The sequence below is a fragment of the Carcharodon carcharias genome, chromosome 15, assembly GCF_017639515.1.
Source record: "Carcharodon carcharias isolate sCarCar2 chromosome 15, sCarCar2.pri, whole genome shotgun sequence".
NCBI classification, from domain to species: domain Eukaryota; kingdom Metazoa; phylum Chordata; class Chondrichthyes; order Lamniformes; family Lamnidae; genus Carcharodon; species Carcharodon carcharias.
This window is the reverse complement of record NC_054481.1, coordinates 80,552,495-80,624,583: the sequence shown is the minus strand read 5'-3', so window position 1 is coordinate 80,624,583 and position 72,089 is coordinate 80,552,495. Positions and strand designations below refer to the sequence as shown.

Below are 72,089 nucleotides of genomic sequence, written 5' to 3'. Positions count from 1 at the left end.
CGAACAGCAACAACAGTAGCAACAGGAACAAGAGCAACAGCAACAACAGCATCGGCAGCAACAGCAAGAGCAACAATAACAGTCAAAGCTGCAGCTACAACACGAACAGCAACAACAGCAGCAACAGGAACAAGAGCAACAGCAAATACAGCATCAGCAGCAACAGCAGCAGCAACAGCAGCAACAGGAACAGCAACAGGATTAGGAGCAACAACCGCAGCAATTGTAGCAGTAGCAACAACAGCAGGAACAGCAAGAGCAGCAGGATGAGCAACAGCAGCAGCAACAAGAGCAACAGGAACAGCAACAACAGCAACAGCACCAACAGCAACAGCAGCAGCAAAAGAAGCAACAGGAGTAGCAAATGCAGCAATAGCAGCAGCAACAGTATGAGCAGCAACAGCAACAGCAGTCGCAAAAGGAATAGCAGCAACAGGAACAGCAACAACAACAGCAACAGCAGCAGCAAAAGCACAACAGCAACAGCAACAGCAGAAGCAGGAACTGCAACAACAGCAGGCACAGCAACAGCAAAAGCAGAAACAGGCGCAGCAACAGCAGCAGCAACAGGAACAGCAGCAACAGCAACAGCAACAACAACACAACAGCAACAGCAACAGCAGAAGCAGGAACAGCAACAGCAGCAGGGACAGCAACAGCAAAAGCAGCAACTGGTGCAGCTACAGCAGCAGCAACAGGAACAGCAGTAACAGCAACAGCATCAGCAACAGCAACAGCAGCATAACAGCAGGAACAGCAGCAGCAGCAGCAGCAACAGGAACAGGAACGACAGCAGCAACAGCAGCAACAGGATAAGCAACAGCAGCATTAACAGTTGCAACAGCAGCAGCTACAGGAACAGCAGCAGCAATAGCAACTGAAAAAGCAATAGCAGCAACAACCGCAACAATAGTAACAGCAACAACAACACAACAGCAACAGCAACAGCAGAAGCAGGAACAACAACAGCAGCGGGCACAGCAACAGCAACACCAGCAACAGGTGCAGCTACAGCAGCAGCAACAGCAACAGAAGCAACAGGTGCAGCTACAGCAGCAGCAACAGCAAGAGCAACAATAACAGTCAAATCTGCAGCAACAACACCTACAGCAACAACAGCAGCAACAGGAACAGCGGCAACAGCAGCAACAGCATCAGCAGCAACAGCAAGAGCAACAATAACAGCCAAAGCTGCAACAGCAGCAACTGGAACAACAGCAGCAACAGGAACAGCAATAACAGCAGCCACAAAAGCAGCAGCAACAACAGTAACAATAGGAACAGCATCAGCAATAATAGGAAAAGCAACAATGACAGCATCAATAGGAACAACATCTACAGCAGCAACAACAGCAGCAACAGCAGCAACAGGAACAGCAACAGCATTAGGAGCAACAACTGCAGCAATTGTAGCAGTAGCAACAACAGCCGGAACAGCAACAGGAACAGCAACAGCAGCAGGAACAGCAACAGCAGAAGGAACCACAGCAACAGGAACAGCAGCAACAGCATTAGCAGCAATAGGAACAGCAGCAGCAACAGCAGCAATATGAGGAAAAAGAATCATAACAGCAGCAGCAGCAACAGCAACAGCAGCATAACAGTAGCGGCAGCAACTGCAACAACAGGAACAGAAATAGCAACAGCAAGAGCAACAGCAACAGGAACAGCAACAAAAGCAACAGCAGCAGCAACAGCAACAGCATCAGCAGCAACAGCAAGAGAAACAATAACAGTCAAAGCTGCAGCAACAACACGAACAGCAACAACAGTAGCAACAGGAACAAGAGCAACAGCAACAACAGCATCAGCAGCAACAGCAAGAACAACAATAACAGCCAAAGCTGCAACAGCAGCAACTGGAACAACAGCAGCAACAGGAACAGCAATAACAGCAGCCACAGCAGCAGCAGCAACAACAGTAACAATAGGAACAGCAACAGCAGCATCAACAGCTGAAACAGCAACAGCAGAAACATCAAAAGCAAGAAAAGCTGCAGCAGCAACAGCAGCAGCAACAGCAACAGCAGCTGCAGCGGGAACAGCAGCAACAGCATCAGCAATAACAGCAATTTGGAGACCAAAAACAGCAGCAGCGATTGTAGCAGCAGCAGCAGGAACAACAGCAGCACCAGCAGCAACTGCAACAGAAACAGCAGCAATAAGAACAGAATCAGCAGCAGTAACAGCAGCAACAGGAACAATAACAGCATTAGGAGCAACAACCGCTGCAATAATAGCAGTAGCAACAACAGCAGGAACTTCAGCAGGAGCAGCAAAAACTGCAACAGGAAAAGTAGCAACAGCAGCAGCAACAGCAACAGCATCAGCAGCAACAGCAACTGCAGCAACAACAGAAGCACAACAGCAAAAAGAACAGCAACAGCAGCAACAGGAAAAGGAGAAATAGGAGCAGCAACAACAGCAGCAACAGCAGCAATAGGAACAGGAACAGAAGAAGCAACAGCAGCAACAGGATCAGCACATGCAAAAACAACAGCAGCAAAGCAGCAGCTACAGGAACAGCAGCAATGGGAACAGCAGCAATAGGAACAGCATCTACAGCAGCAATAACAGCAGCAACAGCAGCAGCAGGAAAAGCAACAGCATTAGGAGCAACAACTGCAGCAATTGTAGCAGTAGCAACAACAGCCGGAACAGCAACAGGAACAGCAACAGCAGCAGGAACAGCAACAGCAGAAGGAACCACAGCAACAGGAACAGCAGCAACAGCATTAGCAGCAATAGGAACAGCAGCAACAACAGCAGCAACATGAGCAAAAAGAATCATAACAGCAGCAGCAGCAACAGCAACAGCAGCATAACAGCAGCGGCAGCAACTGCAACAACAGGAACAGAAATAGCAACAGCAACAGCAACAGCAACAGGAACAGCAACAAAAGCAACAGCAGCAGCAACAGCAACAGCATCAGCAGCAACAGCAAGAGAAACAATAACAGTCAAAGCTGCAGCAACAACACGAACAGCAACACCAGTAGCAACAGGCACAAGAGCAACAGCAACAACAGCATCAGCAGCAACAGCAAGAACAACAATAACAGCCAAAGCTGCAACAGCAGCAACTGGAACAACAGCAGCAACAGGAACAGCAATAACAGCAGCCACAAAAGCAGCAGCAACAACAGTAACAATAGGAACAGCAACAGCAGCATCAACAGCTGAAACAGCAACAGCAGAAACATCAAAAGCAAGAAAAGCTGCAGCAGCAACAGCAGCAGCAACAGCAACAGCAACAGCAGCTGCAGCGGGAACAGCAGCAACAGCATCAGCAATAACAGCAATTTGGACACCAAAAACAGCAGCAGCGATTGTAGCAGCAGCAGCTGCAACAACAGCAGCACCAGCAGCAACTGCAACAGAAACAGCAGCAATAAGAACAGAATCAGCAGCAGCAACAGCAGCAACAGGAACAATAACAGCATTAGGAGCAACAACCGCTGCAATAATAGCAGTAGCAACAACAGCAGGAACTTCAGCAGGAGCAGCAAAAACTGCAACAGGAACAGTAGCAACAGCAGCAGCAACAGCAACAGCATCAGCAGCAACAGCAACTGCAGCAACAACAGAAGCACAACAGCAAAAAGAACAGCAACAGCAGCAACAGGAAAAGGAGAAATAGGAACAGCAACAACAGCAGCAACAGCAGCAATAGGAACAGGAACAGAAGAAGCAACAGCAGCAACAGGATCAGCACATGCAAAAACAACAGCAGCAAAGCAGCAGCTACAGGAACAGCAGCAATGGGAACAGCAGCAATAGGAACAGCATCTACAGCAGCAATAACAGCAGCAACAGCAGCAGCAGGAAAAGCAACAGCATTAGGAGCAACAACCACGGCAATTGTAGCAGTAGCAATAACAGCAGGAACAGCAACAGGAACAGCAACAGCAGCAGGAACAGCAACAGCAGCAGGAACAACAGCAACAGGAACAGCAGCAACAGCATTAGCAGCAATAGGAACAGTAGCAACAACAGCAGCAACATGAGCAAAAAGAATCGTAACAGCAGCAGCAGCAACAGCAACAGCAGCATAACAGCAGCATTAGCAATTGCAACAACAGGAACAGCAATAACAACTGCAACAGGAACAGCAAGAAGAGCAGCAGCAGCAGCAACAGCAACATCATCAGCAGCAACAGCAAGAGCAACAATAACAGCCAAAGATGCAACACAAGCAAGAGGAACAAAAGCTGCAGCAGGAACAGCAACGACAGCAACGACAGCAGCAACAGGAACAGCAACAGCATTAGGAGCAACAACCGCAGCAATTGTAGCAGGAGCAACAATAGCAGGAACAGCAACAGGAACAGCAACAGCAGCAGGAATAGCAACAGCAGCAGGAACAACAGCAACAGGAACAGCAGCAACAGCATTAGCAGCAATAGGAACAGCATCTACAGCAGCAACAACAGCAGCAACAGCAGCAACAGCAGCAGCAGGAACAGCAACAACATTAGGAGCAACAACCATGGCAATTGTAGCAGTAGCAATAACAGCAGGAACAGCAACAGGAACAGCAACAGCAGCAGGAACAGCAACAGCAGCAGGAACAACAGCAACAGGAACAGCAGCAACAGCATTAGCAGCAACAGGAACAGTAGCAACAACAGCAGCAACATGAGCAAAAAGAATCGTAACAGCAGCAGCAGCAACAGCAACAGCAGCATAACAGCAGCAGCAATTGCAACAACAGGAAAAGCAATAACAACAGCAACAGGAACAGCAACAAGAGCAACAGCAGCAGCAACAGCAATAGCATCAGCAGCAACAGCAAGAGCAACAATAACAGCCAAAGATGCAACACCAGCAAGAGGAACAAAAGCTGCAGCAGGAACAGCAATGACAGCAGCAACAGCAGCAACAGGAACAGCAACAGCATTAGGAGCAACAACCGCAGCAATTGTAGCAGGAGCAACAATAGCAGGAACAGCAACAGGAACAGCAACAGCAGCAGGAACAGCAACAGCAGCAGCAACAGCAACAGCATCAGCAGCAACAGCAAAAGCAGCAACAACAGAAGCAACAACAGCAAAAAGAACAGCAACAGCAGCAAAAGGAAAAGGAGCAACAGGTACAGGAACAACAGCAGCAACAGCAGCAATAGGAACAGCAACAGCAGAAGCAACAGCAGCAACAGGATCAGCACATGGGAAAACAACAGCAGCAACAGCAGCAGCTACAGCAACAGCAGCAATGGGAACAGCAGCAATAGGAACAGCATCTACAGCAGCAACAACAGCAGCAACAGCAGCAACAGCAGCAGCAGGAACAGCAACAGGATTAGGAGCAACAACTACGGCAATTGTAGCAGTAGCAATAACAGCAGGAACAGCAACAGGAACATCAACAGCAGCAGGAACAGCAACAGCAGCAGGAACAACAGCAACAGGAACAGCAGCAACAGCATTAGCAGCAATAGGAACAGTAGCAACAACAGCAGCAACATGAGCAAAAAGAATCGTAACAGCAGCAGCAGCAACAGCAACAGCAGCATAACAGCAGCAGCAATTGCAACAACAGGAAAAGCAATAACAACAGCAACAGGAACAGCAACAAGAGCAACAGCAGCAGCAACAGCAACAGCATCAGCAGCAACATCAAGAGCTACAATAACAGCCAAAGATGCAACACCAGCAAGAGGAACAAAAGCTGCAGCAGGAACAGCAACGACAGCAACGACAGCAGCAACAGCAGCAACAGGAACAGCAACAGCATTAGGAGCAACAACCGCAGCAATTGTAGCAGGAGCAACAATAGCAGGAACAGCAACAGGACCAGCAACAGCAGCAGGAACAGCAATAAGAGCAACAGCAGCAGCAACAGCAACAGCATCAGCAGCAACAGCAAGAGCAACAATAACCGCCAAAGAGCAAACACCAGCAAGAGGAACAAAAGCTGCAGCAGGAACAGCAACAACAGCAGCAAAAGCAGCAGCAGCAACAACAGCAATAATAGGAAAATTACATCAGCATCAATCGCAAAACAGCAAAAGCACCAACAGCAGGAGCAACAGCAGCAAGTGGAACCAGAGAAGCAGCATTAACAGCAGAAATAGCAACAGCGACAGCAGCAGCAAGAACATCAGCAACAGCAGCTGCAGCTGAAACAGCAGCAACAGGAACAGTAACAACAGCAGCAATAACATCAGCAATAATAACAATAGGAACAGCAAAAACAGCAGCATCAATTGTAGCAGCAGCAGCTGCAACATTCGCAGCAACAGCAGAAACAAGAGCAACAGCAGCAGCGACAGCAACAGCAGCAACAGCAACAGCGACAGCATCAGCAGCAATAGGAAAAGCAACAGCAACAGCATCAATAGGAACAGCATCTACAGCAGCAACAGCAGCAGCAAGAGCAGAAACAGGAACAGCAACAGCATTAGGAGCAACAACCGCGGCAATTGTAGCAGTGGCAACAAGAGCCGTAACAGCAACAGCAACAGCAACAGAAGCAGGAACAGCAGTCGCAACTGGAATAGCAGCAACAGGAACAGCAACAACAACAGCAACAACCGCAGCAAAAACACAATAGCAACAGCAACAGCAGAAGCAGGTACTGCAACAACAGCAGGCACAGCAACAGCAAGAGCAGAAACAGGCGCAGCAACAGCAGCAGAAACAGGAACAGCAGCAACAGCAACAGCAACAACAACACAACAGCAACAGCAACAGCAGAAGCAGGAACAGCAACAGCAGCAGGGACAGCAACAGCAACAGCAGCAACTGGTGCAGCTACAGCAGCAGCAACAGGAACAGCAGTAACAGCAACAGCATCAGCAACAGCAACAGCAGCATAACAGCAGGAACAGCAGCAGCAGCAGCAGCAACAGGAACAGGAACGACAGCAGCAACAGCAGCAACAGGATAAGCAACAGCAGCATTAACAGTTGCAACAGCAGCAGCTACAGGAACAGCAGCAGCAATAGCAACTGAAAAAGCAATAGCAGCAACAACCGCAACAATAGTAACAGCAACAACAACACAACAGCAACAGCAACAGCAGAAGCAGGAACAACAACAGCAGCGGGCACAGCAACAGCAACACCAGCAACAGGTGCAGCTACAGTAGCAGCAACAGCAACAGAAGCAACAGGTGCAGCTACAGCAGCAGCAACAGCAAGAGCAACAATAACAGTCAAATCTGCAGCAACAACACGAACAGCAACAACAGCAGCAACAGGAACAGCGGCAACAGCAGCAACAGCATCAGCAGCAACAGGAAGAGCAACAATAACAGCCAAAGCTGCAACAGCAGCAACTGGAACAACAGCAGCAACAGGAACAGCAATAACAGCTGCCACATAAGCAGCAGCAACAACAGTAACAATAGGAACAGCATCAGCAATAATAGGAAAAGCAACAATAACAGCATCATAGGAACAACATCTACAGCAGCAACAACAGCAGCAACAGCAGCAACAGGAACAGCAAGAGCATTAGGAGCAACAACTGCAGCAATTGTAGCAGTAGCAACAACAGCCGGAACAGCAACAGGAACAGCAACAGCAGCAGGAACAGCAACAGCAGAAGGAACCACAGCAACAGGAACAGCAGCAACAGCATTAGCAGCAATAGGAACAGCAGCAGCAACAGCAGCAACAGGAACAATAACAGCGTTAGGAGCAACAACCGCTGCAATAATAGCAGTAGCAACAACAGCAGGAACTTCAGCAGGAGCAGCAAAAACTGCAACAGGAACAGTAGCAACAGCAGCAGCAACAGCAACAGCATCAGCAGCAACAGCAACTGCAGCAACAACAGAAGCACAACAGCAAAAAGAACAGCAACAGCAGCAACAGGAAAAGGAGAAATAGGAACAGCAACAACAGCAGCAACAGCAGCAATAGGAACAGGAACAGAAGGAGCAACAGCAGCAACAGGATCAGCACATGCAAAAACAACAGCAGCAACAGCAGCAGCTACAGGAACAGCAGCAATGGGAACAGCAGCAATCGGAACAGCATCTACAGCAGCAATAACAGCAGCAACAGCAGCAGCAGGAAAAGCAACAGCATTAGGAGCAACAACCACGGCAATTGTAACAGTAGCAATAACAGCAGGAACAGCAACAGGAACAGCAACAGCAGCAGGAATAGCAACAGCAGCAGGAACAACAGCAACAGGAACAGCAGCAACAGCATTAGCAGCAATAGGAACAGCATCTACAGCAGCAACAACAGCAGCAACAGCAGCAACAGCAGCAGCAGGAACAGCAACAACATTAGGAGCAACAACCATGGCAATTGTAGCAGTAGCAATAACAGCAGGAACAGCAACAGGAACAGCAACAGCAGCAGGAACAGCAACAGCAGCAGGAACAACAGCAACAGGAACAGCAGCAACAGCATTAGCAGCAACAGGAACAGTAGCAACAACAGCAGCAACATGAGCAAAAAGAATCGTAACAGCAGCAGCAGCAACAGCAACAGCAGCATAACAGCAGCAGCAATTGCAACAACAGGAAAAGCAATAACAACAGCAACAGGAACAGCAACAAGAGCAACAGCAGCAGCAACAGCAACAGCATCAGCAGCAACAGCAAGAGCAACAATAACAGCCAAAGATGCAACACCAGCAAGAGGAACAAAAGCTGCAGCAGGAACAGCAATGACAGCAGCAACAGCAGCAACAGGAACAGCAACAGCATTAGGAGCAACAACCGCAGCAATTGTAGCAGGAGCAACAATAGCAGGAACAGCAACAGGAACAGCAACAGCAGCAGGAACAGCAACAGCAGCAGCAACAGCAACAGCATCAGCAGCAACAGCAAAAGCAGCAACAACAGAAGCAACAACAGCAAAAAGAACAGCAACAGCAGCAAAAGGAAAAGGAGCAACAGGTACAGGAACAACAGCAGCAACAGCAGCAATAGGAACAGCAACAGCAGAAGCAACAGCAGCAACAGGATCAGCACATGGGAAAACAACAGCAGCAACAGCAGCAGCTACAGCAACAGCAGCAATGGGAACAGCAGCAATAGGAACAGCATCTACAGCAGCAACAACAGCAGCAACAGCAGCAACAGCAGCAGCAGGAACAGCAACAGGATTAGGAGCAACAACTACGGCAATTGTAGCAGTAGCAATAACAGCAGGAACAGCAACAGGAACATCAACAGCAGCAGGAACAGCAACAGCAGCAGGAACAACAGCAACAGGAACAGCAGCAACAGCATTAGCAGCAATAGGAACAGTAGCAACAACAGCAGCAACATGAGCAAAAAGAATCGTAACAGCAGCAGCAGCAACAGCAACAGCAGCATAACAGCAGCAGCAATTGCAACAACAGGAAAAGCAATAACAACAGCAACAGGAACAGCAACAAGAGCAACAGCAGCAGCAACAGCAACAGCATCAGCAGCAACATCAAAAGCTACAATAACAGCCAAAGATGCAACACCAGCAAGAGGAACAAAAGCTGCAGCAGGAACAGCAACGACAGCAACGACAGCAGCAACAGCAGCAACAGGAACAGCAACAGCATTAGGAGCAACAACCGCAGCAATTGTAGCAGGAGCAACAATAGCAGGAACAGCAACAGGACCAGCAACAGCAGCAGGAACAGCAATAAGAGCAACAGCAGCAGCAACAGCAACAGCATCAGCAGCAACAGCAAGAGCAACAATAACCGCCAAAGAGCAAACACCAGCAAGAGGAACAAAAGCTGCAGCAGGAACAGCAACAACAGCAGCAAAAGCAGCAGCAGCAACAACAGCAATAATAGGAAAATTACATCAGCATCAATCGCAAAACAGCAAAAGCACCAACAGCAGGAGCAACAGCAGCAAGTGGAACCAGAGCAGCAGCATTAACAGCAGAAATAGCAACAGCGACAGCAGCAGCAAGAACATCAGCAACAGCAGCTGCAGCTGAAACAGCAGCAACAGGAACAGTAACAACAGCAGCAATAACATCAGCAATAATAACAATAGGAACAGCAAAAACAGCAGCATCAATTGTAGCAGCAGCAGCTGCAACATTCGCAGCAACAGCAGAAACAAGAGCAACAGCAGCAGCGACAGCAACAGCAGCAACAGCAACAGCGACAGCATCAGCAGCAATAGGAAAAGCAACAGCAACAGCATCAATAGGAACAGCATCTACAGCAGCAACAGCAGCAGCAAGAGCAGAAACAGGAACAGCAACAGCATTAGGAGCAACAACCGCGGCAATTGTAGCAGTGGCAACAAGAGCCGTAACAGCAACAGGAACAGCAACAGAAGCAGGAACAGCAGTCGCAACTGGAATAGCAGCAACAGGAACAGCAACAACAACAGCAACAACCGCAGCAAAAACACAATAGCAACAGCAACAGCAGAAGCAGGTACTGCAACAACAGCAGGCACAGCAACAGCAAGAGCAGAAACAGGCGCAGCAACAGCAGCAGAAACAGGAACAGCAGCAACAGCAACAGCAACAACAACACAACAGCAACAGCAACAGCAGAAGCAGGAACAGCAACAGCAGCAGGGACAGCAACAGCAACAGCAGCAACTGGTGCAGCTACAGCAGCAGCAACAGGAACAGCAGTAACAGCAACAGCATCAGCAACAGCAACAGCAGCATAACAGCAGGAACAGCAGCAGCAGCAGCAGCAACAGGAACAGGAACGACAGCAGCAACAGCAGCAACAGGATAAGCAACAGCAGCATTAACAGTTGCAACAGCAGCAGCTACAGGAACAGCAGCAGCAATAGCAACTGAAAAAGCAATAGCAGCAACAACCGCAACAATAGTAACAGCAACAACAACACAACAGCAACAGCAACAGCAGAAGCAGGAACAACAACAGCAGCGGGCACAGCAACAGCAACACCAGCAACAGGTGCAGCTACAGTAGCAGCAACAGCAACAGAAGCAACAGGTGCAGCTACAGCAGCAGCAACAGCAAGAGCAACAATAACAGTCAAATCTGCAGCAACAACACGAACAGCAACAACAGCAGCAACAGGAACAGCGGCAACAGCAGCAACAGCATCAGCAGCAACAGGAAGAGCAACAATAACAGCCAAAGCTGCAACAGCAGCAACTGGAACAACAGCAGCAACAGGAACAGCAATAACAGCTGCCACATAAGCAGCAGCAACAACAGTAACAATAGGAACAGCATCAGCAATAATAGGAAAAGCAACAATAACAGCATCATAGGAACAACATCTACAGCAGCAACAACAGCAGCAACAGCAGCAACAGGAACAGCAAGAGCATTAGGAGCAACAACTGCAGCAATTGTAGCAGTAGCAACAACAGCCGGAACAGCAACAGGAACAGCAACAGCAGCAGGAACAGCAACAGCAGAAGGAACCACAGCAACAGGAACAGCAGCAACAGCATTAGCAGCAATAGGAACAGCAGCAGCAACAGCAGCAACAGGAACAATAACAGCGTTAGGAGCAACAACCGCTGCAATAATAGCAGTAGCAACAACAGCAGGAACTTCAGCAGGAGCAGCAAAAACTGCAACAGGAACAGTAGCAACAGCAGCAGCAACAGCAACAGCATCAGCAGCAACAGCAACTGCAGCAACAACAGAAGCACAACAGCAAAAAGAACAGCAACAGCAGCAACAGGAAAAGGAGAAATAGGAACAGCAACAACAGCAGCAACAGCAGCAATAGGAACAGGAACAGAAGGAGCAACAGCAGCAACAGGATCAGCACATGCAAAAACAACAGCAGCAACAGCAGCAGCTACAGGAACAGCAGCAATGGGAACAGCAGCAATCGGAACAGCATCTACAGCAGCAATAACAGCAGCAACAGCAGCAGCAGGAAAAGCAACAGCATTAGGAGCAACAACCACGGCAATTGTAACAGTAGCAATAACAGCAGGAACAGCAACAGGAACAGCAACAGCAGCAGGAATAGCAACAGCAGCAGGAACAACAGCAACAGGAACAGCAGCAACAGCATTAGCAGCAATAGGAACAGCATCTACAGCAGCAACAACAGCAGCAACAGCAGCAACAACAGCAGCAGGAACAGCAACAACATTAGGAGCAACAACCATGGCAATTGTAGCAGTAGCAATAACAGCAGGAACAGCAACAGGAACAGCAACAGCAGCAGGAACAGCAACAGCAGCAGGAACAACAGCAACAGGAACAGCAGCAACAGCATTAGCAGCAACAGGAACAGTAGCAACAACAGCAGCAACATGAGCAAAAAGAATCGTAACAGCAGCAGCAGCAACAGGAACAGCAACAGCATTAGGAGCAACAACCGCAGCAATTGTAGCAGGAGCAACAATAGCAGGAACAGCAACAGGACCAGCAACAGCAGCAGGAACAGCAATAAGAGCAACAGCAGCAGCAACAGCAACAGCATCAGCAGCAACAGCATGAGCAACAATAACCGCCAAAGAGCAAACACCAGCAAGAGGAACAAAAGCTGCAGCAGGAACAGCAACAACAGCAGCAAAAGCAGCAGCAGCAACAACAGCAATAATAGGAAAATTACATCAGCATCAATCGCAAAACAGCAAAAGCACCAACAGCAGGAGCAACAGCAGCAAGTGGAACCAGAGCAGCAGCATTAACAGCAGAAATAGCAACAGCGACAGCAGCAGCAAGAACATCAGCAACAGCAGCTGCAGCTGAAACAGCAGCAACAGGAACAGTAACAACAGCAGCAATAACATCAGCAATAATAACAATAGGAACAGCAAAAACAGCAGCATCAATTGTAGCAGCAGCAGCTGCAACATTCGCAGCAACAGCAGAAACAAGAGCAACAGCAGCAGCGACAGCAACAGCAGCAACAGCAACAGCGACAGCATCAGCAGCAATAGGAAAAGCAACAGCAACAGCATCAATAGGAACAGCATCTACAGCAGCAACAGCAGCAGCAAGAGCAGAAACAGGAACAGCAACAGCATTAGGAGCAACAACCGCGGCAATTGTAGCAGTGGCAACAAGAGCCGTAACAGCAACAGGAACAGCAACAGAAGCAGGAACAGCAGTCGCAACTGGAATAGCAGCAACAGGAACAGCAACAACAACAGCAACAACCGCAGCAAAAACACAATAGCAACAGCAACAGCAGAAGCAGGTACTGCAACAACAGCAGGCACAGCAACAGCAAGAGCAGAAACAGGCGCAGCAACAGCAGCAGAAACAGGAACAGCAGCAACAGCAACAGCAACAACAACACAACAGCAACAGCAACAGCAGAAGCAGGAACAGCAACAGCAGCAGGGACAGCAACAGCAACAGCAGCAACTGGTGCAGCTACAGCAGCAGCAACAGGAACAGCAGTAACAGCAACAGCATCAGCAACAGCAACAGCAGCATAACAGCAGGAACAGCAGCAGCAGCAGCAGCAACAGGAACAGGAACGACAGCAGCAACAGCAGCAACAGGATAAGCAACAGCAGCATTAACAGTTGCAACAGCAGCAGCTACAGGAACAGCAGCAGCAATAGCAACTGAAAAAGCAATAGCAGCAACAACCGCAACAATAGTAACAGCAACAACAACACAACAGCAACAGCAACAGCAGAAGCAGGAACAACAACAGCAGCGGGCACAGCAACAGCAACACCAGCAACAGGTGCAGCTACAGTAGCAGCAACAGCAACAGAAGCAACAGGTGCAGCTACAGCAGCAGCAACAGCAAGAGCAACAATAACAGTCAAATCTGCAGCAACAACACGAACAGCAACAACAGCAGCAACAGGAACAGCGGCAACAGCAGCAACAGCATCAGCAGCAACAGGAAGAGCAACAATAACAGCCAAAGCTGCAACAGCAGCAACTGGAACAACAGCAGCAACAGGAACAGCAATAACAGCTGCCACATAAGCAGCAGCAACAACAGTAACAATAGGAACAGCATCAGCAATAATAGGAAAAGCAACAATAACAGCATCATAGGAACAACATCTACAGCAGCAACAACAGCAGCAACAGCAGCAACAGGAACAGCAAGAGCATTAGGAGCAACAACTGCAGCAATTGTAGCAGTAGCAACAACAGCCGGAACAGCAACAGGAACAGCAACAGCAGCAGGAACAGCAACAGCAGAAGGAACCACAGCAACAGGAACAGCAGCAACAGCATTAGCAGCAATAGGAACAGCAGCAGCAACAGCAGCAACAGGAACAATAACAGCGTTAGGAGCAACAACCGCTGCAATAATAGCAGTAGCAACAACAGCAGGAACTTCAGCAGGAGCAGCAAAAACTGCAACAGGAACAGTAGCAACAGCAGCAGCAACAGCAACAGCATCAGCAGCAACAGCAACTGCAGCAACAACAGAAGCACAACAGCAAAAAGAACAGCAACAGCAGCAACAGGAAAAGGAGAAATAGGAACAGCAACAACAGCAGCAACAGCAGCAATAGGAACAGGAACAGAAGGAGCAACAGCAGCAACAGGATCAGCACATGCAAAAACAACAGCAGCAACAGCAGCAGCTACAGGAACAGCAGCAATGGGAACAGCAGCAATCGGAACAGCATCTACAGCAGCAATAACAGCAGCAACAGCAGCAGCAGGAAAAGCAACAGCATTAGGAGCAACAACCACGGCAATTGTAACAGTAGCAATAACAGCAGGAACAGCAACAGGAACAGCAACAGCAGCAGGAATAGCAACAGCAGCAGGAACAACAGCAACAGGAACAGCAGCAACAGCATTAGCAGCAATAGGAACAGCATCTACAGCAGCAACAACAGCAGCAACAGCAGCAACAGCAGCAGCAGGAACAGCAACAACATTAGGAGCAACAACCATGGCAATTGTAGCAGTAGCAATAACAGCAGGAACAGCAACAGGAACAGCAACAGCAGCAGGAACAGCAACAGCAGCAGGAACAACAGCAACAGGAACAGCAGCAACAGCATTAGCAGCAACAGGAACAGTAGCAACAACAGCAGCAACATGAGCAAAAAGAATCGTAACAGCAGCAGCAGCAACAGCAACAGCAGCATAACAGCAGCAGCAATTGCAACAACAGGAAAAGCAATAACAACAGCAACAGGAACAGCAACAAGAGCAACAGCAGCAGCAACAGCAACAGCATCAGCAGCAACAGCAAGAGCAACAATAACAGCCAAAGATGCAACACCAGCAAGAGGAACAAAAGCTGCAGCAGGAACAGCAATGACAGCAGCAACAGCAGCAACAGGAACAGCAACAGCATTAGGAGCAACAACCGCAGCAATTGTAGCAGGAGCAACAATAGCAGGAACAGCAACAGGAACAGCAACAGCAGCAGGAACAGCAACAGCAGCAGCAACAGCAACAGCATCAGCAGCAACAGCAAAAGCAGCAACAACAGAAGCAACAACAGCAAAAAGAACAGCAACAGCAGCAAAAGGAAAAGGAGCAACAGGTACAGGAACAACAGCAGCAACAGCAGCAATAGGAACAGCAACAGCAGAAGCAACAGCAGCAACAGGATCAGCACATGGGGAAACAACAGCAGCAACAGCAGCAGCTACAGCAACAGCAGCAATGGGAACAGCAGCAATAGGAACAGCATCTACAGCAGCAACAACAGCAGCAACAGCAGCAACAGCAGCAGCAGGAACAGCAACAGGATTAGGAGCAACAACTACGGCAATTGTAGCAGTAGCAATAACAGCAGGAACAGCAACAGGAACATCAACAGCAGCAGGAACAGCAACAGCAGCAGGAACAACAGCAACAGGAACAGCAGCAACAGCATTAGCAGCAATAGGAACAGTAGCAACAACAGCAGCAACATGAGCAAAAAGAATCGTAACAGCAGCAGCAGCAACAGCAACAGCAGCATAACAGCAGCAGCAATTGCAACAACAGGAAAAGCAATAACAACAGCAACAGGAACAGCAACAAGAGCAACAGCAGCAGCAACAGCAACAGCATCAGCAGCAACATCAAGAGCTACAATAACAGCCAAAGATGCAACACCAGCAAGAGGAACAAAAGCTGCAGCAGGAACAGCAACGACAGCAACGACAGCAGCAACAGCAGCAACAGGAACAGCAACAGCATTAGGAGCAACAACCGCAGCAATTGTAGCAGGAGCAACAATAGCAGGAACAGCAACAGGACCAGCAACAGCAGCAGGAACAGCAATAAGAGCAACAGCAGCAGCAACAGCAACAGCATCAGCAGCAACAGCAAGAGCAACAATAACCGCCAAAGAGCAAACACCAGCAAGAGGAACAAAAGCTGCAGCAGGAACAGCAACAACAGCAGCAAAAGCAGCAGCAGCAACAACAGCAATAATAGGAAAATTACATCAGCATCAATCGCAAAACAGCAAAAGCACCAACAGCAGGAGCAACAGCAGCAAGTGGAACCAGAGCAGCAGCATTAACAGCAGAAATAGCAACAGCGACAGCAGCAGCAAGAACATCAGCAACAGCAGCTGCAGCTGAAACAGCAGCAACAGGAACAGTAACAACAGCAGCAATAACATCAGCAATAATAACAATAGGAACAGCAAAAACAGCAGCATCAATTGTAGCAGCAGCAGCTGCAACAGCAGCAGCAACAGCAGAAACAAGAGCAACAGCAGCAGCGACAGCAACAGCAGCAACAGCAACAGCGACAGCATCAGCAGCAATAGGAAAAGCAACAGCAACAGCATCAATAGGAACAGCATCTACAGCAGCAACAGCAGCAGCAAGAGCAGAAACAGGAACAGCAACAGCATTAGGAGCAACAACCGCGGCAATTGTAGCAGTGGCAACAAGAGCCGTAACAGCAACAGGAACAGCAACAGAAGCAGGAACAGCAGTCGCAACTGGAATAGCAGCAACAGGAACAGCAACAACAACAGCAACAACCGCAGCAAAAACACAATAGCAACAGCAACAGCAGAAGCAGGTACTGCAACAACAGCAGGCACAGCAACAGCAAGAGCAGAAACAGGCGCAGCAACAGCAGCAGAAACAGGAACAGCAGCAACAGCAACAGCAACAACAACACAACAGCAACAGCAACAGCAGAAGCAGGAACAGCAACAGCAGCAGGGACAGCAACAGCAACAGCAGCAACTGGTGCAGCTACAGCAGCAGCAACAGGAACAGCAGTAACAGCAACAGCATCAGCAACAGCAACAGCAGCATAACAGCAGGAAAAGCAGCAGCAGCAGCAGCAACAGGAACAGGAACGACAGCAGCAACAGCAGCAACAGGATAAGCAACAGCAGCATTAACAGTTGCAACAGCAGCAGCTACAGGAACAGCAGCAGCAATAGCAACTGAAAAAGCAATAGCAGCAACAACCGCAACAATAGTAACAGCAACAACAACACAACAGCAACAGCAACAGCAGAAGCAGGAACAACAACAGCAGCGGGCACAGCAACAGCAACACCAGCAACAGGTGCAGCTACAGTAGCAGCAACAGCAACAGAAGCAACAGGTGCAGCTACAGCAGCAGCAACAGCAAGAGCAACAATAACAGTCAAATCTGCAGCAACAACACGAACAGCAACAACAGCAGCAACAGGAACAGCGGCAACAGCAGCAACAGCATCAGCAGCAACAGGAAGAGCAACAATAACAGCCAAAGCTGCAACAGCAGCAACTGGAACAACAGCAGCAACAGGAACAGCAATAACAGCTGCCACATAAGCAGCAGCAACAACAGTAACAATAGGAACAGCATCAGCAATAATAGGAAAAGCAACAATAACAGCATCATAGGAACAACATCTACAGCAGCAACAACAGCAGCAACAGCAGCAACAGGAACAGCAAGAGCATTAGGAGCAACAACTGCAGCAATTGTAGCAGTAGCAACAACAGCCGGAACAGCAACAGGAACAGCAACAGCAGCAGGAACAGCAACAGCAGAAGGAACCACAGCAACAGGAACAGCAGCAACAGCATTAGCAGCAATAGGAACAGCAGCAGCAACAGCAGCAACAGGAACAATAACAGCGTTAGGAGCAACAACCGCTGCAATAATAGCAGTAGCAACAACAGCAGGAACTTCAGCAGGAGCAGCAAAAACTGCAACAGGAACAGTAGCAACAGCAGCAGCAACAGCAACAGCATCAGCAGCAACAGCAACTGCAGCAACAACAGAAGCACAACAGCAAAAAGAACAGCAACAGCAGCAACAGGAAAAGGAGAAATAGGAACAGCAACAACAGCAGCAACAGCAGCAATAGGAACAGGAACAGAAGGAGCAACAGCAGCAACAGGATCAGCACATGCAAAAACAACAGCAGCAACAGCAGCAGCTACAGGAACAGCAGCAATGGGAACAGCAGCAATCGGAACAGCATCTACAGCAGCAATAACAGCAGCAACAGCAGCAGCAGGAAAAGCAACAGCATTAGGAGCAACAACCACGGCAATTGTAACAGTAGCAATAACAGCAGGAACAGCAACAGGAACAGCAACAGCAGCAGGAATAGCAACAGCAGCAGGAACAACAGCAACAGGAACAGCAGCAACAGCATTAGCAGCAATAGGAACAGCATCTACAGCAGCAACAACAGCAGCAACAGCAGCAACAGCAGCAGCAGGAACAGCAACAACATTAGGAGCAACAACCATGGCAATTGTAGCAGTAGCAATAACAGCAGGAACAGCAACAGGAACAGCAACAGCAGCAGGAACAGCAACAGCAGCAGGAACAACAGCAACAGGAACAGCAGCAACAGCATTAGCAGCAACAGGAACAGTAGCAACAACAGCAGCAACATGAGCAAAAAGAATCGTAACAGCAGCAGCAGCAACAGCAACAGCAGCATAACAGCAGCAGCAATTGCAACAACAGGAAAAGCAATAACAACAGCAACAGGAACAGCAACAAGAGCAACAGCAGCAGCAACAGCAACAGCATCAGCAGCAACAGCAAGAGCAACAATAACAGCCAAAGATGCAACACCAGCAAGAGGAACAAAAGCTGCAGCAGGAACAGCAATGACAGCAGCAACAGCAGCAACAGGAACAGCAACAGCATTAGGAGCAACAACCGCAGCAATTGTAGCAGGAGCAACAATAGCAGGAACAGCAACAGGAACAGCAACAGCAGCAGGAACAGCAACAGCAGCAGCAACAGCAACAGCATCAGCAGCAACAGCAAAAGCAGCAACAACAGAAGCAACAACAGCAAAAAGAACAGCAACAGCAGCAAAAGGAAAAGGAGCAACAGGTACAGGAACAACAGCAGCAACAGCAGCAATAGGAACAGCAACAGCAGAAGCAACAGCAGCAACAGGATCAGCACATGGGGAAACAACAGCAGCAACAGCAGCAGCTACAGCAACAGCAGCAATGGGAACAGCAGCAATAGGAACAGCATCTACAGCAGCAACAACAGCAGCAACAGCAGCAACAGCAGCAGCAGGAACAGCAACAGGATTAGGAGCAACAACTACGGCAATTGTAGCAGTAGCAATAACAGCAGGAACAGCAACAGGAACATCAACAGCAGCAGGAACAGCAACAGCAGCAGGAACAACAGCAACAGGAACAGCAGCAACAGCATTAGCAGCAATAGGAACAGTAGCAACAACAGCAGCAACATGAGCAAAAAGAATCGTAACAGCAGCAGCAGCAACAGCAACAGCAGCATAACAGCAGCAGCAATTGCAACAACAGGAAAAGCAATAACAACAGCAACAGGAACAGCAACAAGAGCAACAGCAGCAGCAACAGCAACAGCATCAGCAGCAACATCAAGAGCTACAATAACAGCCAAAGATGCAACACCAGCAAGAGGAACAAAAGCTGCAGCAGGAACAGCAACGACAGCAACGACAGCAGCAACAGCAGCAACAGGAACAGCAACAGCATTAGGAGCAACAACCGCAGCAATTGTAGCAGGAGCAACAATAGCAGGAACAGCAACAGGACCAGCAACAGCAGCAGGAACAGCAATAAGAGCAACAGCAGCAGCAACAGCAACAGCATCAGCAGCAACAGCAAGAGCAACAATAACCGCCAAAGAGCAAACACCAGCAAGAGGAACAAAAGCTGCAGCAGGAACAGCAACAACAGCAGCAAAAGCAGCAGCAGCAACAACAGCAATAATAGGAAAATTACATCAGCATCAATCGCAAAACAGCAAAAGCACCAACAGCAGGAGCAACAGCAGCAAGTGGAACCAGAGCAGCAGCATTAACAGCAGAAATAGCAACAGCGACAGCAGCAGCAAGAACATCAGCAACAGCAGCTGCAGCTGAAACAGCAGCAACAGGAACAGTAACAACAGCAGCAATAACATCAGCAATAATAACAATAGGAACAGCAAAAACAGCAGCATCAATTGTAGCAGCAGCAGCTGCAACATTCGCAGCAACAGCAGAAACAAGAGCAACAGCAGCAGCGACAGCAACAGCAGCAACAGCAACAGCGACAGCATCAGCAGCAATAGGAAAAGCAACAGCAACAGCATCAATAGGAACAGCATCTACAGCAGCAACAGCAGCAGCAAGAGCAGAAACAGGAACAGCAACAGCATTAGGAGCAACAACCGCGGCAATTGTAGCAGTGGCAACAAGAGCCGTAACAGCAACAGGAACAGCAACAGAAGCAGGAACAGCAGTCGCAACTGGAATAGCAGCAACAGGAACAGCAACAACAACAGCAACAACCGCAGCAAAAACACAATAGCAACAGCAACAGCAGAAGCAGGTACTGCAACAACAGCAGGCACAGCAACAGCAAGAGCAGAAACAGGCGCAGCAACAGCAGCAGAAACAGGAACAGCAGCAACAGCAACAGCAACAACAACACAACAGCAACAGCAACAGCAGAAGCAGGAACAGCAACAGCAGCAGGGACAGCAACAGCAACAGCAGCAACTGGTGCAGCTACAGCAGCAGCAACAGGAACAGCAGTAACAGCAACAGCATCAGCAACAGCAACAGCAGCATAACAGCAGGAAAAGCAGCAGCAGCAGCAGCAACAGGAACAGGAACGACAGCAGCAACAGCAGCAACAGGATAAGCAACAGCAGCATTAACAGTTGCAACAGCAGCAGCTACAGGAACAGCAGCAGCAATAGCAACTGAAAAAGCAATAGCAGCAACAACCGCAACAATAGTAACAGCAACAACAACACAACAGCAACAGCAACAGCAGAAGCAGGAACAACAACAGCAGCGGGCACAGCAACAGCAACACCAGCAACAGGTGCAGCTACAGTAGCAGCAACAGCAACAGAAGCAACAGGTGCAGCTACAGCAGCAGCAACAGCAAGAGCAACAATAACAGTCAAATCTGCAGCAACAACACGAACAGCAACAACAGCAGCAACAGGAACAGCGGCAACAGCAGCAACAGCATCAGCAGCAACAGGAAGAGCAACAATAACAGCCAAAGCTGCAACAGCAGCAACTGGAACAACAGCAGCAACAGGAACAGCAATAACAGCTGCCACATAAGCAGCAGCAACAACAGTAACAATAGGAACAGCATCAGCAATAATAGGAAAAGCAACAATAACAGCATCATAGGAACAACATCTACAGCAGCAACAACAGCAGCAACAGCAGCAACAGGAACAGCAAGAGCATTAGGAGCAACAACTGCAGCAATTGTAGCAGTAGCAACAACAGCCGGAACAGCAACAGGAACAGCAACAGCAGCAGGAACAGCAACAGCAGAAGGAACCACAGCAACAGGAACAGCAGCAACAGCATTAGCAGCAATAGGAACAGCAGCAGCAACAGCAGCAACAGGAACAATAACAGCGTTAGGAGCAACAACCGCTGCAATAATAGCAGTAGCAACAACAGCAGGAACTTCAGCAGGAGCAGCAAAAACTGCAACAGGAACAGTAGCAACATCAGCAGCAACAGCAACAGCATCAGCAGCAACAGCAACTGCAGCAACAACAGAAGCACAACAGCAAAAAGAACAGCAACAGCAGCAACAGGAAAAGGAGAAATAGGAACAGCAACAACAGCAGCAACAGCAGCAATAGGAACAGGAACAGAAGGAGCAACAGCAGCAACAGGATCAGCACATGCAAAAACAACAGCAGCAACAGCAGCAGCTACAGGAACAGCACCAATGGCAACAGCAGCAATCGGAACAGCATCTACAGCAGCAATAACAGCAGCAACAGCAGCAGCAGGAAAAGCAACAGCATTAGGAGCAACAACCACGGCAATTGTAACAGTAGCAATAACAGCAGGAACAGCAACAGGAACAGCAACAGCAGCAGGAATAGCAACAGCAGCAGGAACAACAGCAACAGGAACAGCAGCAACAGCATTAGCAGCAATAGGAACAGCATCTACAGCAGCAACAACAGCAGCAACAGCAGCAACAGCAGCAGCAGGAACAGCAACAACATTAGGAGCAACAACCATGGCAATTGTAGCAGTAGCAATAACAGCAGGAACAGCAACAGGAACAGCAACAGCAGCAGGAACAGCAACAGCAGCAGGAACAACAGCAACAGGAACAGCAGCAACAGCATTAGCAGCAACAGGAACAGTAGCAACAACAGCAGCAACATGAGCAAAAAGAATCGTAACAGCAGCAGCAGCAACAGCAACAGCAGCATAACAGCAGCAGCAATTGCAACAACAGGAAAAGCAATAACAACAGCAACAGGAACAGCAACAAGAGCAACAGCAGCAGCAACAGCAACAGCATCAGCAGCAACAGCAAGAGCAACAATAACAGCCAAAGATGCAACACCAGCAAGAGGAACAAAAGCTGCAGCAGGAACAGCAATGACAGCAGCAACAGCAGCAACAGGAACAGCAACAGCATTAGGAGCAACAACCGCAGCAATTGTAGCAGGAGCAACAATAGCAGGAACAGCAACAGGAACAGCAACAGCAGCAGGAATAGCAACAGCAGCAGGAACAACAGCAACAGGAACAGCAGCAACAGCATTAGCAGCAATAGGAACAGCATCTACAGCAGCAACAACAGCAGCAACAGCAGCAACAGCAGCAGCAGGAACAGCAACAACATTAGGAGCAACAACCATGGCAATTGTAGCAGTAGCAATAACAGCAGGAACAGCAACAGGAACAGCAACAGCAGCAGGAACAGCAGCAGCAACAGGAACAGCAACAGCATTAGGAGCAACAACCGCAGCAATTGTAGCAGGAGCAACAATAGCAGGAACAGCAACAGGAACAGCAACAGCAGCAGGAACAGCAACAGCAGCAGCAACAGCAACAGCATCAGCAGCAACAGCAAAAGCAGCAACAACAGAAGCAACAACAGCAAAAAGAACAGCAACAGCAGCAAAAGGAAAAGGAGCAACAGGTACAGGAACAACAGCAGCAACAGCAGCAATAGGAACAGCAACAGCAGAAGCAACAGCAGCAACAGGATCAGCACATGGTAAAACAACAGCAGCAACAGCAGCAGCTACAGCAACAGCAGCAATGGGAACAGCAGCAATAGGAACAGCATCTACAGCAGCAACAACAGCAGCAACAGCAGCAACAGCAGCAGCAGGAACAGCAACAGGATTAGGAGCAACAACTACGGCAATTGTAGCAGTAGCAATAACAGCAGGAACAGCAACAGGAACATCAACAGCAGCAGGAACAGCAACAGCAGCAGGAACAACAGCAACAGGAACAGCAGCAACAGCATTAGCAGCAATAGGAACAGTAGCAACAACAGCAGCAACATGAGCAAAAAGAATCGTAACAGCAGCAGCAGCAACAGCAACAGCAGCATAACAGCAGCAGCAATTGCAACAACAGGAAAAGCAATAACAACAGCAACAGGAACAGCAACAAGAGCAACAGCAGCAGCAACAGCAACAGCATCAGCAGCAACATCAAGAGCTACAATAACAGCCAAAGATGCAACACCAGCAAGAGGAACAAAAGCTGCAGCAGGAACAGCAACGACAGCAACGACAGCAGCAACAGCAGCAACAGGAACAGCAACAGCATTAGGAGCAACAACCGCAGCAATTGTAGCAGGAGCAACAATAGCAGGAACAGCAACAGGACCAGCAACAGCAGCAGGAACAGCAATAAGAGCAACAGCAGCAGCAACAGCAACAGCATCAGCAGCAACAGCAAGAGCAACAATAACCGCCAAAGAGCAAACACCAGCAAGAGGAACAAAAGCTGCAGCAGGAACAGCAACAACAGCAGCAAAAGCAGCAGCAGCAACAACAGCAATAATAGGAAAATTACATCAGCATCAATCGCAAAACAGCAAAAGCACCAACAGCAGGAGCAACAGCAGCAAGTGGAACCAGAGCAGCAGCATTAACAGCAGAAATAGCAACAGCGACAGCAGCAGCAAGAACATCAGCAACAGCAGCTGCAGCTGAAACAGCAGCAACAGGAACAGTAACAACAGCAGCAATAACATCAGCAATAATAACAATAGGAACAGCAAAAACAGCAGCATCAATTGTAGCAGCAGCAGCTGCAACAGCAGCAGCAACAGCAGAAACAAGAGCAACAGCAGCAGCGACAGCAACAGCAGCAACAGCAACAGCGACAGCATCAGCAGCAATAGGAAAAGCAACAGCAACAGCATCAATAGGAACAGCATCTACAGCAGCAACAGCAGCAGCAAGAGCAGAAACAGGAACAGCAACAGCATTAGGAGCAACAACCGCGGCAATTGTAGCAGTGGCAACAAGAGCCGTAACAGCAACAGGAACAGCAACAGAAGCAGGAACAGCAGTCGCAACTGGAATAGCAGCAACAGGAACAGCAACAACAACAGCAACAACCGCAGCAAAAACACAATAGCAACAGCAACAGCAGAAGCAGGTACTGCAACAACAGCAGGCACAGCAACAGCAAGAGCAGAAACAGGCGCAGCAACAGCAGCAGAAACAGGAACAGCAGCAACAGCAACAGCAACAACAACACAACAGCAACAGCAACAGCAGAAGCAGGAACAGCAACAGCAGCAGGGACAGCAACAGCAACAGCAGCAACTGGTGCAGCTACAGCAGCAGCAACAGGAACAGCAGTAACAGCAACAGCATCAGCAACAGCAACAGCAGCATAACAGCAGGAAAAGCAGCAGCAGCAACAGGAACAGGAACGACAGCAGCAACAGCAGCAACAGGATAAGCAACAGCAGCATTAACAGTTGCAACAGCAGCAGCTACAGGAACAGCAGCAGCAATAGCAACTGAAAAAGCAATAGCAGCAACAACCGCAACAATAGTAACAGCAACAACAACACAACAGCAACAGCAACAGCAGAAGCAGGAACAACAACAGCAGCGGGCACAGCAACAGCAACACCAGCAACAGGTGCAGCTACAGTAGCAGCAACAGCAACAGAAGCAACAGGTGCAGCTACAGCAGCAGCAACAGCAAGAGCAACAATAACAGTCAAATCTGCAGCAACAACACGAACAGCAACAACAGCAGCAACAGGAACAGCGGCAACAGCAGCAACAGCATCAGCAGCAACAGGAAGAGCAACAATAACAGCCAAAGCTGCAACAGCAGCAACTGGAACAACAGCAGCAACAGGAACAGCAATAACAGCTGCCACATAAGCAGCAGCAACAACAGTAACAATAGGAACAGCATCAGCAATAATAGGAAAAGCAACAATAACAGCATCATAGGAACAACATCTACAGCAGCAACAACAGCAGCAACAGCAGCAACAGGAACAGCAAGAGCATTAGGAGCAACAACTGCAGCAATTGTAGCAGTAGCAACAACAGCCGGAACAGCAACAGGAACAGCAACAGCAGCAGGAACAGCAACAGCAGAAGGAACCACAGCAACAGGAACAGCAGCAACAGCATTAGCAGCAATAGGAACAGCAGCAGCAACAGCAGCAACAGGAACAATAACAGCGTTAGGAGCAACAACCGCTGCAATAATAGCAGTAGCAACAACAGCAGGAACTTCAGCAGGAGCAGCAAAAACTGCAACAGGAACAGTAGCAACAGCAGCAGCAACAGCAACAGCATCAGCAGCAACAGCAACTGCAGCAACAACAGAAGCACAACAGCAAAAAGAACAGCAACAGCAGCAACAGGAAAAGGAGAAATAGGAACAGCAACAACAGCAGCAACAGCAGCAATAGGAACAGGAACAGAAGGAGCAACAGCAGCAACAGGATCAGCACATGCAAAAACAACAGCAGCAACAGCAGCAGCTACAGGAACAGCAGCAATGGGAACAGCAGCAATCGGAACAGCATCTACAGCAGCAATAACAGCAGCAACAGCAGCAGCAGGAAAAGCAACAGCATTAGGAGCAACAACCACGGCAATTGTAACAGTAGCAATAACAGCAGGAACAGCAACAGGAACAGCAACAGCAGCAGGAACAGCAACAGCAGCAGGAACAACAGCAAATAGGAACAGCAGCAACAGCATTAGCAGCAATAGGAATAGTAGCAGCAACAGCAGCAACATGAGCAAAAAGAATCGTAACAGCAGCAGCAGCAACAGCAACAGCAGCATAACAGCAGCAGCAGCAATTGCAACAACAGGAACAGCAATAACAACAGCAACAGGAACAGCAAGAAGAGCAGCAGCAGCAGCAACAGCAACATCATCAGCAGCAACAGCAAGAGCAAAAATAACAGCCAAAGATGCAACACAAGCAAGAGGAACAAAAGCTGCAGCAGGAACAGCAACGACAGCAACGACAGCAGCAACAGCAGCAACAGGAACAGCAACAGCATTAGGAGCAACAACCGCAGCAATTGTAGCAGGATCAACAATAGCAGGAACAGCAACAGGAACAGCAACAGCAGCAGGAATAGCAACAGCAGCAGGAACAACAGCAACAGGAACAGCAGCAACAGCATTAGCAGCAATAGGAACAGCATCTACAGCAGCAACAACAGCAGCAACAGCAGCAACAGCAGCAGCAGGAACAGCAACAACATTAGGAGCAACAACCATGGCAATTGTAGCAGTAGCAATAACAGCAGGAACAGCAACAGGAACAGCAACAGCAGCAGGAACAGCAACAGCAGCAGGAACAAGAGCAACAGGAACAGCAGCAACAGCATTAGCAGCATTAGGAATAGTAGCAACAACAGCAGCAACATGAGCAAAAAGAATCGTAACAGCAGCAGCAGCAACAGCAACAGCAGCATAACAGCAGCAGCAATTGCAACAACAGGAAAAGCAATAACAACAGCAACAGGAACAGCAACAAGAGCAACAGCAGCAGCAACAGCAACAGCATCAGCAGCAACAGCAAGAGCTACAATAACAGCCAAAGATGCAACACCAGCAAGAGGAACAAAAGCTGCAGCAGGAACAGCAACGACAGCAGCAACAGCAGCAACAGGAACAGCAACAGCATTAGGAGCAACAACCGCTGCAATTGTAGCAGGAGCAACAATTGCAGGAACAGCAACAGGAACAGCAACAGCAGCAGGAACAGCAATAAGAGCAACAGCAGCAGCAACAGCAACAGCATCAGCAGCAACAGCAAGAGCAACAATAACCGCCAAAGAACAAACACCAGCAAGAGGAACAAACGCTGCAGCAGGAACAGCAACAACAGCAGCAAAAGCAGCAGCAGCAACAACAGCAATAATAGGAAAATTACATCAGCATCAATCGCAAAACAGCAAAAGCACCAACAGCAGGAGCAACAGCAGCAAGTGGAACCAGAGCAGCAGCATTAACAGCAGAAATAGCAACAGCGACAGCAGCAGCAAGAACATCAGCAACAGCAGCTGCACCTGGAACAGCAGCAACAGGAACAGTAACAACAGCAGCAATAACATCAGCAATAATAACAATAGGAACAGCAAAAACAGCAACATCAATTGTAGCAGCAGCAGCTGCAACAGCAGCAGCAACAGCAGCAACAAGAGCAACAGCAGCAGCGACAGCAACAGCAGCAACAGCAACAGCGACAGCATCAGCAGCAATAGGAAAAGCAACAGCAACAGCATCAATAGGAACAGCATCTACAGCAGCAACAGCAGCAGCAACAGCAGAAACAGGAACAGCAACAGCATTAGGAGCAACAACCGCGGCAATTGTAGCAGTAGCAACAAGAGCCGTAACAGCAACAGGAACAGCAACAGCAGCAGGAACAGCAGTCGCAACAGGAATAGCAGCAACAGGAACAGCAACAACAACAGCAACAACCGCAGCAAAAACACAATAGCAACAGCAACAGCAGAAGCAGGAACTGCAACAACAGCAGGCACAGCAACAGCAAAAGCAGAAACAAGCGCAGCAACAGCAGCAGCAACAGGCACAGCAGCAACAGCAACAGCAACAACAACACAACAGCAACAGCAACAGCAGAAGCAGGAACAGCAACAGCAGCAGGGACAGCAACAGCAACAGCAGCATAACAGCAGCAGCAGCAACTGTAACAACAGGAACAGAAATAGCAACAGCAACAGCAACAGGAACAGCAACAAAAGCAACAGCAGCAGCAACAGCAACAGCATCAGCAGCAACAGCAACTGCAACAATAACATTCAAAGCTGCAGCAACAACACGAAGAGCAACAACAGCAGCAACAGGAACAAGAGCAACAGCAAATACAGCATCAGCAGCAACAGCAGCAGCAACAGCAGCAACAGGAACAGCAACAGGATTAGGAGCAACAACCACAGCAATTGAAGCAGTAGCAGCAACAGCAGGAACAGCAAGAGCAGCAGGAAGAGCAACAGCAGCAGCAACAAGAGCAACAGGAACAGCAACAATAGCAACTGCAACAACAGCAACAGCAGCAGCAAAAGAAGCAACAGGAGTAGCAAATGCAGCAATAGCAGCAGCAACAGTATGAAAAGCAACAGCAACAGCAGTCGCAACAGGAATAGCAGCAACAGGAACAGCAACAACAACAGCAACAGCAGCAGCAAAAGCACAACAGCAACAGCAACAGCAGAAGCAGGAACTGCAACAACAGCAGGCACAGCAACAGCAAAAGCAGAAACAGAAACAGGCGCAGCAACAGCAGCAGCAACAGGAACAGCAGCAACAGCAACAGCAACAACAACACAACAGCAACAGCAAAAGCAGAAGCAGGAACAGCAACAGCAGCAGGGACAGCAACAGCAACAGCAGCAACTGGTGCAGCTACAGCAGCAGCAACAGGAACAGCAGTAACAGCAACAGCATCAGCAACAGCAACAGCAGCATAACAGCAGGAACAGCAGCAGCAGCAGCAACAGGAACAGGAACAACAGCAGCAACAGCAGCAACAGGATAAGCAACAGCAGCATTGACAGTTGCAACAGCAGCAGCTACAGGAACAGCAGCAGCAATAGCAACTGAAAAAGCAATAGCAGCAACAACCGCAACAATAGTAACAGCAACAACAACACAACAGCAACAGCAACAGCAGAAGCAGGAACAACAACAGCAGCGGGCACAGCAACAGCAACACCAGCAACAGGTGCAGCTACAGCAGCAGCAACAGCAACAGAAGCAACAGGTGCAGCTACAGCAGCAGCAACAGCAAGAGCAACAATAACAGTCAAATCTGCAGCAACAACACCAACAGCAACAACAGCAGCAACAGGAACAGCAGCAACAGCAGCAACAGCATCAGCAGCAACAGGAAGAGCAACAATAACAGCCAAAGCTGCAACAGCAGCAACTGGAACAACAGCAGCAACAGGAACAGCAATAACAGCAGCCACAAAAGCAGCAGCAACAACAGTAACAATAGGAACAGCAACAGCAGCATCAACAGCTGAAACAGCAACAGCAGAAACAGCAAAAGCAAGAAAAGCTGCAGCAGCAACAGCAGCAGCAACAGCAACAGCAACAGCAGCTGCAGCCGGAACAGCAGCAACAGCATCAACAATAACAGCAACTTGAATACCAAAAATAGCAGCAGCGATTGTAGCAGCAGCAGCAGCAACAGCAGCAGCACCAGCAGCAACAGCAAGAGCAACAATAACAGCCAAAGATGCAACACCAGCAAGAGGAACAAAAGTTGCAGCAGGAACAGCAACAACAGCAACGACAGCAGCAACAGCAGCAACAGGAACAGCAACATCATTAGGAGCAACAACCGCAGCAATTGTAGCAGGAGCAACAATAGCAGGAACAGCAACAGGAACAGCAACAGCAGCAGGAATAGCAACAGCAGCAGGAATAACAGCAACAGGAACAGCAGCAACAGCATTAGCAGCAATCGGAACAGTAGCAACAACAGCAGCAACATGAGCTAAAAGAATTGTAACAGCAACAGCAGCAACAGCAACAGCAGCATAACAGCAGCAGCAGCAATTGTGACAACAGGAACAGCAATAACAACAGCAACAGGAACAGCAACAAGAGCAACAGCAGCAGCAACAGCATCAGCAGCAACAGCAAGAGCAACAATAACAGCCAAAGCTGCAAAACCAGGAAGTGGAACAAAAGATGCAGCAGGAATAGCAACAACAGCAGCAACAGCAGCAGCAGCAACAACAGCAACAATAGGAACATTACTGCAGCATCAATTGCAGAAACAGCAAAAGCACCAACAGCAGGAGCAAAAGAAGCAAGGTGAACCACAGCAGCAGCATTAACAGCAGAAATAGCAGCAGCGACATCAGCAGCAAGAACAACAGCAACAGCAGCTGCACCTGGAACAGCAGCAACAGGAACAGTAACAACAGCAGCAATAACATCAGCAATAATAACAATAGGAACAGCAAAAATGGCAGCATCAATTGTAGCAGCAGCAGCTGCAACAGCAGCAGCAACAGCAGCAACAAGAGCAACCGCAGTGTCGACAGCAACAGCAGCAACAGCAACAGTGACAGCATAAGCAACAATGGGAAAAGCAACAATAACAGCAGCAGTAGGAAAATCTACAGCAGCAACAACAGCAGCAACAGCAGCAACAGGTACAGCAACAGCATTAGGAGCAACAACCGCAGCAATTGTAGCAGTAGCAACAACAGCCGGAACAGCAACAAGAACAGCAACAGCAACAGCAACAGGAACAGCAACAAGAGCAACAGCAGCAGCAACAGCAACAGCATCAGCAGCAACAGCAACAGCAAAAATAACAGCCAAAGCTGCAACACCAGCAAGAGGAATAAAAGCTGCAGCTGGAACAGCAACAACAGCAGCAACAGCAGCAGCAGCAACAACAGCAACAATAGGAACATTACAGCAGCATCAATCGCAGAAAAATCAACAGCAGCAACAGCAGGAGAAACCGCAGCAAGTGGAACCACAGCAGCAGCATTAACAGCAGAAATAGCAACAGCGACATCAGCAACAAGAACAACAGCAACAGCAGCTGCAGCTGGAACTGCAGGAACAGGCACAGTAACAACAGCAGCAATAACATCAGCAATAATAACAATAGGAACAGCAAAAATAGCAGCATCAATTGTAGCAGCAGCAGCTGCAACAGCAGAAGAAACAGCAGCAACAAGAGCAATGCAGTGGCGACAGCAACAGCAGCAACAGCAACAGTGACAGCTTCAGCAATAATAGGAAAAGCAACAATAACAGCATCAATAGGAACAACATCTACAGCAGCAACAACAGCAGCAACAGCAGCAACAGGAACAGCAACAGCATTAGGAGCAACAACCGCAAAATTGTAGCAGTAGCAACAACAGCCGGAACAGCAACAGGAACAGCAACAGCAGCAGGAACAGCAACAGCAGCAGGAACCACAGCAACAGGAACAGCAGCAGCAGCATTAGCAGCAATAGGAACAGCAGCAACAGCATTAGCAGCAATAGGAACAGCAGCAACAACAGCAGCAACATGAGCTAAAAGAATCGTAACAGCAGCAGCAGCAACAGCAACAGCAGCATAACAGCAGCAGCAGCAACTGCAACAACAGGAACAGCAATAGCAACAGCAACAGGAACAGCAACAAGAGCAACAGCAGCAGCAACAGCAACAGCATCAGCAGCAACAGCAAGAGCAACAATAACAGCCAAAGAACCAACACCAGCAAGAGGAAAAAAAGCTGCAGCAGGAACAGCAACAACAGCAGCAAAAGCAGCAGTAACAGCAGCAACAGGAAGAGCAACAGCATTAGGAGCAACAGCCGCAGCAATTGTCGCAGTAGCAACAACAGCAGGAACAGCAAGATCAGCAGGAAGAGCAGCAGCAGCAGCAACAACAGCAAAAGGAACAGCAACAACAGCAACAGCAACAACAGCAACAGCAGCAGCAAAAGCAGCAACAGGAGTAGCAACAGCAGCAATAGCAGCAGCAACAGTATGAGCAGCAACAGCAACAGCAACAGCAGTTGCAACAGGAATAGCAGCAACAGGAACAGCAACAACAACAGCAACAGCAGCAGCAAAAACACAACAGCAATAGCAACAGAAGAAGCAGGAACTGCAACAACAGCAGGCACAACAACAGCAAAAGCAGAAACAGGCGCAGCAACAGCAGCAGCAACAGGAACAGCAGCAACAGCAACAGCAACAACAACACAACAGCAACAGCAGAAGCAGGAACAGCAACAGCAGCAGGGACAGCAACAGCAACAGCAGCAACAGGTGCAGCTACAGCAGCAGCAACAGGAACAGCAGTGACAGCAACAGCATCAGCAACAGCAACAGCAGCTTAACAGCAGGAACAGCAGCAGCAGCAGCAAGAGGAACAGGAACAACAGCAGCAACAGCAGCAAAAGGATAAGCAACAGCAGCATCAACAGTTGCAACAGCAGCAGCTACAGGAACAGCAGCAGCAATAGCAACTGAAAAAGCAATAGCAGCAACAACCGCAGCAATAGTAACAGCAAAAACAACACAACAGCAACAGCAACAGCAGAAGCAGGAACAACAACAGCAGCGGGCACAGCAACAGCAACACCAGCAACAGGTGCAGCTACAACAGCAGCAACAGCAACAGAAGCAACAGGTGCAGCTACAGCAGCAGCAACAGCAAGAGCAACAATAACAGTCAAATCTGCAGCAACAACACCAACAGCAACAACAGCAGCAACAGGAACAGCAGCAACAGCAGCAACAGCATCAGCAGCAACAGCAAGAGCAACAATAACAGCCAAAGCTGCAACAGCAGCAACTGGAACAACAGCAGCAACAGGAACAGCAATAACAGCAGCCACAAAAGCAGCAGCAACAACAGTAACAATAGGAACAGCAACAGCAGCATCAACAGCTGAAACAGCAACAGCAGAAACAGCAAAAGCAAGAAAAGCTGCAGCAGCAACAGCAGCAGCAACAGCAACAGCAACAGCAGCTGCAGCCGGAACAGCAGCAACAGCATCAGCAATAACAGCAACTTGAACACCAAAAACAGCAGCAGCGATTGTAGCATCAAAAGCTGCAACAGCAGCAGCACCAGCAGCAACTGCAACAGAAACAGCAGCAATAGGAACAGAATCAGCAGCAGCAACAGCAGCAACAGGAACAGCAACAGCATTAGGAGCAACAACCGCTGCAATAATAGCAGTAGCAACAACAGCAGGAACTTCAGCAGCAGCAGCAATAACTGCAACAGGAACAGTAGCAACAGCAGCAGCAACAGCAACAGCATCAGCAGCAACAGCAAAATCAGCAACAACAGAAGCAACAACAGCAAAAAGAACAGCAACAGCAGCAACAGGAAAAGGAGCAATAGGAACAGGAACAACAGCAGCAACAGCAGCAATAGGAACAGCAACAGCAGAAGCAACAGCAGCAACAGGATCAGCACATGCAAAAACAACAGCAGCAACAGCAGCAGCTACAGGAACAGCAGCTATGGGAACAGCAGCAATAGGAACAGCATCTACAGCAGCAACAACAGCAGCAACAGCAGCAACAGCAGCAGCAGGAACAGCAACAGCATTAGGAGCAACAACTACGGCAATTGTAGCAGTAGCAATAACAGCAGGAACAGCAACAGGAACAGCAACAGCAGCAGGAACAGCAACAGCAGCAGGATCAACAGCAACAGGAACAGCAGCAACAGCACTAGCAGCAATAGGAACAGTAGCAACAACAGCAGCAACATGAGCAAAAAGAATCGTAACAGCAGCAGCAGCGACAGCAACAGCAGCATAACAGCAGCAGCAATTGCAACAACAGGAAAAGCAATAACAACAGCAACAGGAACAGCAACAAGAGCAACAGCAGCAGCAACAGCAACAGCATCATCAGCAACAGCAAGAGCAACAATAACAGCCAAAGATGCAACACCAGCAAGAGGAACAAAAGCTGCAGCAGGAACAGCAACGACAGCAGCAACAGCAGCAACAGGAACAGCAACAGCATTAGGAGCAACAACCGCAGCAATTGTAGCAGGAGCAACAATAGCAGGAACAGCAACAGGAACAGCAACAGCAGCAGGAATAGCAACAGCAGCAGGAACAACAGCAACAGGAACAGCAGCAACAGCATTAGCAGCAATCGGAACAGTAGCAACAACAGCAGCAAAATGAGCTAAAAGAATCGTAACAGCAACAGCAGCAGCAGCAACAGCAGCATAACAGCAGCAGCAGCAATTGTGACAACAGGAACAGCAATAACAACAGCAACAGGAACAGCAACAAGAGCAACAGCAGCAGCAACAGCATCAGCAGCAACAGCAAGAGCAACAATAACAGCCAAAGCTGCAACACCAGGAAGAGGAACAAACGCTGCAGCAGGAATAGCGACAATAGCAGCAGCAGCAACAACAGCAACAATATGAACATTACCGCAGCATCAATTGCAGAAACAGCAACAGCAACAACAGCAGGAGCAACAGCAGCAAGTTGACCCACAGCAGCAGCATTAACAGCAGAAATTGCAACAGCGACATCCGCAGCAGCAATAACAGCAGCAATAACATCAGCAATAATAACAATAGGAACAGCAAAAACAGCAGCATCAATTGTAGCAGCAGCAGCTGCAACAGCAGCAGCAACAGCAGCAACAAGAGCAACCACAGTGGTGACAGCAACAGCAGCAATAGCAACAGCGACAGCATAAGCAACAATTGGAAAAGCAACAATAACAGCATCAATAGGAACAACATCTACAGCAGCAACAACAGCAGCAACAGCAGCAACAGGAACAGCAACAGCATTAGGAGCAACAACCGCAGCAATTGTAGCAGTAGCATCAACAGCCGGAACAGCAACAGGAACAGCAACAGCAACAGGAACAGCAACAGCAGCAGGAACCACAGCAACAGGAACAGCAGCAACAGCATTAGCAGCAATAGGAACAGCAGCAACAACAGCAGCAACATGAGCAAAAGGAATCGTAACAGCAGCAGCAGCAACAGCAACAGCAGCATAACAGCAGCCGCAGCAACTGCAACAGGAACAGCAATAGCAACAGCAACAGGAACAGCAACAAGAGCAACAGCAGCAGCAACAGCAACAGCATCAGCAGCAACAGCAAGAGCAACAATAACAGCCAAAGAACCAACACCAGCAAGAGGAACAAAAGCTGCAGCAGCAACAGCAACAACAGCAGCAGCAAAAGCAGAAGCAGCAACAACAGCAACAATAGGAAAATTACAGCAGCATCAATCGCAAAACAGCAAAAGCACCAACAGCAGGAGCAACAGCAGCAAGTGGAACCAGAGCAGCAGCATTAACAGCAGAAATAGCAGCAGCAACAGCAGCAACAAGAGCAACAGCAGAAGCGACAGCAACAGCAACAGCGACAGCATCAGCAGCAATAGGAAAAGCAACAATAACAGCAGCAATAGGAACAGCATCTACAGAAGCAACAGCAGCAGCAACAGCAGGAACAGGAACAGCAACAGCATTAGGAGCAACAACCGCAGCAATTGTAGCAGTAGCAACAACAGCAGGAACAGCAAGAGCAGCAGGAAGAGCAACAGCAGCAGCAACAGCTGAAACAGCAACAGCAGAAACAGCAAAAGCAAGAAAAGCTGCAGCAGCAACAGCAGCAGCAACAGCAACAGAAGCAACAGGTGCAGCTACAGCAGCAGCAAAAGCAAGAGCAACAATAACAGTCAAATCTGCAGCATCAACACGAACAGCAACAACAGCAGCAACAGGAACAGCAGCAACAGCAGCAACAGCATCAGCAGCAACAGCAAGAGCAACAATAACAGCCAAAGCTGCAACAGCAGCAACTGGAACAACAGCAGCAACAGGAACAGCAATAACAGCAGCCACAAAAGCAGCAGCAGCAACAGTAACAATAGGAACAGCAACAGCAGCATCAACAGCTGAAACAGCAACAGCAGAAACAGCAAAAGCAAGAAAAGCTGCAGCAGCAACAGCAGCAGCAACAGCAACAGCAACAGCAGCTGCAGCCAGAACAGCAGCAACAGCATCAGCAATAACAGCAACTTGAATACCAAAAATAGCAGCAGCGATTGTAGCAGCAGCAGCAGCAACAGCAGCAGCACCAGCAGCAACAGCAAGAGCAACAATAACAGCCAAAGATGCAACACCAGCAAGAGGAACAAAAGTTGCAGCAGGAACAGCAACGACAGCAACGACAGCAGCAACAGCAGCAACAGGAACAGCAACAGCATTAGGAGCAACAACCGCAGCAATTGTAGCAGGAGCAACAATAGCAGGAACAGCAACAGGAACAGCAACAGCAGCAGGAATAGCAACAGCAGCAGGAATAACAGCAACAGGAACAGCAGCAACAGCATTAGCAGCAATCGGAACAGTAGCAACAACAGCAGCAACATGAGCTAAAAGAATTGTAACAGCAACAGCAGCAACAGCAACAGCAGCATAACAGCAGCAGCAGCAATTGTGACAACAGGAACAGCAATAACAACAGCAACAGGAACAGCAACAAGAGCAACAGCAGCAGCAACAGCAAGAGCAACAATAACTGCCAAAGCTGCAAAACCAGGAAGTGGAACAAAAGATGCAGCAGGAATAGCAACAACAGCAGCAACAGCAGCAGCAGCAACAACAGCAACCATAGGAACATTACTGCAGCATCAATTGCAGAAACAGCAAAAGCACCAACAGCAGGAGCAAAAGAAGCAAGGTGAACCACAGCAGCAGCATTAACAGCAGAAATAGCAGCAGCGACATCAGCAGCAAGAACAACAGCAACAGCAGCTGCACCTGGAACAGCAGCAACAGGAACAGTAACAACAGCAGCAATAACATCAGCAATAATAACAATAGGAACAGCAAAAACGGCAGCATCAATTGTAGCAGCAGCAGCTGCAACAGCAGCAGCAACAGCAGCAACAAGAGCAACCGCAGTGTCGACAGCAACAGCAGCAACAGCAACAGTGACAGCATAAGCAACAATGGGAAAAGCAACAATAACAGCTGCAGTAGGAAAATCTACAGCAGCAACAACAGCAGCAACAGTAGCAACAGGTACAGCAACAGCATTAGGAGCAACAACCGCAGCAATTGTAGCAGTAGCAACAACAGCCGGAACAGCAACAAGAACAGCAACAGCAACAGCAACAGGAACAGCAACAAGAGCAACAGCAGCAGCAACAGCAACAGCATCAGCAGCAGCAGCAACAGCAAAAATAACAGCCAAAGCTGCAACACCAGCAAGAGGAATAAAAGCTGCAGCTGGAACAGCAACAACAGCAGCAACAGCAGCAGCAGCAACAACAGCAACAATAGGAACATTACAGCAGCATCAATCGCAGAAAAATCAACAGCAGCAACAGCAGGAGAAACCACAGCAAGTGGAACCACAGCAGCAGCATTAACAGCAGAAATAGCAACAGCGACATCAGCAACAAGAACAACAGCAACAGCAGCTGCAGCTGGAACTGCAGGAACAGGCACAGTAACAACAGCAGCAATAACATCAGCAATAATAACAATAGGAACAGCAAAAATAGCAGCATCAATTGTAGCAGCAGCAGCTGCAACAGCAGAAGAAACAGCAGCAACAAGAGCAATGCAGTGGCGACAGCAACAGCAGCAACAGCAACAGTGACAGCTTCAGCAATAATAGGAAAAGCAACAATAACAGCATCAATAGGAACAACATCTACAGCAGCAACAACAGCAGCAACAGCAGCAACAGGAACAGCAACAGCATTAGGAGCAACAACCGCAAAATTGTAGCAGTAGCAACAACAGCCGGAACAGCAACAGGAACAGCAACAGCAGCAGGAACAGCAACAGCAGCAGGAACCACAGCAACAGGAACAGCAGCAACAGCATTAGCAGCAATAGGAACAGCAGCACAGCATTAGCAGCAATAGGAACAGCAGCAACAACAGCAGCAACATGAGCTAAAAGAATCGTAACAGCAGCAGCAGCAACAGCAACAGCAGCATAACAGCAGCAGCAGCAACTGCAACAACAGGAACAGCAATAGCAACAGCAACAGGAACAGCAACAAGAGCAACAGCAGCAGCAACAGCAACAGCATCAGCAGCAACAGCAAGAGCAATAACAGCCAAAGAACCAACACCAGCAAGAGGAAAAAAAGCTGCAGCAGGAACAGCAACAACAGCTGCAAAAGCAGCAGTAGCAGCAGCAACAGGAAGAGCAACAGCATTAGGAGCAACAGCCGCAGCAATTGTCGCAGTAGCAACAACGGCAGGAACAGCAAGAGCAGCAGGAAGAGCAACAGCAGCAGCAACAACAGCAAAAGGAACAGCAACAACAGCAACAGCAACAACAGCAACAGCAGCAGCAAAAGCAGCAACAGGAGTAGCAACAGCAGCAATAGCAGCAGCAACAGTATGAGCAGCAACAGCAACAGCAACAGCAGTTGCAACAGGAATAGCAGCAACAGGAACAGCAACAACAACAGCAACAGCAGCAGCAAAAACACAACAGCAATAGCAACAGAAGAAGCAGGAACTGCAACAACAGCAGGCACAACAACAGCAAAAGCAGAAACAGGCGCAGCAACAGCAGCAGCAACAGGAACAGCAGCAACAGCAACAGCAACAACAACACAACAGCAACAGCAGAAGCAGGAACAGCAACAGCAGCAGGGACAGCAACAGCAACAGCAGCAACAGGTGCAGCTACAGCAGCAGCAACAGGAACAGCAGTGACAGCAACAGCATCAGCAACAGCAACAGCAGCTTAACAGCAGGAACAGCAGCAGCAGCAGCAAGAGGAACAGGAACAACAGCAGCAACAGCAGCAAAAGGATAAGCAACAGCAGCATCAACAGTTGCAACAGCAGCAGCTACAGGAACAGCAGCAGCAATAGCAACTGAAAAAGCAATAGCAGCAACAACCGCAGCAATAGTAACAGCAAAAACAACACAACAGCAACAGCAACAGCAGAAGCAGGAACAACAACAGCAGCGGGCACAGCAACAGCAACACCAGCAACAGGTGCAGCTACAACAGCAGCAACAGCAACAGAAGCAACAGGTGCAGCTACAGCAGCAGCAACAGCAAGAGCAACAATAACAGTCAAATCTGCAGCAACAACACCAACAGCAACAACAGCAGCAACAGGAACAGCAGCAACAGCAGCAACAGCATCAGCAGCAACAGCAAGAGCAACAATAACAGCCAAAGCTGCAACAGCAGCAACTGGAACAACAGCAGCAACAGGAACAGCAATAACAGCAGCCACAAAAGCAGCAGCAACAACAGTAACAATAGGAACAGCAACAGCAGCATCAACAGCTGAAACAGCAACAGCAGAAACAGCAAAAGCAAGAAAAGCTGCAGCAGCAACAGCAGCAGCAACAGCAACAGCAACAGCAGCTGCAGCCGGAACAGCAGCAACAGCATCAGCAATAACAGCAACTTGAACACCAAAAACAGCAGCAGCGATTGTAGCATCAAAAGCTGCAACAGCAGCAGCACCAGCAGCAACTGCAACAGAAACAGCAGCAATAGGAACAGAATCAGCAGCAGCAACAGCAGCAACAGGAACAGCAACAGCATTAGGAGCAACAACCGCTGCAATAATAGCAGTAGCAATAACAGCAGGAACTTCAGCAGCAGCAGCAATAACTGCAACAGGAACAGTAGCAACAGCAGCAGCAACAGCAACAGCATCAGCAGCAACAGCAAAATCAGCAACAACAGAAGCAACAACAGCAAAAAGAACAGCAACAGCAGCAACAGGAAAAGGAGCAATAGGAACAGGAACAACAGCAGCAACAGCAGCAATAGGAACAGCAACAGCAGAAGCAACAGCAGCAACAGGATCAGCACATGCAAAAACAACAGCAGCAACAGCAGCAGCTACAGGAACAGCAGCTATGGGAACAGCAGCAATAGGAACAGCATCTACAGCAGCAACAACAGCAGCAACAGCAGCAACAGCAGCAGCAGGAACAGCAACAGCATTAGGAGCAACAACTACGGCAATTGTAGCAGTAGCAATAACAGCAGGAACAGCAACAGGAACAGCAACAGCAGCAGGAACAGCAACAGCAGCAGGATCAACAGCAACAGGAACAGCAGCAACAGCACTAGCAGCAATAGGAACAGTAGCAACAACAGCAGCAACATGAGCAAAAAGAATCGTAACAGCAGCAGCAGCGACAGCAACAGCAGCATAACAGCAGCAGCAATTGCAACAACAGGAAAAGCAATAACAACAGCAACAGGAACAGCAACAAGAGCAACAGCAGCAGCAACAGCAACAGCATCAGCAGCAACAGCAAGAGCAACAATAACAGCCAAAGATGCAACACCAGCAAGAGGAACAAAAGCTGCAGCAGGAACAGCAACGACAGCAGCAACAGCAGCAACAGGAACAGCAACAGCATTAGGAGCAACAACCGCAGCAATTGTAGCAGGAGCAACAATAGCAGGAACAGCAACAGGAACAGCAACAGCAGCAGGAATAGCAACAGCAGCAGGAACAACAGCAACAGGAACAGCAGCAACAGCATTAGCAGCAATCGGAACAGTAGCAACAACAGCAGCAAAATGAGCTAAAAGAATCGTAACAGCAACAGCAGCAGCAGCAACAGCAGCATAACAGCAGCAGCAGCAATTGTGACAACAGGAACAGCAATAACAACAGCAACAGGAACAGCAACAAGAGCAACAGCAGCAGCAACAGCATCAGCAGCAACAGCAAGAGCAACAATAACAGCCAAAGCTGCAACACCAGGAAGAGGAACAAACGCTGCAGCAGGAATAGCAACAATAGCAGCAGCAGCAACAACAGCAACAATATGAACATTACCGCAGCATCAATTGCAGAAACAGCAACAGCAACAACAGCAGGAGCAACAGCAGCAAGTTGACCCACAGCAGCAGCATTAACAGCAGAAATTGCAACAGCGACATCCGCAGCAAGAACAACAGCAACAGCAGCTGCAGCTGGAACAGCAGCAACAGGAACAGTAACAACAGCAGCAATAACATCAGCAATAATAACAATAGGAACAGCAAAAACAGCAGCATCAATTGTAGCAGCAGCAGCTGCAACAGCAGCAGCAACAGCAGCAACAAGAGCAACCACAGTGGTGACAGCAACAGCAGCAACAGCAACAGCGACAGCATAAGCAACAATTGGAAAAGCAACAATAACAGCATCAATAGGAACAACATCTACAGCAGCAACAACAGCAGCAACAGCAGCAACAGGAACAGCAACAGCATTAGGAGCAACAACCGCAGCAATTGTAGCAGTAGCATCAACAGCCGGAACAGCAACAGGAACAGCAACAGCAACAGGAACAGCAACAGCAGCAGGAACCACAGCAACAGGAACAGCAGCAACAGCATTAGCAGCAATAGGAACAGCAGCAACAACAGCAGCAACATGAGCAAAAGGAATCGTAACAGCAGCAGCAGCAACAGCAACAGCAGCATAACAGCAGCCGCAGCAACTGCAACAGGAACAGCAATAGCAACAGCAACAGGAACAGCAACAAGAGCAACAGCAGCAGCAACAGCAACAGCATCAGCAGCAACAGCAAGAGCAACAATAACAGCCAAAGAACCAACACCAGCAAGAGGAACAAAAGCTGCAGCAGCAACAGCAACAACAGCAGCAGCAAAAGCAGAAGCAGCAACAACAGCAACAATAGGAAAATTACAGCAGCATCAATCGCAAAACAGCAAAAGCACCAACAGCAGGAGCAACAGCAGCAAGTGGAACCAGAGCAGCAGCATTAACAGCAGAAATAGCAGCAGCAACAGCAGCAACAAGAGCAACAGCAGAAGCGACAGCAACAGCAACAGCGACAGCATCAGCAGCAATAGGAAAAGCAACAATAACAGCAGCAATAGGAACAGCATCTACAGAAGCAACAGCAGCAGCAACAGCAGGAACAGGAACAGCAACAGCATTAGGAGCAACAACCGCAGCAATTGTAGCAGTAGCAACAACAGCAGGAACAGCAAGAGCAGCAGGAAGAGCAACAGCAGCAGCAACAGCTGAAACAGCAACAGCAGAAACAGCAAAAGCAAGAAAAGCTGCAGCAGCAACAGCAGCAGCAACAGCAACAGAAGCAACAGGTGCAGCTACAGCAGCAGCAAAAGCAAGAGCAACAATAACAGTCAAATCTGCAGCATCAACACGAACAGCAACAACAGCAGCAACAGGAACAGCAGCAACAGCAGCAACAGCATCAGCAGCAACAGCAAGAGCAACAATAACAGCCAAAGCTGCAACAGCAGCAACTGGAACAACAGCAGCAACAGGAACAGCAATAACAGCAGCCACAAAAGCAGCAGCAGCAACAGTAACAATAGGAACAGCAACAGCAGCATCAACAGCTGAAACAGCAACAGCAGAAACAGCAAAAGCAAGAAAAGCTGCAGCAGCAACAGCAGCAGCAACAGCAACAGCAACAGCAGCTGCAGCCGGAACAGCAGCAACAGCATCAGCAATAACAGCAACTTGAATACCAAAAATAGCAGCAGCGATTGTAGCAGCAGCAGCAGCAACAGCAGCAGCACCAGCAGCAACAGCAAGAGCAACAATAACAGCCAAAGATGCAACACCAGCAAGAGGAACAAAAGTTGCAGCAGGAACAGCAACGACAGCAACGACAGCAGCAACAGCAGCAACAGGAACAGCAACAGCATTAGGAGCAACAACCGCAGCAATTGTAGCAGGAGCAACAATAGCAGGAACAGCAACAGGAACAGCAACAGCAGCAGGAATAGCAACAGCAGCAGGAATAACAGCAACAGGAACAGCAGCAACAGCATTAGCAGCAATCGGAACAGTAGCAACAACAGCAGCAACATGAGCTAAAAGAATTGTAACAGCAACAGCAGCAACAGCAACAGCAGCATAACAGCAGCAGCAGCAATTGTGACAACAGGAACAGCAATAACAACAGCAACAGGAACAGCAACAAGAGCAACAGCAGCAGCACCAGCAGCAACAGCAAGAGCAACAATAACTGCCAAAGCTGCAAAACCAGGAAGTGGAACAAAAGATGCAGCAGGAATAGCAACAACAGCAGCAACAGCAGCAGCAGCAACAACAGCAACCATAGGAACATTACTGCAGCATCAATTGCAGAAACAGCAAAAGCACCAACAGCAGGAGCAAAAGAAGCAAGGTGAACCACAGCAGCAGCATTAACAGCAGAAATAGCAGCAGCGACATCAGCAGCAAGAACAACAGCAACAGCAGCTGCACCTGGAACAGCAGCAACAGGAACAGTAACAACAGCAGCAATAACATCAGCAATAATAACAATAGGAACAGCAAAAACGGCAGCATCAATTGTAGCAGCAGCAGCTGCAACAGCAGCAGCAACAGCAGCAACAAGAGCAACCGCAGTGTCGACAGCAACAGCAGCAACAGCAACAGTGACAGCATAAGCAACAATGGGAAAAGCAACAATAACAGCTGCAGTAGGAAAATCTACAGCAGCAACAACAGCAGCAACAGTAGCAACAGGTACAGCAACAGCATTAGGAGCAACAACCGCAGCAATTGTAGCAGTAGCAACAACAGCCGGAACAGCAACAAGAACAGCAACAGCAACAGCAACAGGAACAGCAACAAGAGCAACAGCAGCAGCAACAGCAACAGCATCAGCAGCAGCAGCAACAGCAAAAATAACAGCCAAAGCTGCAACACCAGCAAGAGGAATAAAAGCTGCAGCTGGAACAGCAACAACAGCAGCAACAGCAGCAGCAGCAACAACAGCAACAATAGGAACATTACAGCAGCATCAATCGCAGAAAAATCAACAGCAGCAACAGCAGGAGAAACCACAGCAAGTGGAACCACAGCAGCAGCATTAACAGCAGAAATAGCAACAGCGACATCAGCAACAAGAACAACAGCAACAGCAGCTGCAGCTGGAACTGCAGGAACAGGCACAGTAACAACAGCAGCAATAACATCAGCAATAATAACAATAGGAACAGCAAAAATAGCAGCATCAATTGTAGCAGCGACAGCTGCAACAGCAGCAGAAACAGCAGCGACAAGAGCAATGCAGTGGCGACAGCAACAGCAGCAACAGCAACAGTGACAGCTTCAGCAATAATAGGAAAAGCAACAATAACAGCATCAATAGGAACAACATCTACAGCAGCAACAACAGCAGCAACAGCAGCAACAGGAACAGCAACAGCATTAGGAGCAACAACCGCAAAATTGTAGCAGTAGCAACAACAGCCGGAACAGCAACAGGAACAGCAACAGCAGCAGGAACAGCAACAGCAGCAGGAACCACAGCAACAGGAACAGCAGCAACAGCATTAGCAGCAATAGGAACAGCAGCAACAGCATTAGCAGCAATAGGAACAGCAGCAACAACAGCAGCAACATGAGCTAAAAGAATCGTAACAGCAGCAGCAGCAACAGCAACAGCAGCATAACAGCAGCAGCAGCAACTGCAACAACAGGAACAGCAATAGCAACAGCAACAGGAACAGCAACAAGAGCAACAGCAGCAGCAACAGCAACAGCATCAGCAGCAACAGCAAGAGCAACAATAACAGCCAAAGAACCAACACCAGCAAGAGGAAAAAAAGCTGCAGCAGGAACAGCAACAACAGCAGCAAAAGCAGCAGTAACAGCAGCAACAGGAAGAGCAACAGCATTAGGAGCAACAGCCGCAGCAATTGTTGCAGTAGCAACAACAGCAGGAACAGCAAGAGCAGCAGGAAGAGCAACAGCAGCAGCAACAACAGCAAAAGGAACAGCAACAACAGCAACAGCAACAACAGCAACAGCAGCAGCAAAAGCAGCAACAGGAGTAGCAACAGCAGCAATAGCAGCAGCAACAGTATGAGCAGCAACAGCAACAGCAGCAGCAGTTGCAACAGGAATAGCAGCAACAGGAACAGCAACAACAACAGCAACAGCAGCAGCAAAAACACAACAGCAATAGCAACAGAAGAAGCAGGAACTGCAACAACAGCAGGCACAACAACAGCAAAAGCAGAAACAGGCGCAGCAACAGCAGCAGCAACAGGAACAGCAGCAACAGCAACAGCAACAACAACACAACAGCAACAGCAGAAGCAGGAACAGCAACAGCAGCAGGGACAGCAACAGCAACAGCAGCAACAGGTGCAGCTACAGCAGCAGCAACAGGAACAGCAGTGACAGCAACAGCATCAGCAACAGCAACAGCAGCTTAACAGCAGGAACAGCAGCAGCAGCAGCAAGAGGAACAGGAACAACAGCAGCAACAGCAGCAAAAGGATAAGCAACAGCAGCATCAACAGTTGCAACAGCAGCAGCTACAGGAACAGCAGCAGCAATAGCAACTGAAAAAGCAATAGCAGCAACAACCGCAGCAATAGTAACAGCAAAAACAACACAACAGCAACAGCAACAGCAGAAGCAGGAACAACAACAGCAGCGGGCACAGCAACAGCAACACCAGCAACAGGTGCAGCTACAACAGCAGCAACAGCAACAGAAGCAACAGGTGCAGCTACAGCAGCAGCAACAGCAAGAGCAACAATAACAGTCAAATCTGCAGCAACAACACCAACAGCAACAACAGCAGCAACAGGAACAGCAGCAACAGCAGCAACAGCATCAGCAGCAACAGCAAGAGCAACAATAACAGCCAAAGCTGCAACAGCAGCAACTGGAACAACAGCAGCAACAGGAACAGCAATAACAGCAGCCACAAAAGCAGCAGCAACAACAGTAACAATAGGAACAGCAACAGCAGCATCAACAGCTGAAACAGCAACAGCAGAAACAGCAAAAGCAAGAAAAGCTGCAGCAGCAACAGCAGCAGCAACAGCAACAGCAACAGCAGCTGCAGCCGGAACAGCAGCAACAGCATCAGCAATAACAGCAACTTGAACACCAGAAACAGCAGCAGCGATTGTAGCATCAAAAGCTGCAACAGCAGCAGCACCAGCAGCAACTGCAACAGAAACAGCAGCAATAGGAACAGAATCAGCAGCAGCAACAGCAGCAACAGGAACAGCAACAGCATTAGGAGCAACAACCGCTGCAATAATAGCAGTAGCAACAACAGCAGGAACTTCAGCAGCAGCAGCAATAACTGCAACAGGAACAGTAGCAACAGCAGCAGCAACAGCAACAGCATCAGCAGCAACAGCAAAAGCAGCAACAACAGAAGCAACAACAGCAAAAAGAACGGCAACAGCAGCAACAGGAAAAGGAGCAATAGGAACAGGAACAACAGCAGCAACAGCAGCAATAGGAACAGCAACAGCAGAAGCAACAGCAGCAACAGGATCAACACATGCAAAAACAACAGCAGCAACAGCAGCAGCTACAGGAACAGCAGCTATGGGAACAGCAGCAATAGGAACAGCATCTACAGCAGCAACAACAGCAGCAACAGCAGCAACAGCAGCAGCAGGAACAGCAACAGCATTAGGAGCAACAACTACGGCAATTGTAGCAGTAGCAATAACAGCAGGAACAGCAACAGGAACAGCAACAGCAGCAGGAACAGCAACAGCAGCAGGAACAACAGCAACAGGAACAGCAGCAACAGCATTAGCAGCAATAGGAACAGTAGCAACAACAGCAGCAACATGAGCAAAAAGAATCGTAACAGCAGCAGCAGCGACAGCAACAGCAGCATAACAGCAGCAGCAATTGCAACAACAGGAAAAGCAATAACAACAGCAACAGGAACAGCGACAAGAGCAACAGCAGCAGCAACAGCAACATCATCAGCAGCAACAGCAAGAGCAACAATAACAGCCAAAGATGCAACACCAGCAAGAGGAACAAAAGCTGCAGCAGGAACAGCAACGACAGCAGCAACAGCAGCAACAGGAACAGCAACAGCATTAGGAGCAACAACCGCAGCAATTGTAGCAGGAGCAACAATAGCAGGAACAGCAACAGGAACAGCAACAGCAGCAGGAATAGCAACAGCAGCAGGAATAACAGCAACAGGAACAGCAGCAACAGCATTAGCAGCAATCGGAACAGTAGCAACAACAGCAGCAAAATGAGCTAAAAGAATCGTAACAGCAACAGCAGCAGCAGCAACAGCAGCATAACAGCAGCAGCAGCAATTGTGACAACAGGAACAGCAATAACAACAGCAACAGGAACAGCAACAAGAGCAACAGCAGCAGCAACAGCATCAGCAGCAACAGCAAGAGCAACAATAACAGCCAAAGCTGCAACACCAGGAAGAGGAACAAACGCTGCAGCAGGAATAGCATAAAAAACAGCAGCAGCAACAACAGCAACAATATGAACATTACCGCAGCATCAATTGCAGAAACAGCAACAGCAAAAACAGCAGGAGCAACAGCAGCAAGTTGACCCACAGCAGCAGCATTAACAGCAGAAATTGCAACAGCGACATCCGCAGCAAGAACAACAGCAACAGCAGCTGCAGCTGGAACAGCAGCAACAGGAACAGTAACAACAGCAGCAATAACATCAGCAATAATAACAATAGGAACAGCAAAAACAGCAGCATCAATTGTAGCAGCAGCAGCTGCAACAGCAGCAGCAACAGCAGCAACAAGAGCAACCACAGTGGTGACAGCAACAGCAGCAACAGCAACAGCGACAGCATAAGCAACAATTGGAAAAGCAACAATAACAGCATCAATAGGAACAACATCTACAGCAGCAACAACAGCAGCAACAGCAGCAACAGGAACAGCAACAGCATTAGGAGCAACAACCGCAGCAATTGTAGCAGTAGCATCAACAGCCGGAACAGCAACAGGAACAGCAACAGCAACAGGAACAGCAACAGCAGCAGGAACCACAGCAACAGGAACAGCAGCAACAGCATTAGCAGCAATAGGAACAGCAGCAACAACAGCAGCAACATGAGCAAAAGGAATCGTAACAGCAGCAGCAGCAACAGCAACAGCAGCATAACAGCAGCAGCAGCAACTGCAACAGGAACAGCAATAGCAACAGCAACAGGAACAGCAACAAGAGCAACAGCAGCAGCAACAGCAACAGCATCAGCAGCAACAGCAAGAGCAACAATAACAGCCAAAGAACCAACACCAGCAAGAGGAAAAAAAGCTGCAGCAGCAACAGCAACAACAGCAGCAGCAAAAGCAGAAGCAGCAACAACAGCAACAATAGGAAAATTACAGCAGCATCAATCGCAAAACAGCAAAAGCACCAACAGCAGGAGCAACAGCAGCAAGTGGAACCAGAGCAGCAGCATTAACAGCAGAAATAGCAGCAGCAACAGCAGCAACAAGAGCAACAGCAGAAGCGACAGCAACAGCAACAGCGACAGCATCAGCAGCAATAGGAAAAGCAACAATAACAGCAGCAATAGGAACAGCATCTACAGAAGCAACAGCAGCAGCAACAGCAGGAACAGGAACAGCAACAGCATTAGGAGCAACAACCGCAGCAATTGTAGCAGTAGCAACAACAGCAGGAACAGCAAGAGCAGCAGGAAGAGCAACAGCAGCAGCAACAGCTGAAACAGCAACAGCAGAAACAGCAAAAGCAAGAAAAGCTGCAGCAGCAACAGCAGCAGCAACAGCAACAGAAGCAACAGGTGCAGCTACAGCAGCAGCAAAAGCAAGAGCAACAATAACAGTCAAATCTGCAGCATCAACACGAACAGCAACAACAGCAGCAACAGGAACAGCAGCAACAGCAGCAACAGCATCAGCAGCAACAGCAAGAGCAACAATAACAGCCAAAGCTGCAACAGCAGCAACTGGAACAACAGCAGCAACAGGAACAGCAATAACAGCAGCCACAAAAGCAGCAGCAGCAACAGTAACAATAGGAACAGCAACAGCAGCATCAACAGCTGAAACAGCAACAGCAGAAACAGCAAAAGCAAGAAAAGCTGCAGCAGCAACAGCAGCAGCAACAGCAACAGCAACAGCAGCTGCAGCCGGAACAGCAGCAACAGCATCAGCAATAACAGCAACTTGAATACCAAAAATAGCAGCAGCGATTGTAGCAGCAGCAGCAGCAACAGCAGCAGCACCAGCAGCAACAGCAAGAGCAACAATAACAGCCAAAGATGCAACACCAGCAAGAGGAACAAAAGTTGCAGCAGGAACAGCAACGACAGCAACGACAGCAGCAACAGCAGCAACAGGAACAGCAACAGCATTAGGAGCAACAACCGCAGCAATTGTAGCAGGAGCAACAATAGCAGGAACAGCAACAGGAACAGCAACAGCAGCAGGAATAGCAACAGCAGCAGGAATAACAGCAACAGGAACAGCAGCAACAGCATTAGCAGCAATCGGAACAGTAGCAACAACAGCAGCAACATGAGCTAAAAGAATTGTAACAGCAACAGCAGCAACAGCAACAGCAGCATAACAGCAGCAGCAGCAATTGTGACAACAGGAACAGCAATAACAACAGCAACAGGAACAGCAACAAGAGCAACAGCAGCAGCAACAGCATCAGCAGCAACAGCAAGAGCAACAATAACAGCCAAAGCTGCAAAACCAGGAAGTGGAACAAAAGATGCAGCAGGAATAGCAACAACAGCAGCAACAGCAGCAGCAGCAACAACAGCAACCATAGGAACATTACTGCAGCATCAATTGCAGAAACAGCAAAAGCACCAACAGCAGGAGCAAAAGAAGCAAGGTGAACCACAGCAGCAGCATTAACAGCAGAAATAGCAGCAGCGACATCAGCAGCAAGAACAACAGCAACAGCAGCTGCACCTGGAACAGCAGCAACAGGAACAGTAACAACAGCAGCAATAACATCAGCAATAATAACAATAGGAACAGCAAAAACGGCAGCATCAATTGTAGCAGCAGCAGCTGCAACAGCAGCAGCAACAGCAGCAACAAGAGCAACCGCAGTGTCTACAGCAACAGCAGCAACAGCAACAGTGACGGCATAAGCAACAATGGGAAAAGCAACAATAACAGCAGCAGTAGGAAAATCTACAGCAGCAACAACAGCAGCAACAGCAGCAACAGGTACAGCAACAGCATTAGGAGCAACAACCGCAGCAATTGTAGCAGTAGCAACAACAGCCGGAACAGCAACAAGAACAGCAACAGCAACAGCAACAGGAACAGCAACAAGAGCAACAGCAGCAGCAACAGCAACAGCATCAGCAGCAGCAGCAACAGCAAAAATAACAGCCAAAGCTGCAACACCAGCAAGAGGAATAAAAGCTGCAGCTGGAACAGCAACAACAGCAGCAACAGCAGCAGCAGCAACAACAGCAACAATAGGAACATTACAGCAGCATCAATCGCAGAAAAATCAACAGCAGCAACAGCAGGAGAAACCGCAGCAAGTGGAACCACAGCAGCAGCATTAACAGCAGAAATAGCAACAGCGACATCAGCAACAAGAACAACAGCAACAGCAGCTGCAGCTGGAACTGCAGGAACAGGCACAGTAACAACAGCAGCAATAACATCAGCAATAATAACAATAGGAACAGCAAAAATAGCAGCATCAATTGTAGCAGCGACCGCTGCAACAGCAGCAGAAACAGCAGCGACAAGAGCAATGCAGTGGCGACAGCAACAGCAGCAACAGCAACAGTGACAGCTTCAGCAATAATAGGAAAAGCAACAATAACAGCATCAATAGGAACAACATCTACAGCAGCAACAACAGCAGCAACAGCAGCATCAGGAACAGCAACAGCATTAGGAGCAACAACCGCAAAATTGTAGCAGTAGCAACAACAGCCGGAACAGCAACAGGAACAGCAACAGCAGCAGGAACAGCAACAGCAGCAGGAACCACAGCAACAGGAACAGCAGCAACAGCATTAGCAGCAATAGGAACAGCAGCAACAGCATTAGCAGCAATAGGAACAGCAGCAACAACAGCAGCAACATGAGCTAAAAGAATCGTAACAGCAGCATAACAGCAGCAGCAGCAACTGCAACAACAGGAACAGCAATAGCAACAGCAACAGGAACAGCAACAAGAGCAACAGCAGCAGCAACAGCAACAGCATCAGCAGCAACAGCAAGAGCAACAATAACAGCCAAAGAACCAACACCAGCAAGAGGAAAAAAAGCTGCAGCAGGAACAGCAACAACAGCAGCAAAAGCAGCAGTAACAGCAGCAACAGGAAGAGCAACAGCATTAGGAGCAACAGCCGCAGCAATTGTTGCAGTAGCAACAACAGCAGGAACAGCAAGAGCAGCAGGAAGAGCAACAGCAGCAGCAACAACAGCAAAAGGAACAGCAACAACAGCAACAGCAACAACAGCAACAGCAGCAGCAAAAGCAGCAACAGGAGTAGCAACAGCAGCAATAGCAGCAGCAACAGTATGAGCAGCAACAGCAACAGCAGCAGCAGTTGCAACAGGAATAGCAGCAACAGGAACAGCAACAACAACAGCAACAGCAGCAGCAAAAACACAACAGCAATAGCAACAGAAGAAGCAGGAACTGCAACAACAGCAGGCACAACAACAGCAAAAGCAGAAACAGGCGCAGCAACAGCAGCAGCAACAGGAACAGCAGCAACAGCAACAGCAACAACAACACAACAGCAACAGCAGAAGCAGGAACAGCAACAGCAGCAGGGACAGCAACAGCAACAGCAGCAACAGGTGCAGCTACAGCAGCAGCAACAGGAACAGCAGTGACAGCAACAGCATCAGCAACAGCAACAGCAGCTTAACAGCAGGAACAGCAGCAGCAGCAGCAAGAGGAACAGGAACAACAGCAGCAACAGCAGCAAAAGGATAAGCAACAGCAGCATCAACAGTTGCAACAGCAGCAGCTACAGGAACAGCAGCAGCAATAGCAACTGAAAAAGCAATAGCAGCAACAACCGCAGCAATAGTAACAGCAAAAACAACACAACAGCAACAGCAACAGCAGAAGCAGGAACAACAACAGCAGCGGGCACAGCAACAGCAACACCAGCAACAGGTGCAGCTACAACAGCAGCAACAGCAACAGAAGCAACAGGTGCAGCTACAGCAGCAGCAACAGCAAGAGCAACAATAACAGTCAAATCTGCAGCAACAACACCAACAGCAACAACAGCAGCAACAGGAACAGCAGCAACAGCAGCAACAGCATCAGCAGCAACAGCAAGAGCAACAATAACAGCCAAAGCTGCAACAGCAGCAACTGGAACAACAGCAGCAACAGGAACAGCAATAACAGCAGCCACAAAAGCAGCAGCAACAACAGTAACAATAGGAACAGCAACAGCAGCATCAACAGCTGAAACAGCAACAGCAGAAACAGCAAAAGCAAGAAAAGCTGCAGCAGCAACAGCAGCAGCAACAGCAACAGCAACAGCAGCTGCAGCCGGAACAGCAGCAACAGCATCAGCAATAACAGCAACTTGAACACCAGAAACAGCAGCAGCGATTGCAGCATCAAAAGCTGCAACAGCAGCAGCACCAGCAGCAACTGCAACAGAAACAGCAGCAATAGGAACAGAATCAGCAGCAGCAACAGCAGCAACAGGAACAGCAACAGCATTAGGAGCAACAACCGCTGCAATAATAGCAGTAGCAACAACAGCAGGAACTTCAGCAGCAGCAGCAATAACTGCAACAGGAACAGTAGCAACAGCAGCAGCAACAGCAACAGCATCAGCAGCAACAGCAAAAGCAGCAACAACAGAAGCAACAACAGCAAAAAGAACGGCAACAGCAGCAACAGGAAAAGGAGCAATAGGAACAGGAACAACAGCAGCAACAGCAGCAATAGGAACAGCAACAGCAGAAGCAACAGCAGCAACAGGATCAACACATGCAAAAACAACAGCAGCAACAGCAGCAGCTACAGGAACAGCAGCTATGGGAACAGCAGCAATAGGAACAGCATCTACAGCAGCAACAACAGCAGCAACAGCAGCAACAGCAGCAGCAGGAACAGCAACAGCATTAGGAGCAACAACTACGGCAATTGTAGCAGTAGCAATAACAGCAGGAACAGCAACAGGAACAGCAACAGCAGCAGGAACAGCAACAGCAGCAGGAACAACAGCAACAGGAACAGCAGCAACAGCATTAGCAGCAATAGGAACAGTAGCAACAACAGCAGCAACATGAGCAAAAAGAATCGTAACAGCAGCAGCAGCGACAGCAACAGCAGCATAACAGCAGCAGCAATTGCAACAACAGGAAAAGCAATAACAACAGCAACAGGAACAGCGACAAGAGCAACAGCAGCAGCAACAGCAACATCATCAGCAGCAACAGCAAGAGCAACAATAACAGCCAAAGATGCAACACCAGCAAGAGGAACAAAAGCTGCAGCAGGAACAGCAACGACAGCAGCAACAGCAGCAACAGGAACAGCAACAACATTAGGAGCAACAACCGCAGCAATTGTAGCAGGAGCAACAATAGCAGGAACAGCAACAGGAACAGCAACAGCAGCAGGAATAGCAACAGCAGCAGGAATAACAGCAACAGGAACAGCAGCAACAGCATTAGCAGCAATCGGAACAGTAGCAACAACAGCAGCAAAATGAGCTAAAAGAATCGTAACAGCAACAGCAGCAGCAGCAACAGCAGCATAACAGCAGCAGCAGCAATTGTGACAACAGGAACAGCAATAACAACAGCAACAGGAACAGCAACAAGAGCAACAGCAGCAGCAACAGCATCAGCAGCAACAGCAAGAGCAACAATAACAGCCAAAGCTGCAACACCAGGAAGAGGAACAAACGCTGCAGCAGGAATAGCAACAATAGCAGCAGCAGCAACAACAGCAACAATATGAACATTACCGCAGCATCAATTGCAGAAACAGCAACAGCAAAAACAGCAGGAGCAACAGCAGCAAGTTGACCCACAGCAGCAGCATTAACAGCAGAAATTGCAACAGCGACATCCGCAGCAAGAACAACAGCAACAGCAGCTTCAGCTGGAACAGCAGCAACAGGAACAGTAACAACAGCAGCAATAACATCAGCAATAATAACAATAGGAACAGCAAAAACAGCAGCATCAATTGTAGCAGCAGCAGCTGCAACAGCAGCAGCAACAGCAGCAACAAGAGCAACCACAGTGGTGACAGCAACAGCAGCAACAGCAACAGCGACAGCATAAGCAACAATTGGAAAAGCAACAATAACAGCATCAATAGGAACAACATCTACAGCAGCAACAACAGCAGCAACAGCAGCAACAGGAACAGCAACAGCATTAGGAGCAACAACCGCAGCAATTGTAGCAGTAGCATCAACAGCCGGAACAGCAACAGGAACAGCAACAGCAACAGGAACAGCAACAGCAGCAGGAACCACAGCAACAGGAACAGCAGCAACAGCATTAGCAGCAATAGGAACAGCAGCAACAACAGCAGCAACATGAGCAAAAGGAATCGTAACAGCAACAGCAGCAGCAGCAACAGCAGCATAACAGCAGCAGCAGCAATTGTGACAACAGGAACAGCAATAACAACAGCAACAGGAACAGCAACAAGAGCAACAGCAGCAGCAACAGCAACAGCATCAGCAGCAACAGCAAGAGCAACAATAACAGCCAAAGAACCAACACCAGCAAGAGGAAAAAAAGCTGCAGCAGCAACAGCAACAACAGCAGCAGCAAAAGCAGAAGCAGCAACAACAGCAACAATAGGAAAATTACAGCAGCATCAATCGCAAAACAGCAAAAGCACCAACAGCAGGAGCAACAGCAGCAAGTGGAACCAGAGCAGCAGCATTAACAGCAGAAATAGCAGCAGCAACAGCAGCAACAAGAGCAACAGCAGAAGCGACAGCAACAGCAACAGCGAAGGCATCAGCAGCAATAGGAAAAGCAACAATAACAGCAGCAATAGGAACAGCATCTACAGAAGCAACAGCAGCAGCAACAGCAGGAACAGGAACAGCAACAGCATTAGGAGCAACAACCGCAGCAATTGTAGCAGTAGCAACAACAGCAGGAACAGCAAGAGCAGCAGGAAGAGCAACAGCAGCAGCAACAGCTGAAACAGCAACAGCAGAAACAGCAAAAGCAAGAAAAGCTGCAGCAGCAACAGCAGCAGCAACAGCAACAGAAGCAACAGGTGCAGCTACAGCAGCAGCAAAAGCAAGAGCAACAATAACAGTCAAATCTGCAGCATCAACACGAACAGCAACAACAGCAGCAACAGGAACAGCAGCAACAGCAGCAACAGCATCAGCAGCAACAGCAAGAGCAACAATAACAGCCAAAGCTGCAACAGCAGCAACTGGAACAACAGCAGCAACAGGAACAGCAATAACAGCAGCCACAAAAGCAGCAGCAGCAACAGTAACAATAGGAACAGCAACAGCAGCATCAACAGCTGAAACAGCAACAGCAGAAACAGCAAAAGCAAGAAAAGCTGCAGCAGCAACAGCAGCAGCAACAGCAACAGCAACAGCAGCTGCAGCCGGAACAGCAGCAACAGCATCAGCAATAACAGCAACTTGAATACCAAAAATAGCAGCAGCGATTGTAGCAGCAGCAGCAGCAACAGCAGCAGCACCAGCAGCAACAGCAAGAGCAACAATAACAGCCAAAGATGCAACACCAGCAAGAGGAACAAAAGTTGCAGCAGGAACAGCAACGACAGCAACGACAGCAGCAACAGCAGCAACAGGAACAGCAACAGCATTAGGAGCAACAACCGCAGCAATTGTAGCAGGAGCAACAATAGCAGGAACAGCAACAGGAACAGCAACAGCAGCAGGAATAGCAACAGCAGCAGGAATAACAGCAACAGGAACAGCAGCAACAGCATTAGCAGCAATCGGAACAGTAGCAACAACAGCAGCAACATGAGCTAAAAGAATTGTAACAGCAACAGCAGCAACAGCAACAGCAGCATAACAGCAGCAGCAGCAATTGTGACAACAGGAACAGCAATAACAACAGCAACAGGAACAGCAACAAGAGCAACAGCAGCAGCAACAGCATCAGCAGCAACAGCAAGAGCAACAATAACAGCCAAAGCTGCAAAACCAGGAAGTGGAACAAAAGATGCAGCAGGAATAGCAACAACAGCAGCAACAGCAGCAGCAGCAACAACAGCAACCATAGGAACATTACTGCAGCATCAATTGCAGAAACAGCAAAAGCACCAACAGCAGGAGCAAAAGAAGCAAGGTGAACCACAGCAGCAGCATTAACAGCAGAAATAGCAGCAGCGACATCAGCAGCAAGAACAACAGCAACAGCAGCTGCACCTGGAACAGCAGCAACAGGAACAGTAACAACAGCAGCAATAACATCAGCAATAATAACAATAGGAACAGCAAAAACGGCAGCATCAATTGTAGCAGCAGCAGCTGCAACAGCAGCAGCAACAGCAGCAACAAGAGCAACCGCAGTGTCTACAGCAACAGCAGCAACAGCAACAGTGACGGCATAAGCAACAATGGGAAAAGCAACAATAACAGCAGCAGTAGGAAAATCTACAGCAGCAACAACAGCAGCAACAGCAGCAACAGGTACAGCAACAGCATTAGGAGCAACAACCGCAGCAATTGTAGCAGTAGCAACAACAGCCGGAACAGCAACAAGAACAGCAACAGCAACAGCAACAGGAACAGCAACAAGAGCAACAGCAGCAGCAACAGCAACAGCATCAGCAGCAGCAGCAACAGCAAAAATAACAGCCAAAGCTGCAACACCAGCAAGAGGAATAAAAGCTGCAGCTGGAACAGCAACAACAGCAGCAACAGCAGCAGCAGCAACAACAGCAACAATAGGAACATTACAGCAGCATCAATCGCAGAAAAATCAACAGCAGCAACAGCAGGAGAAACCGCAGCAAGTGGAACCACAGCAGCAGCATTAACAGCAGAAATAGCAACAGCGACATCAGCAACAAGAACAACAGCAACAGCAGCTGCAGCTGGAACTGCAGGAACAGGCACAGTAACAACAGCAGCAATAACATCAGCAATAATAACAATAGGAACAGCAAAAATAGCAGCATCAATTGTAGCAGCGACCGCTGCAACAGCAGCAGAAACAGCAGCGACAAGAGCAATGCAGTGGCGACAGCAACAGCAGCAACAGCAACAGTGACAGCTTCAGCAATAATAGGAAAAGCAACAATAACAGCATCAATAGGAACAACATCTACAGCAGCAACAACAGCAGCAACAGCAGCATCAGGAACAGCAACAGCATTAGGAGCAACAACCGCAAAATTGTAGCAGTAGCAACAACAGCCGGAACAGCAACAGGAACAGCAACAGCAGCAGGAACAGCAACAGCAGCAGGAACCACAGCAACAGGAACAGCAGCAACAGCATTAGCAGCAATAGGAACAGCAGCAACAGCATTAGCAGCAATAGGAACAGCAGCAACAACAGCAGCAACATGAGCTAAAAGAATCGTAACAGCAGCATAACAGCAGCAGCAGCAACTGCAACAACAGGAACAGCAATAGCAACAGCAACAGGAACAGCAACAAGAGCAACAGCAGCAGCAACAGCAACAGCATCAGCAGCAACAGCAAGAGCAACAATAACAGCCAAAGAACCAACACCAGCAAGAGGAAAAAAAGCTGCAGCAGGAACAGCAACAACAGCAGCAAAAGCAGCAGTAACAGCAGCAACAGGAAGAGCAACAGCATTAGGAGCAACAGCCGCAGCAATTGTTGCAGTAGCAACAACAGCAGGAACAGCAAGAGCAGCAGGAAGAGCAACAGCAGCAGCAACAACAGCAAAAGGAACAGCAACAACAGCAACAGCAACAACAGCAACAGCAGCAGCAAAAGCAGCAACAGGAGTAGCAACAGCAGCAATAGCAGCAGCAACAGTATGAGCAGCAACAGCAACAGCAGCAGCAGTTGCAACAGGAATAGCAGCAACAGGAACAGCAACAACAACAGCAACAGCAGCAGCAAAAACACAACAGCAATAGCAACAGAAGAAGCAGGAACTGCAACAACAGCAGGCACAACAACAGCAAAAGCAGAAACAGGCGCAGCAACAGCAGCAGCAACAGGAACAGCAGCAACAGCAACAGCAACAACAACACAACAGCAACAGCAGAAGCAGGAACAGCAACAGCAGCAGGGACAGCAACAGCAACAGCAGCAACAGGTGCAGCTACAGCAGCAGCAACAGGAACAGCAGTGACAGCAACAGCATCAGCAACAGCAACAGCAGCTTAACAGCAGGAACAGCAGCAGCAGCAGCAAGAGGAACAGGAACAACAGCAGCAACAGCAGCAAAAGGATAAGCAACAGCAGCATCAACAGTTGCAACAGCAGCAGCTACAGGAACAGCAGCAGCAATAGCAACTGAAAAAGCAATAGCAGCAACAACCGCAGCAATAGTAACAGCAAAAACAACACAACAGCAACAGCAACAGCAGAAGCAGGAACAACAACAGCAGCGGGCACAGCAACAGCAACACCAGCAACAGGTGCAGCTACAGCAGCAGCAACAGCAACAGAAGCAACAGGTGCAGCTACAGCAGCAGCAACAGCAAGAGCAACAATAACAGTCAAATCTGCAGCAACAACACCAACAGCAACAACAGCAGCAACAGGAACAGCAGCAACAGCAGCAACAGCATCAGCAGCAACAGCAAGAGCAACAATAACAGCCAAAGCTGCAACAGCAGCAACTGGAACAACAGCAGCAACAGGAACAGCAATAACAGCAGCCACAAAAGCAGCAGCAACAACAGTAACAATAGGAACAGCAACAGCAGCATCAACAGCTGAAACAGCAACAGCAGAAACAGCAAAAGCAAGAAAAGCTGCAGCAGCAACAGCAGCAGCAACAGCAACAGCAACAGCAGCTGCAGCCGGAACAGCAGCAACAGCATCAGCAATAACAGCAACTTGAACACCAAAAACAGCAGCAGCGATTGTAGCATCAAAAGCTGCAACAGCAGCAGCACCAGCAGCAACTGCAACAGAAACAGCAGCAATAGGAACGGAATCAGCAGCAGCAACAGCAGCAACAGGAACAGCAACAGCATTAGGAGCAACAACCGCTGCAATAATAGCAGTAGCAACAACAGCAGGAACTTCAGCAGCAGCAGCAAAAACTGCAACAGGAACAGTAGCAACAGCAGCAGCAACAGCAACAGCATCAGCAGCAACAGCAAAAGCAGCAACAACAGAAGCAACAACAGCAAAAAGAACAGCAACAGCAGCAACAGGAAAAGGAGCAATAGGAACAGGAACAACAGCAGCAACAGCAGCAATAGGAACAGCAACAGCAGAAGCAAAGCAGCAACAGGATCAGCACATGCAAAAACAACAGCAGCAACAGCAGCAGCTACAGGAACAGCAGCTATGGGAACAGCAGCAATAGGAACAGCATCTACAGCAGCAACAACAGCAGCAATAGCAGCAACAGCAGCAGCAGGAACAGCAACAACATTAGGAGCAACAACTACGGCAATTGTAGCAGTAGCAATAACAGCAGGAACAGCAACAGGAACAGCAACAGCAGCAGGAACAGCAACAGCAGCAGGAACAACAGCAACAGGAACAGCAGCAACAGCATCAGCAGCAAGAGGAAAAGCAACAATAACAGCAGCAATAGGAACAGCATCTACAGAAGCAACAGCAGCAGCAACAGCAGGAACAGGAACAGCAACAGCATTAGGAGCAACAACCGCAGCAATTGTAGCATTAGCAACAACAGCAGGAACAGCAAGAGCAGCAGGAAGAGCAACAGCAGCAGCAACAGCTGAAACAGCAACAGCAGAAACAGCAAAAGCAAGAAAAGCTGCAGCAGCAACAGCAGCAGCAACAGCAACAGAAGCAACAGGTGCAGCTACAGCAGCAGCAAAAGCAAGAGCAACAATAACAGTCAAATCTGCAGCATCAACACGAACAGCAACAACAGCAGCAACAGGAACAGCAGCAACAGCAGCAACAGCATCAGCAGCAACAGCAAGAGCAACAATAACAGCCAAAGCTGCAACAGCAGCAACTGGAACAACAGCAGCAACAGGAACAGCAATAACAGCAGCCACAAAAGCAGCAGCAGCAACAGTAACAATAGGAACAGCAACAGCAGCATCAACAGCTGAAACAGCAACAGCAGAAACAGCAAAAGCAAGAAAAGCTGCAGCAGCAACAGCAGCAGCAACAGCAACAGCAACAGCAGCTGCAGCCGGAACAGCAGCAACAGCATCAGCAATAACAGCAACTTGAATACCAAAAATAGCAGCAGCGATTGTAGCAGCAGCAGCAGCAACAGCAGCAGCACCAGCAGCAACAGCAAGAGCAACAATAACAGCCAAAGATGCAACACCAGCAAGAGGAACAAAAGTTGCAGCAGGAACAGCAACGACAGCAACGACAGCAGCAACAGCAGCAACAGGAACAGCAACAGCATTAGGAGCAACAACCGCAGCAATTGTAGCAGGAGCAACAATAGCAGGAACAGCAACAGGAACAGCAACAGCAGCAGGAATAGCAACAGCAGCAGGAATAACAGCAACAGGAACAGCAGCAACAGCATTAGCAGCAATCGGAACAGTAGCAACAACAGCAGCAACATGAGCTAAAAGAATTGTAACAGCAACAGCAGCAACAGCAACAGCAGCATAACAGCAGCAGCAGCAATTGTGACAACAGGAACAGCAATAACAACAGCAACAGGAACAGCAACAAGAGCAACAGCAGCAGCAACAGCAAGAGCAACAATAACTGCCAAAGCTGCAAAACCAGGAAGTGGAACAAAAGATGCAGCAGGAATAGCAACAACAGCAGCAACAGCAGCAGCAGCAACAACAGCAACCATAGGAACATTACTGCAGCATCAATTGCAGAAACAGCAAAAGCACCAACAGCAGGAGCAAAAGAAGCAAGGTGAACCACAGCAGCAGCATTAACAGCAGAAATAGCAGCAGCGACATCAGCAGCAAGAACAACAGCAACAGCAGCTGCACCTGGAACAGCAGCAACAGGAACAGTAACAACAGCAGCAATAACATCAGCAATAATAACAATAGGAACAGCAAAAACGGCAGCATCAATTGTAGCAGCAGCAGCTGCAACAGCAGCAGCAACAGCAGCAACAAGAGCAACCGCAGTGTCGACAGCAACAGCAGCAACAGCAACAGTGACAGCATAAGCAACAATGGGAAAAGCAACAATAACAGCAGCAGTAGGAAAATCTACAGCAGCAACAACAGCAGCAACAGCAGCAACAGGTACAGCAACAGCATTAGGAGCAACAACCGCAGCAATTGTAGCAGTAGCAACAACAGCCGGAACAGCAACAAGAACAGCAACAGCAACAGCAACAGGAACAGCAACAAGAGCAACAGCAGCAGCAACAGCAACAGCATCAGCAGCAACAGCAACAGCAAAAATAACAGCCAAAGCTGCAACACCAGCAAGAGGAATAAAAGCTGCAGCTGGAACAGCAACAACAGCAGCAACAGCAGCAGCAGCAACAACAGCAACAATAGGAACATTACAGCAGCATCAATCGCAGAAAAATCAACAGCAGCAACAGCAGGAGAAACCGCAGCAAGTGGAACCACAGCAGCAGCATTAACAGCAGAAATAGCAACAGCGACATCAGCAACAAGAACAACAGCAACAGCAGCTGCAGCTGGAACTGCAGGAACAGGCACAGTAACAACAGCAGCAATAACATCAGCAATAATAACAATAGGAACAGCAAAAATAGCAGCATCAATTGTAGCAGCAGCAGCTGCAACAGCAGAAGAAACAGCAGCAACAAGAGCAATGCAGTGGCGACAGCAACAGCAGCAACAGCAACAGTGACAGCTTCAGCAATAATAGGAAAAGCAACAATAACAGCATCAATAGGAACAACATCTACAGCAGCAACAACAGCAGCAACAGCAGCAACAGGAACAGCAACAGCATTAGGAGCAACAACCGCAAAATTGTAGCAGTAGCAACAACAGCCGGAACAGCAACAGGAACAGCAACAGCAGCAGGAACAGCAACAGCAGCAGGAACCACAGCAACAGGAACAGCAGCAACAGCATTAGCAGCAATAGGAACAGCAGCAACAGCATTAGCAGCAATAGGAACAGCAGCAACAACAGCAGCAACATGAGCTAAAAGAATCGTAACAGCAGCAGCAGCAACAGCAACAGCAGCATAACAGCAACAGCAGCAACTGCAACAACAGGAACAGCAATAGCAACAGCAACAGGAACAGCAACAAGAGCAACAGCAGCAGCAACAGCAACAGCATCAGCAGCAACAGCAAGAGCAACAATAACAGCCAAAGAACCAACACCAGCAAGAGGAAAAAAAGCTGCAGCAGGAACAGCAACAACAGCAGCAAAAGCAGCAGTAACAGCAGCAACAGGAAGAGCAACAGCATTAGGAGCAACAGCCGCAGCAATTGTCGCAGTAGCAACAACAGCAGGAACAGCAAGAGCAGCAGGAAGAGCAGCAGCAGCAGCAACAACAGCAAAAGGAACAGCAACAACAGCAACAGCAACAACAGCAACAGCAGCAGCAAAAGCAGCAACAGGAGTAGCAACAGCAGCAATAGCAGCAGCAACAGTATGAGCAGCAACAGCAACAGCAACAGCAGTTGCAACAGGAATAGCAGCAACAGGAACAGCAACAACAACAGCAACAGCAGCAGCAAAAACACAACAGCAATAGCAACAGAAGAAGCAGGAACTGCAACAACAGCAGGCACAACAACAGCAAAAGCAGAAACAGGCGCAGCAACAGCAGCAGCAACAGGAACAGCAGCAACAGCAACAGCAACAACAACACAACAGCAACAGCAGAAGCAGGAACAGCAACAGCAGCAGGGACAGCAACAGCAACAGCAGCAACAGGTGCAGCTACAGCAGCAGCAACAGGAACAGCAGTGACAGCAACAGCATCAGCAACAGCAACAGCAGCTTAACAGCAGGAACAGCAGCAGCAGCAGCAAGAGGAACAGGAACAACAGCAGCAACAGCAGCAAAAGGATAAGCAACAGCAGCATCAACAGTTGCAACAGCAGCAGCTACAGGAACAGCAGCAGCAATAGCAACTGAAAAAGCAATAGCAGCAACAACCGCAGCAATAGTAACAGCAAAAACAACACAACAGCAACAGCAACAGCAGAAGCAGGAACAACAACAGCAGCGGGCACAGCAACAGCAACACCAGCAACAGGTGCAGCTACAACAGCAGCAACAGCAACAGAAGCAACAGGTGCAGCTACAGCAGCAGCAACAGCAAGAGCAACAATAACAGTCAAATCTGCAGCAACAACACCAACAGCAACAACAGCAGCAACAGGAACAGCAGCAACAGCAGCAACAGCATCAGCAGCAACAGCAAGAGCAACAATAACAGCCAAAGCTGCAACAGCAGCAACTGGAACAACAGCAGCAACAGGAACAGCAATAACAGCAGCCACAAAAGCAGCAGCAACAACAGTAACAATAGGAACAGCAACAGCAGCATCAACAGCTGAAACAGCAACAGCAGAAACAGCAAAAGCAAGAAAAGCTGCAGCAGCAACAGCAGCAGCAACAGCAACAGCAACAGCAGCTGCAGCCGGAACAGCAGCAACAGCATCAGCAATAACAGCAACTTGAACACCAAAAACAGCAGCAGCGATTGTAGCATCAAAAGCTGCAACAGCAGCAGCACCAGCAGCAACTGCAACAGAAACAGCAGCAATAGGAACAGAATCAGCAGCAGCAACAGCAGCAACAGGAACAGCAACAGCATTAGGAGCAACAACCGCTGCAATAATAGCAGTAGCAACAACAGCAGGAACTTCAGCAGCAGCAGCAATAACTGCAACAGGAACAGTAGCAACAGCAGCAGCAACAGCAACAGCATCAGCAGCAACAGCAAAATCAGCAACAACAGAAGCAACAACAGCAAAAAGAACAGCAACAGCAGCAACAGGAAAAGGAGCAATAGGAACAGGAACAACAGCAGCAACAGCAGCAATAGGAACAGCAACAGCAGAAGCAACAGCAGCAACAGGATCAGCACATGCAAAAACAACAGCAGCAACAGCAGCAGCTACAGGAACAGCAGCTATGGGAACAGCAGCAATAGGAACAGCATCTACAGCAGCAACAACAGCAGCAACAGCAGCAACAGCAGCAGCAGGAACAGCAACAGCATTAGGAGCAACAACTACGGCAATTGTAGCAGTAGCAATAACAGCAGGAACAGCAACAGGAACAGCAACAGCAGCAGGAACAGCAACAGCAGCAGGATCAACAGCAACAGGAACAGCAGCAACAGCACTAGCAGCAATAGGAACAGTAGCAACAACAGCAGCAACATGAGCAAAAAGAATCGTAACAGCAGCAGCAGCGACAGCAACAGCAGCATAACAGCAGCAGCAATTGCAACAACAGGAAAAGCAATAACAACAGCAACAGGAACAGCAACAGCAACAGCATCATCAGCAACAGCAAGAGCAACAATAACAGCCAAAGATGCAACACCAGCAAGAGGAACAAAAGCTGCAGCAGGAACAGCAACGACAGCAGCAACAGCAGCAACAGGAACAGCAACAGCATTAGGAGCAACAACCGCAGCAATTGTAGCAGGAGCAACAATAGCAGGAACAGCAACAGGAACAGCAACAGCAGCAGGAATAGCAACAGCAGCAGGAACAACAGCAACAGGAACAGCAGCAACAGCATTAGCAGCAATCGGAACAGTAGCAACAACAGCAGCAAAATGAGCTAAAAGAATCGTAACAGCAACAGCAGCAGCAGCAACAGCAGCATAACAGCAGCAGCAGCAATTGTGACAACAGGAACAGCAATAACAACAGCAACAGGAACAGCAACAAGAGCAACAGCAGCAGCAACAGCATCAGCAGCAACAGCAAGAGCAACAATAACAGCCAAAGCTGCAACACCAGGAAGAGGAACAAACGCTGCAGCAGGAATAGCAACAATAGCAGCAGCAGCAACAACAGCAACAATATGAACATTACCGCAGCATCAATTGCAGAAACAGCAACAGCAACAACAGCAGGAGCAACAGCAGCAAGTTGACCCACAGCAGCAGCATTAACAGCAGAAATTGCAACAGCGACATCCGCAGCAGCAATAACAGCAGCAATAACATCAGCAATAATAACAATAGGAACAGCAAAAACAGCAGCATCAATTGTAGCAGCAGCAGCTGCAACAGCAGCAGCAACAGCAGCAACAAGAGCAACCACAGTGGTGACAGCAACAGCAGCAACAGCAACAGCGACAGCATAAGCAACAATTGGAAAAGCAACAATAACAGCATCAATAGGAACAACATCTACAGCAGCAACAACAGCAGCAACAGCAGCAACAGGAACAGCAACAGCATTAGGAGCAACAACCGCAGCAATTGTAGCAGTAGCATCAACAGCCGGAACAGCAACAGGAACAGCAACAGCAACAGGAACAGCAACAGCAGCAGGAACCACAGCAACAGGAACAGCAGCAACAGCATTAGCAGCAATAGGAACAGCAGCAACAACAGCAGCAACATGAGCAAAAGGAATCGTAACAGCAGCAGCAGCAACAGCAACAGCAGCATAACAGCAGCCGCAGCAACTGCAACAGGAACAGCAATAGCAACAGCAACAGGAACAGCAACAAGAGCAACAGCAGCAGCAACAGCAACAGCATCAGCAGCAACAGCAAGAGCAACAATAACAGCCAAAGAACCAACACCAGCAAGAGGAACAAAAGCTGCAGCAGCAACAGCAACAACAGCAGCAGCAAAAGCAGAAGCAGCAACAACAGCAACAATAGGAAAATTACAGCAGCATCAATCGCAAAACAGCAAAAGCACCAACAGCAGGAGCAACAGCAGCAAGTGGAACCAGAGCAGCAGCATTAACAGCAGAAATAGCAGCAGCAACAGCAGCAACAAGAGCAACAGCAGAAGCGACAGCAACAGCAACAGCGACAGCATCAGCAGCAATAGGAAAAGCAACAATAACAGCAGCAATAGGAACAGCATCTACAGAAGCAACAGCAGCAGCAACAGCAGGAACAGGAACAGCAACAGCATTAGGAGCAACAACCGCAGCAATTGTAGCAGTAGCAACAACAGCAGGAACAGCAAGAGCAGCAGGAAGAGCAACAGCAGCAGCAACAGCTGAAACAGCAACAGCAGAAACAGCAAAAGCAAGAAAAGCTGCAGCAGCAACAGCAGCAGCAACAGCAACAGAAGCAACAGGTGCAGCTACAGCAGCAGCAAAAGCAAGAGCAACAATAACAGTCAAATCTGCAGCATCAACACGAACAGCAACAACAGCAGCAACAGGAACAGCAGCAACAGCAGCAACAGCATCAGCAGCAACAGCAAGAGCAACAATAACAGCCAAAGCTGCAACAGCAGCAACTGGAACAACAGCAGCAACAGGAACAGCAATAACAGCAGCCACAAAAGCAGCAGCAGCAACAGTAACAATAGGAACAGCAACAGCAGCATCAACAGCTGAAACAGCAACAGCAGAAACAGCAAAAGCAAGAAAAGCTGCAGCAGCAACAGCAGCAGCAACAGCAACAGCAACAGCAGCTGCAGCCAGAACAGCAGCAACAGCATCAGCAATAACAGCAACTTGAATACCAAAAATAGCAGCAGCGATTGTAGCAGCAGCAGCAGCAACAGCAGCAGCACCAGCAGCAACAGCAAGAGCAACAATAACAGCCAAAGATGCAACACCAGCAAGAGGAACAAAAGTTGCAGCAGGAACAGCAACGACAGCAACGACAGCAGCAACAGCAGCAACAGGAACAGCAACAGCATTAGGAGCAACAACCGCAGCAATTCTAGCAGGAGCAACAATAGCAGGAACAGCAACAGGAACAGCAACAGCAGCAGGAATAGCAACAGCAGCAGGAATAACAGCAACAGGAACAGCAGCAACAGCATTAGCAGCAATCGGAACAGTAGCAACAACAGCAGCAACATGAGCTAAAAGAATTGTAACAGCAACAGCAGCAACAGCAACAGCAGCATAACAGCAGCAGCAGCAATTGTGACAACAGGAACAGCAATAACAACAGCAACAGGAACAGCAACAAGAGCAACAGCAGCAGCAACAGCAAGAGCAACAATAACAGCCAAAGCTGCAAAACCAGGAAGTGGAACAAAAGATGCAGCAGGAATAGCAACAACAGCAGCAACAGCAGCAGCAGCAACAACAGCAACCATAGGAACATTACTGCAGCATCAATTGCAGAAACAGCAAAAGCACCAACAGCAGGAGCAAAAGAAGCAAGGTGAACCACAGCAGCAGCATTAACAGCAGAAATAGCAGCAGCGACATCAGCAGCAAGAACAACAGCAACAGCAGCTGCACCTGGAACAGCAGCAACAGGAACAGTAACAACAGCAGCAATAACATCAGCAATAATAACAATAGGAACAGCAAAAACGGCAGCATCAATTGTAGCAGCAGCAGCTGCAACAGCAGCAGCAACAGCAGCAACAAGAGCAACCGCAGTGTCGACAGCAACAGCAGCAACAGCAACAGTGACAGCATAAGCAACAATGGGAAAAGCAACAATAACAGCTGCAGTAGGAAAATCTACAGCAGCAACAACAGCAGCAACAGTAGCAACAGGTACAGCAACAGCATTAGGAGCAACAACCGCAGCAATTGTAGCAGTAGCAACAACAGCCGGAACAGCAACAAGAACAGCAACAGCAACAGCAACAGGAACAGCAACAAGAGCAACAGCAGCAGCAACAGCAACAGCATCAGCAGCAGCAGCAACAGCAAAAATAACAGCCAAAGCTGCAACACCAGCAAGAGGAATAAAAGCTGCAGCTGGAACAGCAACAACAGCAGCAACAGCAGCAGCAGCAACAACAGCAACAATAGGAACATTACAGCAGCATCAATCGCAGAAAAATCAACAGCAGCAACAGCAGGAGAAACCACAGCAAGTGGAACCACAGCAGCAGCATTAACAGCAGAAATAGCAACAGCGACATCAGCAACAAGAACAACAGCAACAGCAGCTGCAGCTGGAACTGCAGGAACAGGCACAGTAACAACAGCAGCAATAACATCAGCAATAATAACAATAGGAACAGCAAAAATAGCAGCATCAATTGTAGCAGCAGCAGCTGCAACAGCAGAAGAAACAGCAGCAACAAGAGCAATGCAGTGGCGACAGCAACAGCAGCAACAGCAACAGTGACAGCTTCAGCAATAATAGGAAAAGCAACAATAACAGCATCAATAGGAACAACATCTACAGCAGCAACAACAGCAGCAACAGCAGCAACAGGAACAGCAACAGCATTAGGAGCAACAACCGCAAAATTGTAGCAGTAGCAACAACAGCCGGAACAGCAACAGGAACAGCAACAGCAGCAGGAACAGCAACAGCAGCAGGAACCACAGCAACAGGAACAGCAGCAACAGCATTAGCAGCAATAGGAACAGCAGCAACAGCATTAGCAGCAATAGGAACAGCAGCAACAACAGCAGCAACATGAGCTAAAAGAATCGTAACAGCAGCAGCAGCAACAGCAACAGCAGCATAACAGCAGCAGCAGCAACTGCAACAACAGGAACAGCAATAGCAACAGCAACAGGAACAGCAACAAGAGCAACAGCAGCAGCAACAGCAACAGCATCAGCAGCAACAGCAAGAGCAACAATAACAGCCAAAGAACCAACTCCAGCAAGAGGAAAAAAAGCTGCAGCAGGAACAGCAACAACAGCAGCAAAAGCAGCAGTAACAGCAGCAACAGGAAGAGCAACAGCATTAGGAGCAACAGCCGCAGCAATTGTCGCAGTAGCAACAACAGCAGGAACAGCAAGAGCAGCAGGAAGAGCAGCAGCAGCAGCAACAACAGCAAAAGGAACAGCAACAACAGCAACAGCAACAACAGCAACAGCAGCAGCAAAAGCAGCAACAGGAGTAGCAACAGCAGCAATAGCAGCAGCAACAGTATGAGCAGCAACAGCAACAGCAACAGCAGTTGCAACAGGAATAGCAGCAACAGGAACAGCAACAACAACAGCAACAGCAGCAGCAAAAACACAACAGCAATAGCAACAGAAGAAGCAGGAACTGCAACAACAGCAGGCACAACAACAGCAAAAGCAGAAACAGGCGCAGCAACAGCAGCAGCAACAGGAACAGCAGCAACAGCAACAGCAACAACAACACAACAGCAACAGCAGAAGCAGGAACAGCAACAGCAGCAGGGACAGCAACAGCAACAGCAGCAACAGGTGCAGCTACAGCAGCAGCAACAGGAACAGCAGTTACAGCAACAGCATCAGCAACAGCAACAGCAGCTTAACAGCAGGAACAGCAGCAGCAGCAGCAAGAGGAACAGGAACAACAGCAGCAACAGCAGCAAAAGGATAAGCAACAGCAGCATCAACAGTTGCAACAGCAGCAGCTACAGGAACAGCAGCAGCAATAGCAACTGAAAAAGCAATAGCAGCAACAACCGCAGCAATAGTAACAGCAAAAACAACACAACAGAAACAGCAACAGCAGAAGCAGGAACAACAACAGCAGCGGGCACAGCAACAGCAACACCAGCAACAGGTGCAGCTACAACAGCAGCAACAGCAACAGAAGCAACAGGTGCAGCTACAGCAGCAGCAACAGCAAGAGCAACAATAACAGTCAAATCTGCAGCAACAACACCAACAGCAACAACAGCAGCAACAGGAACAGCAGCAACAGCAGCAACAGCATCAGCAGCAACAGCAAGAGCAACAATAACAGCCAAAGCTGCAACAGCAGCAACTGGAACAACAGCAGCAACAGGAACAGCAATAACAGCAGCCACAAAAGCAGCAGCAACAACAGTAACAATAGGAACAGCAACAGCAGCATCAACAGCTGAAACAGCAACAGCAGAAACAGCAAAAGCAAGAAAAGCTGCAGCAGCAACAGCAGCAGCAACAGCAACAGCAACAGCAGCTGCAGCCGGAACAGCAGCAACAGCATCAGCAATAACAGCAACTTGAACACCAGAAACAGCAGCAGCGATTGTAGCATCAAAAGCTGCAACAGCAGCAGCACCAGCAGCAACTGCAACAGAAACAGCAGCAATAGGAACAGAATCAGCAGCAGCAACAGCAGCAACAGGAACAGCAACAGCATTAGGAGCAACAACCGCTGCAATAATAGCAGTAGCAACAACAGCAGGAACTTCAGCAGCAGCAGCAATAACTGCAACAGGAACAGTAGCAACAGCAGCAGCAACAGCAACAGCATCAGCAGCAACAGCAAAAGCAGCAACAACAGAAGCAACAACAGCAAAAAGAACGGCAACAGCAGCAACAGGAAAAGGAGCAATAGGAACAGGAACAACAGCAGCAACAGCAGCAATAGGAACAGCAACAGCAGAAGCAACGGCTGCAACAGGATCAACACATGCAAAAACAACAGCAGCAACAGCAGCAGCTACAGGAACAGCAGCTATGGGAACAGCAGCAATAGGAACAGCATCTACAGCAGCAACAACAGCAGCAACAGCAGCAACAGCAGCAGCAGGAACAGCAACAGCATTAGGAGCAACAACTACGGCAATTGTAGCAGTAGCAATAACAGCAGGAACAGCAACAGGAACAGCAACAGCAGCAGGAACAGCAACAGCAGCAGGAACAACAGCAACAGGAACAGCAGCAACAGCATTAGCAGCAATAGGAACAGTAGCAACAACAGCAGCAACATGAGCAAAAAGAATCGTAACAGCAGCAGCAGCGACAGCAACAGCAGCATAACAGCAGCAGCAATTGCAACAACAGGAAAAGCAATAACAACAGCAACAGGAACAGCGACAAGAGCAACAGCAGCAGCAACAGCAACATCATCAGCAGCAACAGCAAGAGCAACAATAACAGCCAAAGATGCAACACCAGCAAGAGGAACAAAAGCTGCAGCAGGAACAGCAACGACAGCAGCAACAGCAGCAACAGGAACAGCAACAGCATTAGGAGCAACAACCGCAGCAATTGTAGCAGGAGCAACAATAGCAGGAACAGCAACAGGAACAGCAACAGCAGCAGGAATAGCAACAGCAGCAGGAATAACAGCAACAGGAACAGCAGCAACAGCATTAGCAGCAATCGGAACAGTAGCAACAACAGCAGCAAAATGAGCTAAAAGAATCGTAACAGCAACAGCAGCAGCAGCAACAGCAGCATAACAGCAGCAGCAGCAATTGTGACAACAGGAACAGCAATAACAACAGCAACAGGAACAGCAACAAGAGCAACAGCAGCAGCAACAGCATCAGCAGCAACAGCAAGAGCAACAATAACAGCCAAAGCTGCAACACCAGGAAGAGGAACAAACGCTGCAGCAGGAATAGCAACAATAGCAGCAGCAGCAACAACAGCAACAATATGAACATTACCGCAGCATCAATTGCAGAAACAGCAACAGCAAAAACAGCAGGAGCAACAGCAGCAAGTTGACCCACAGCAGCAGCATTAACAGCAGAAATTGCAACAGCGACATCCGCAGCAAGAACAACAGCAACAGCAGCTGCAGCTGGAACAGCAGCAACAGGAACAGTAACAACAGCAGCAATAACATCAGCAATAATAACAATAGGAACAGCAAAAACAGCAGCATCAATTGTAGCAGCAGCAGCTGCAACAGCAGCAGCAACAGCAGCAACAAGAGCAACCACAGTGGTGACAGCAACAGCAGCAACAGCAACAGCGACAGCATAAGCAACAATTGGAAAAGCAACAATAACAGCATCAATAGGAACAACATCTACAGCAGCAACAACAGCAGCAACAGCAGCAACAGGAACAGCAACAGCATTAGGAGCAACAACCGCAGCAATTGTAGCAGTAGCATCAACAGCCGGAACAGCAACAGGAACAGCAACAGCAACAGGAACAGCAACAGCAGCAGGAACCACAGCAACAGGAACAGCAGCAACAGCATTAGCAGCAATAGGAACAGCAGCAACAACAGCAGCAACATGAGCAAAAGGAATCGTAACAGCAGCAGCAGCAACAGCAACAGCAGCATAACAGCAGCCGCAGCAACTGCAACAGGAACAGCAATAGCAACAGCAACAGGAACAGCAACAAGAGCAACAGCAGCAGCAACAGCAACAGCATCAGCAGCAACAGCAAGAGCAA

General features: G+C 48.6%; 3 pseudogenes; all 3 read left to right on the top strand.

Moving 5' to 3' along the window:
• Nucleotides 1-37,061: 37,061 nt before the first annotated feature.
• Nucleotides 37,062-48,205, top strand: LOC121288416 (annotated as a pseudogene).
• Nucleotides 48,206-49,979: 1,774 nt separating this feature from the next.
• LOC121288415 lies at nt 49,980-54,651 on the top strand (annotated as a pseudogene).
• Nucleotides 54,652-56,425: 1,774 nt separating this feature from the next.
• On the top strand, nt 56,426-69,249 carry LOC121288414 (annotated as a pseudogene).
• The last annotated feature ends 2,840 nt before the right edge of the window (nt 69,250-72,089 follow it).